Below are 72,089 nucleotides of genomic sequence, written 5' to 3'. Positions count from 1 at the left end.
AAAAGCTTTCAGCCGTTGACAAGTTTACTTACCTTGGTAGTACACTGTCTCGCGCTGTGCACATAGATGATGAAATTAACATCAGGATTGTTAAGGCCAGTGCAGCCTTTGGACGTCTACGTGACTCGGTATGGGAAAGGACTGGCATCAAGCAGGAGACAAAACTGAACGTCTACCGGGCTGTTGTCTTACCAACTCTTCTGTATGGGTGCGAAGCCTGGACAGTTTACCAGCGCCATGCCAAGAAATTGAATCATTTCCACTTGAGCTGTCTGAGGAAACTGCTGAGGATCAAGTGGCAAGACAGAATCCCTGACACGGAAGTCCTCAGCAAGGCAAATATCCCCAGCATCTACACCTTGCTTGCGAAGGAACAGCTTAGATGGACTGGCCATGTGACCAGAATGCCCTACGCGAGACTTCCAAAACAAGTCTTCTTTGGCGAGCTGAGGAATGGCAAGCGAGCACAAGGTGGCCCCAAAAAGCGCTACAAGGACACCCTGAAAGCTTCCTTGAAGAGCTTTGGATTCGAACTTAAAAGCTGGGAATCCCTAGCACAGGACCGACCTGCCTGGAGAAGAAAAGTACAGGACGGTGCAGTCCTCTGTGAGAGTAGGAGACGCTCCTGTGCCATCCTGAAGAGGCAGCAGCGCAAATCTACCAAGGAAGGACGTGTGGCTGCACCTCAGAGCTCTACATCCTCCCTGACCTGTCCAGTGTGCCACAGGGAATTCCGGGCTCGGATTGGCCTCTTCAGCCATCTGCGGACTCATCAAAACCCAACATAATGACAAACGTGCCTTGGTCATCATCAACTTTGATGGACGAACAAGAAGAAAGAAAAAGAGAACGATCAGGGTTGTGTGGAAAGGCTGTCGGGTCGCAAATAGTTTTTTTTGGTGTCTCTAATAATGAGTACGGTTGCATATGTCACAGTCCAAGCCCTTGCTAGGGACTCAATGGAGATTCCACCGGGCTCGCAGATGCTTGTACCGTTACGCTATCGCAAGTGGTTGGGAAAGGTTGATATGAAGGCGGGCATCCTTCTGACTCCGTCGAATACGGCGACCCGTGGATTGGCGCTAGTAGGCACACAGACGGTCCTTCACCTCGACCAAGAGCCGTTCTTACAAGTGCTTAATGTGGGTCCGGGAACGGTTTCGGTCGAGGCAGGTACGGTATTGGCTCACGCAACGACCGCATTTTGTGAGAATAATGCCGATGCGACTGGTGGTGTGATTGGTGCAGTGGAACAAACTGGATTTGTGAACAGGATGGGGGCAGAAGCGCTTTGTCAGGAGAATCTGCAGTTGTCTTCGGTGCAGCGAGGGGAATTGCGATCGCTGCTGTGTGAATTCTCTGATGCGCTCACAGTCAAGTATGCTGATTTGCCCCGCCTTTTATTCTTGACACAGACGCTAGCGATACGGGCATAGGCGTCGTCCTGTCCCAGGTTAAGAATGGGATGGAAAAAGTAGTCGCGTATGGTAGCTGCGTCCTGTCCCCCGCACAATGGCGTTATTGTGTTACTCGCAGAGAGCTGTTGGCCATGGTTTATTTCGTACAACAGTACAGGCCTTACCTCTATGGCAGAGACTTGATTGTTCGCACGGATCACGTGGCCCTTCAGTACTCCTTGAAGGTTGATCATTATTCGACTGACTTTCGCGTTGGCTTGACATTTTACAGGAATACTCGTTCCGTGTGATATATCGGAAAGGGTTTTGGCATTGCAGCGCTGACGCGTTGTCCCGTTGCCTCAATCGTCGAGCTGTGCATGTTCGACCAGTGCGGGCCATTGTAAACCTCCGATGGCGAGCTCAGCTACTGTCATGGCAGCGTTCGAGGACGCTGAGCCCACCCAGGTGGTTGCACCTGCGGATAGCATTTTGCACCTTACGCGCTCTGAATGGGTTCGAGAGCAATTGGATGATAATTCCCTGACGGCCTTGCGGCGTCGCGCGGAGTTGTAACAAAAGGTTCCCGTGCCTGCTGACGGGGCGTGAATTGTCCTACCGTTGTCGTGTTGTCGTCCCCACTGCCCTTTGAGGTAAATTAATTCAAGTGATGCACGAGGATAAATTGTTGCATCTCGGGGTCCGAAAGACTTTGCTAACTCTGCAGCGTGATTATTATTGGCTGGGTATGTCAAGTGATGTCTACCACTTGGTCCAAGGGTGTACGGAGTGTGCGCGTAGGAAACCGCCACTGAGGAAGTCCCAGCCTCCACTGCAATCAATTTCGGTTTCATGGATTAACAAGTTGGTAGCACTTGATATCCTTCGGCCCTTCCCGGCCACTGAAAGAGGGAATAGATTTCTCTTAGTGGGGGTTGAGTATTTCTCACGACAGCCTATGGCTTGGCCGCTGCCTGACCAGACTGCGGCTTCGATTGCAGAGGCATTTTTGTATGGATACGTAATGAACAAGGGGTCCCTGAGCAATTGCTCACTGATTAGGGGCGGAATTTCTCGTCGAAACTGCTGCGCGAGGTCTGCGACGTTTTGGGCACTAAGAAAATGAGAATGTCGCCATACCATCCCTAGACAGATGGGATGGTGGAGCGACTGAATAGGATGCTTACTTCCATACTTTGTCAGGCAATTGACGCAATGCAAACGGATTGGGATTTGCATGTTCCGAGTGTATTAGCTGCATATAGGATGCCCCCCCCCCATGCTTCCACGGGATTTTCGCCATCTTTTCTCATGTATGGGAGGGAAAATGTACCTCATATGGACGCTCAATTGGGTTCATCACAGGAAGATGGGAAATCCAAATTGCCTGTGCACGTGCAAATTATGTTGGAACGTATTTCGGCGGCTTGTGTGTGCGTGTACGGGTGGGCCGTCGCCGTTGGTTTGTCCATCCGTCTTGGTTGAAACTGTGTGTTCCTTCTCGGGCTGACTCTTCATCTCCAAGAATTAAACGACCGGTGTCTGTTGTGTCCGACGAGCCGGGGGTAGTGCGGGCTGAGGGCATACGCCAGAAGGATTGTGTCATGCCGCCCACAGCGTCTGAGCCCATGACAGTGAACGGATTTCAAAGCCTCATCAAACGTGAGGAGTTGCCTGCTGCCGCTGAGCCTGCAGCACCTGTGAAGCTGATGTTGTGATTTTTCTCTCCCCTCCATCTTGTTCCTTCTCACCATTTTCTCGTTATCTCTTGCCTTGTTAAGTGCCTCTTGATTGTTCCTGTGGATTGTTCCGCCTAGCTTAAGGAAAAACGGAGTCATTGCTTCATTAACTCTTTTATTGCTGTACTTTAGTGTTGTACAGGGTTGTTCTTACCTGTAATTTCGTTCGTATTAGCCGGGACGGCTCTCTTCTTTTTAATGAGGGGGGTGGGGTGATGTAATGACAGGGTGACACCTGCTGGCATGACAGGGTGACACCTGCTGGCCTGGGAAGGGATTCACGGTATTGATACAGAAGTGAAAATCAATCAGGGAAGGAGGTGTATCTGGGGCAAAGGTAACAGATGGGATTAGCCGAGATACTCTGAGAACCTGCTCGAAGGTTCCACGAGAGGGCGTGGCCGGAGGCGGGGCCTAGCCATGCCTGGGGGAATATAAGGGGGAGCGGGCTCGTGTGTGTGGTCCTGTGTGTGTCGCTGTTCACCGACATCTCTCTCTGTCGTCCGGCCATGTGGAAGATCTCCTGCGTGGTTTCAATCGCCGTTATCGTCACACCGCCAGCCAGTGGCGTGGCCGAGTGAGGGCGAGGGGACCACACCGAGTGATCGGCTGTGTGTAGCCAGTAGAGATGTTAATATCGAATGTTGTACTCAGTGTGAGGAAGAATAAATGTTGGCCTGTGTTGTGCCCAGTGTGAGTAATAAAAGAAGAAGTACCCTCGACATGATGTGTCACGAAAGTCGCTCATTACAACTACACTAGGAGTCTAAACATGACATGCGCACACTCGTTGCCAATCCACTCGGCGTCGATAGTAGTTGTTATGCGGTCGTAAATACCAGTTTTGGTCGTTACTGTGGAGGTCTTAATTTTTGAAGGAACGCATCCCTTTCGCATATCGAGGGATGTCTGAAGCTGCATGCATTTGTCCTTATAAGGCAACGTGCAGTGTTCGTGATGCCACCTTGGCTTGTGTTGATGATCAGTTTCACACGTAGTAGTAGTAGGCTTTCGCGACCAATGCTATCCATGCATGTGTCGGTTGGTGGCGGGTTTAACGGCATCTCTTCCTCAACGCTCTACACTTCTTTGTACCTTTTCAAATTCTTTGGGTCTTTCGGTAAAGTCACATAGATAGGTTGAAAGAAAATAACACAAAACTACGACGTTTCGATCACAACATAAGCGATCGTGACTTTACCAAAAGACCCAAAGTATATGAATTCCTGCATTCAGAAAAGCTTTAAGTCACGTTTTCAAATGTTGAAAACGTTTCACCTTTCGCTACTACGTCTGAGAAGAGAAAATGTGATGCACGCGCAGAAAAGTACTTAAGGATTTTAAAATGTATTTTTTGGGGTTTTTGCTTAATAAATGTTTCGGTAAAGTCACGTAAATAAAAATAAATAAAGGTGAAAATAATCTTTCTTTTTAAATCCTTTATATTAAGTTCGCTTGCTTGTGTGCTTGCTTGCTTGTGTGCTTGCTTGCTTGCTTACGACCGTGCAAATCTTTCGGTCGTTTTTTAACCCACTTCCCGTGATCCAATCGAGCTGACATTTTCCACACAGACTCGTTGTGCGAGCCATTTAATGTTCATGAAATTTTTTTTCCAAAATTTTACACTGTTTAGGGAAAACAAATTAAATATTTAATTACCAATTGCTTAATACTGACAGACAATCATCTGACCCATAGGTGGCAGCCATCTCAAGCTAGAGGACGAGAGGACTCTAGCCGCCACACATATAAAGGATTTAGAGTGAAAAGCTTTGTTTTTACGGGTTATACTTATTTATATTTACGTGACTTACCTGAAAAAACCAAGAATATGAATTCCTGCAGTCACGAAAGTTTTAAGTAAACATTTAAGAAGTGTTGATAATCGGTTTTCCCCTTTTTTTCTGGCAACAAAACAGGTGTTAAGATGTTAAAACACCAAACTGAAACTTTTTACAAGGAATCATGTCTGTATTACCCACAATGCTTGTGGTCAGAATGCAAACAAAAAACATACTCTGATATCAGAATCAGAAACGGTTTTAATCGCCATGTAAGTTTGCACAAACAAGGAATTCACTATGGCGGAACGGTGCATACATTGAACAAGTAGGAATCTTAACTTATATAAAAGGTATACACTCTAACTATACTAACGTTACAAAGTATAAGTAATACCAAAGGGCTAAAATCTTTAAAATTATGAATAAGTAGACCTTATAAAATGCGAATGTAAAATGTTAATTAGCCGTATTAAACAATATTAAAATACAAAAATACAAATAAGATTACACGTTGTAAGTATGGAAAGGTGTAATTGTGTAAATAAAATGTTATAGTAAGTGTAACAGTCATTTTAAGTGTAAAAGTCATTTTAAGCCCTTGGCCTTGTTGAGGAGGCCAACAGCAGATGGGAAAAAACTGTTTTTATGACGTGAGGTTTTGGTCTTGATGGACCGCAGCCTTCTGCCGGAGGGGAGTAGCTGGAACAGAGAGTATCCAGGGTGCGAGGAATCGTCCGCAATCTTCCTCACTCGCTTCAGGGTCCTCAAAGTGTGCAGGTCCTCAAGGGTTGGTAGATTACAGCCAATCACCTTCTCAGCAGTGCGGATGATACGCTGCAGTCTGCTCTTGTCCTTGGCAGTTGCAGCAGCGTACCAGACGGTGATGGAGGAGGTGAGGATGGACTGAATGATAGCTGTGTTGTATCGTAGACGGAGGTACTCGGAGACGGAGGTTGAGTTAGGGGCTTCCGCCAGGGTTTATTAACACTTATCACTATCCCTGGTTCCCTCTTTACCCCTTCCACTATCCCCGTTCCTCCAGTGACCCCGCTTACGTTACGGGGTCTCCCTTATATACCCTCGGAGGGGTGATGTCACGTGCACTGCCCAGCGCGTGCGACCCCACGTCCCGTGAGGTCACCGCACCTGACAGCGCACACGACGCCACCACTCTCCACTACTCCTCTACATCACCCCCCCCCCGTAAAAAAAAACAGCCGACCCGGCTGCAATCAACCTTAGGGCAGCACGGCCCTTCAAGCAGAACAGTAACAACAAAAAAAACAAAACAAATAGAGCCCGAAGGCCTCATCCGCCGGATAGCGCCGAACGGGCGCCAGGGGCTAGGCCCGCTGAACGGCCATCAGGGCCGTCACCGGAGCCGCACCCCCCTCGAGCGGGTATGCGCTGCTGGCCCGCTCCCTCGTGCGGTGTCCGCCACCCGTGCAGGTGGGCCGTCAGCGTGCAACAGGCCCACCGCCGTGGCCTCCGGTGCCTGGGGGGTCTCTGTCGGCCTCACTCGGGAGGGGCCTGGGGGCACACACACAGGTCGGACGTCACCTCCGTCAACGAGACCCGGCCGGTCAGGCACGCCGGATACATCATCAGCCGGCCGCTCCGGAATTGGGGGTGGATCCCCCAGGGTAGATGGAACATAACGTTTGAGCCGGGACGGGTGCACTATCCACTGCCTGCGACCGAATCGAATCCGGACGCATTGCGGCCGGCGGACCTCCACAACCTCCACGGGTCCCTGCCAAGGGCGATGCAATTTGGCCGATGTGCCAACGGGGACCTGGGGACAATGCAGCCACGCTTTTTGACCCGCTACCCACGGGAGGCCAGCTGCCTGGTGTTTTGGCAGCCGCTCATTAGCCGCCTGCCGGCTTGCGGAATTCTCGGCAGCGGCCTGTCGCGCCTCGCGCAGCCGGTCAAGTGCGACCTTCAAAGGGGTCGGCACCGACGACCCCTTCTTGGAGGAGCCAACGTCCATCTGGACGTGCACCGGGGGCTCCGGTTCCCTACCGTACATTAAATAAAAAGGCGAAAATCCCGTGGAGGCATGAGGGGCCAACCGATACGCCGCCAAGACCCCCGGGACGAACAGGTCCCAGTCTGACTGGGACGTGTTCACCTGGTGGCACAGCATGGACGTAAGGGTGCGGTTCAAGCGCTCTACCATCCCATCTGACTGGGGGTGGTAGGGCGAGGTGCGGATTTTCTTGGTGCCAAGGAGGTCACACACCTCCTTGAGCAACCTAGACGAGAAATTCCGCCCCTGGTCAGTCAACAATTGTTTCCGCGCGCCCTTGTCAAACACGTATCCCTGGACGAAGGCCTCGGTGATAGAAGAGGCCAACTGATCGACCAAAGGCCATGCCATGGGCCAACGTGTGAGGTACTCAACGCCCACCAAGAGGTATTTGTGGCCCCGTTGGGATGCAGGGAATGGCCCCAAAATGTCGAGCGCCACGAGCTCATTAACGCGAGAAACCCGGATGGACTGCAGCGGGGCCCGGTCCTGGACAACTGGGGCCTTCCTCCGCGCGCAGTCGTGGCAACCCTTCAAAATCAGTGCTACGTCACCCTCAACACCCGGCCAGTAATAGTCCCGCTTAAGGGTCAATAAGGTCTTGTGGTAGCCAAGGTGCATAAGCTTCTCGTGAATGGCTCGGGTTAATTTACCACGCAGGCTAGTGGGCACAACCACACAATAGCGTTCCAATTGGGCATCCCAACGCATGAGTAGTCCGTCATGCACGGCGATCGCCGGGGCAGCCGACGAAGCTAAGCTCCGGGCGTTATGTCCGACACGGCGCCGTAGCTTCAGCAGAGAGGAATCCTCCATCTGCAAGCCGGACCATACCTCCCGGGGAAGTCCAAGGCCGAAATCTGCGGTCGACGCCGCACCTGGAGGGGTGTCCGCCTCGGCCGACGCGACCAACTGGGCCGCGGCGTCCCCTGGGGCCTTGCAACGGCTAGAGCCCAGGGCGCAAGCACACCCGCCGCCTGCCGGCAATCGGGATAAACCGTCCGCATTTCCATGCTGTGTCCCCTTCCTATGGATTACATCAAAAGGGTAATCCTGGAGCACTTCGAGCCAGCGAGACAGCTGACCCGAGGGCTGACTAATCTTCAGCGAATATTGCAGGGCCGCGTGGTCGGTTCGGACCGTAAACAGCCTACCGTACAAATATGGTCTATACAACTGAACAAAATAAACTATGGCCAAAAGCTCCCTCCGGGTCACACAATATCGCTGTTCCGTCGAGGACAGAACGCGACTGCCATAGGCTACCACCCTCTCAACCCCGTCGACCACCTGGGCCAGGACAGCCCCAATTCCCGTGTCGCTGGCATCGGTATCGAGCAGGAAGGGTTTCGTAAAATCCGGGTACCCCAAGGGCGGCGCATCCGCCAAGGCCGTGCGAAGCGCCGCAAAAGCCGCCTCCTCCTCCGCGCCCCAGTGAAACCTTTGTCCTTTGGCGGAAAGGGCGTGCAGTGGCTTCGCAATTGTCGCAAAATCGCGGACAAACCGGCGATAGTACGATGCGAATCCAACGAAGCTACGCACCTCCGCGACAGATGTGGGAGTCGGCCACGTCCGGACACAAGCCGTTTTATCCGGGTCCGTGGCGACACCTGACGTGCTAACAATGTGTCCCAAATACCTCACCGATGGTTGTAGCAAGTGGCATTTCTGGGGTTTGAATTTCAAGCCAGCAGCACGCACTTTGACGAACACCGCCTCAAGGCGTTGCAAGTGCTCGCCAAACGTACGGCCAAAAACAATAACGTCATCCAAGTAGATTAGACAAGACTCCCACTGCAGCCCCGCCAAGACCATCTCCATGAGACGCTGGAAGGTGGCCGGGGCCGAATGGAGACCCATAGGAAGCCGATTGAACTCGAACAACCCCTGGGGCGTGCGGAACGCTGTTTTGGGTCTAGAGGCCTCATCCAGTGGCAATTGCCAGAAGCCGGAGAGCAAATCTAAAGTCGAAAAGAACCGCGCGCCCGAGAGGGCGTCCAAGGAATCATCCATGCGAGGCAATGGATATGCATCAGCCACCGAGATCTTGTTCAATCTACGAAAATCGACGCAGAACCGGAGACTCCCGTCCCGTTTCTTGACTAGCACAATGGGGGCACCCCAAGGGCTAGTAGATGGGGAGATGATGTCCGCCGCCAACATTTCCTCGACAGCCGAGCGGACATGATCTTTTTCCGCTGGGCTAAAGCGGTGGGAATTAAGTCGAATGGGGGCCGCGTCGCCCGTGTCTATGTGGTGGTCCAAAAGAGTAGTGCGACCCAGATCAAACTTACTTTGGCTGAACACATCGGTGAACCGTTCGATGAGGTCGCGGAGTTGCCGACGTTCCCCGAAGGACAACGAGGCATTCTCGTCGCACAACGTGGCGATCCATGATGCGTCGGGGTCCCCCGTGCGCATCACGCCCGCCACGACCCCTCCATCCGGGGCAGCGCTCTCGGGTGGAGGAGCCGGGGTTGCGTGTGCCAGGACGGCGCCGGCCGGGACTATGACCGGCAAGGGTCCCGAATTGAGGACCTGCAAAAAAAGGTCCTGGCCCCCCGACACGGCTGTCAAGGCGCCCACCAACCCCTTCGTCCTTGAAAAGTAGCTTGACGGGGACAGGAGGATACCCGTCTCCGTGGAGCCCATTTCGAGCGGTTTGCGCAACCTAAGGGGTATCAGGATTTGTGACGCCGGTGGTACGGTCACCGGCACTTTATTCAAGGCCCGTACACCGGCGACCAAGGGAGACAGGACGGTAGGTGATTGTAGGAATTGCAGCCGCCTCCCTGACGGCATTTCCACACAGCCCTGGTCAACGAGAATTCGGATGGGCATCCTAGACAAAAAGTCGGTCCCCAAGAGGCATGGCACTGCCAAGGTCCTGGAGACCAAAATCGGCCCGGCCAACTCAATCTCGTCAACCCGAACCGACGCTACAACGTGGCCCAGGATGCCCAAACTGCCGCCGTTCGCGGCGACACAAGCCCCGCGAACCGGCCTTAATGGACCCACGCTGCGGGGTAGCAGCCCAAAAATGGCCTCAGAAATAATGGTGGCCGACGCCCCCGTATCCACCAGGAGGCGAACGTGCACCCCTTGCACATATCCTGCCACCGCTGAGGAGCCGGCAGCTGCCGCCACCATCCTATGCGCAAGCGCATCCCAGTGGCGGGTCTGTCTGGGCCATTGAGGGGGTGATGACGATGGTGCACCCGACCCTTCGAGGACAACCCCATGACGATGGGCCCTAGCCCCGCTAGATGCATGAGGTGAAGGGAGCGGCCGCGCAGATGATGCGTCGCGACTCGCCTGGGGCCCCGAACCCGATGCCAAGGAGGGTCTGGGAGAAGGTGGAGTCCCTTTTCCAAAGGCCCCCGGGGCATTCCGGCAGCCCCGCTCAATGTGGCCCCGCTGACCACAGCGGAAGCAGGCCACCGTGTCCGCCTCCTGTGGACGGGAAGGTCCCGGCCGCCCCCGCTGCTCCGGACGGCGACCACCCGTCCCCCTTCCTCGACGATCGGGCATCGCCAGGGCCGCGAGGGTGTCCCCCCCGTCCGGCGCCAGGATCCCCGCACACGCCGCCATCTGAGGCCGTTGGCGGAGGGAGAGGTGCGCCTGAATGTTTTCTGCGACCGCCAAGGATGTGATCTGCCGATCATTGTTGATCGACAGAGCAATTCCTAGCTCCCTTGCCAGGTCAAGCAGCTTCCCCAAGGCCATAGAATCAAGTGCCCTGCCGTACAGGTCAGGGTATGCAGCCTGCGCCAGGGCCAGGAGCGAGCAGCGGAAGGCCAGCGGCAGTTCCCCCTCCTCCCGCCGCCGCAATGAAAACTTTAGCTGCGCGGTGGACGGCGGCTCAAAAACGTTGGCCATTTGGATATAGGCCGCCGGGAGTGTAGCCCGATTGGCCGGATGGATGGACTTGAAGGCCTGCAGAGCCCTTTCGTCCAAGCAGGTCGGAAGCGCCGGCAAGGCCTCCTCCATGGACCAGCCGACCGACATGTATGCCGCGTCGAACCGGTCCTGGAAGGCCGACCAGTCGCCCCCTTGCGCGACAAACGGCGCAACGTCGGGTAACCTGCGCTGCCATTGGCCGCGCGGCGCCGCGAGGTGTGGAAGCCAAGCGGCACCTGCGGGCCACCCAGCGGATGCGACGTGTTGCGGCGGTGGCTGCATTGCGGCTCCCGCGGGCCACGCCGAAGACGCGGAAAGGTGCGGTGGTGCTGCGGCCCCCATGGGCCACGCCGTAGGCGCAGCGAATTGTGGCTGAGTTGCGGCCCCCATGGGCCACGCCGTAGGCGCAGCGAATTGTGGCTGAGTTGCGGCCCCCATGGGCCACGTCGTAGGCGCAGCGAATTGTGGCTGAGTTGCGGCCCCCATGGGCCACGCCGTAGGCGCAGCGAATTGTGGCTGAGTTGCGGCCCCCATGGGCCACGCCGTAGGCGCAGCGAATTGTGGCTGAGTTGCGGCCCCCATGGGCCACTCCGTAGGCGCAGCGAATTGTGGCTGAGTTGCGGCCCCCTTGGGCCACGCCGTAGGCGCAGCGAATTGTGGCTGAGTTGCGGCCCCCATGGGCCACGCCGTAGGCGCAGCGAATTGTGGCTGAGTTGCGGCCCCCATGGGCCACGCCGTAGACGCAGCAAAGTGTGAAGGCGCCTGCGCTTTCGCGACCCACCGGTCAGCGGCGGCGTACGAAGCCACGGCGTCGTCCCGCGACGCGGCGAGGGACCACGGCGTTGCAGCCTCAACGGGCCACGCCGAAGACGCGGCGGTGTAATTCGGGCCTGCAGCGGCCCCCGCGGCCCACCCCGCCGGCGCAGCGAGGTGCGGGACAGCGGCCGCAGCCGCGGCAACCTCTCGCGATGCGGCGAGGCACCACGGCGTTGCGGCCTCCCCGGGCCACGCCGAAGACGCGGCGGTAAAACACGGAGCCGCGGTGGCCCCCGCGGCCCTCCCCGCCGGCGCAGCGAGGTGCGGGACAGCGGCCGCAGCCGCGGCAACCTCTCGCGACGCGGCGAGGCGCCACGGCGTTGCAGCCTCCATGGGCCACGCCGAAGACGCGGCAGAATAACACGCAGCTGCGGCGTCATCCATGAGAAGGGACGCAGGCACGGCGAGGTGCAGAGCCGCGGCATCGCCGGTGTCCGGCCCCGTGAGCGCAGCGACAGGTTGAGCCGCGGCAGCACCCGCGGCCCATTCCGGCGGCACAGCGATGTACGGGGCAGCAGCAGCCGCCGCTGCCCACCCCGGCGGCCCGGCGAGGACGGCACGCGCGTACTTACCCTGGGCCCCCCCGGCGGGCGCCGCTTGATGTAGAGCCGCGTCGTCGCCGGCGGCTGGTCTCGCAGGAGCGGCGTGCCGAGAAATCCCGGCCGCGTCGGTGGAGAGACGCGGCGTCGCGGTCGCCATGGCAGCCGTAGCAGCGGCCGCATATGGCTCCCGAGCCAACATGGCCGCCGCGGATTGCGTCGCAGCCAACATGGCGGCCATTTCCGGTGGAGCGGTCGCTGGGGCCCCCCCGGCGGGTGCAGCTTGATGTAGAGCCGCGTCGTCGCCGGCGGCTGGTCTCGCAGGAGCGGCGTGCCGAGAAATCCCGGCCGCGTCGGTGGAGAGACGCGGCGTCGCGGTCGCCATGGCAGCCGTAGCAGCGGCCGCATATGGCTCCCGAGCCAACATGGCCGCCGCGGATTGCGTCGCAGCCAACATGGCGGCCATTTCCGGTGGAGCGGTCGCTGGGAAAACTGCGGCGCTTTCAACGTTGGCAGTTGACAGTTGCTCCCATCCCGAGTGCGGACCGGGAGGACCCCACTTCTGACACCAGATGTAGAGGAGTAGTGGAGAGTGGTGGCGTCGTGTGCGCTGTCAGGTGCGGTGACCTCACGGGACGTGGGGTCGCACGCGCTGGGCAGTGCACGTGACATCACCCCTCCGAGGGTATATAAGGGAGACCCCGTAACGTAAGCGGGGTCACTATAGGAACGGGGATAGTAAACAGGGTGAAGAGGGAACCAGGGATAGTGAGAGGGATCAAATAGGGAGTCTGGGGAGAAGCCGGTGGTAGCCGAAGAGGTGCTTCTCTCTCCGGTCGGTGGAGTCGGCAGACTCCACGATCCGACACGGGAGAGAGAGACCGGAGCTAGCCGGCAGGGACCCGGACTCAGAGTAGGACCCCTAGCCCCTGGGAGTTGTGCACCCTGTGTAGTTTTGACCAAGAGTAATAAACCCTGGCGGAAGCCCCTAACTTACCTCCGTCTCCGAGTACGTCCGTCGGAAGTTCTCTACAACAACTGGTGTCAGAGTGTCTGCACGGCTGCTACAATGTTTACATCGGGAGCGGAGCGCAAGAACCCAGCGACGGGACGATCGGAGGATGAAGACGGCGGGGAGGAGGCTTCGGCAGTGACCCCGGAGTCCGGGGCTCCGGTGACAGGCCCCGAGAAGACGACGGGCGGGGGTGCCAGCTCGCCGCCACCACCGCTGGAGACGGGGAGCACCCCTGCAGACCTGCTGAGGCAGCTCCTGCAGGCGATCGCGCAGCTCTGCGCCCGTCTCGACATCGCGGAGGCGAAGTTGGGTCCTCCCGGTCCGCACTCGGGATGGGAGCAACTGTCAACTGCCGGGACGCCGCGAGAGGCGGCCGCCATCTTCGCCGCGACGCCCCAGCTGGCTATTTTGCCTGCGACGTCGCCAGCGGCGGCCATGTTGGTTGGGGCGCCTCAGGCGGCCGCCATTTTAACTGCGACGCTGCAGGTGGCGGCCATTGTTCATGCGACGCCGCACGTCGGCGCCATGGCTGCCATGGCAACTGCGACGCCGTTGTCCACCGTGGGTGCCGCCGCGACTTCGTGCCACACCGCGCGCGCGGGGTCTGCCAGCGGCGATGCCACAGCTCCGCACCATGCTGCGCCCGCCGGGGGAGCCCCAGGTACGTCCGGGGCTCCACACCTCGCCGCACCACGGGAGTTGCCGAGGGTGCCGCCGTGGTTCCGGCCATCGCCGCGCTGGCGGGGTACGCTGCGGGTGTCGCCGTGGCCCCGTGCATCGCTGCCGCGGCTCCTCACGATGCCGCGCCGCGGAAGTTGCCGCGGTTCCGAGCATCGCCGTGCCTGCGGGGTTTGGCGCGCCCGCCACCGCGGCTGCTATAGTTGCCGCGGCCGCGGGGTGGGCCGAGGGTCACGCCGGGGCACCGCACCTCGCTGTGCATGCGGGTTTTGCCGCCGGCGACGCCGCACCAGGCTGCTATTTTGCCGCGATCGCGGTGGGGGCCGCCGGCGACGACGCGGCCCCGCACCTCGCGGTGCCTGGGCGTTGCCATGCCGACGCCGCGGCTCTGCATCTTGCCGCGGCATGGGCAGCAGGAGCCGCCGCTCGGGCCGGCGCGCGCCTGGCAGGAGCTGCGTTGGGCTGCTGGGCTGCTGCGGCTCTCCCGGGGCCTGTCACTAGCTGGCACGGTGCCTGCCCTGGCGATTCGTGCCACATGGGGAGGCGTGCGGGGCGGTTGGCTGCGTCCGCGCCTCCACCTCGGCCAACCTGGCGGTCAGCTGCCCCACCGCCTGCAGGAGCTGCTGCAGCAGAGCTGCGGGGACGCTCTCCGCCCCGGACTCCGGGGTCACTGCCGAAGCCTCCTCCCCGCCGTCTTCATCCTCCGATCGTCTCCACGGGAACCGTCACCGGGGTCCCGGGCTCCGGGGTCACTGCTGGAGCCTCCTCTCCGCCTTCGGCACCCTCCAAGTCATGTGACGATGGGCCCTAGCCCCGCTAGATGCATGAGGTGAAGGGAGCGGCCGCGCAGATGATGCGTCGCGACTCGCCTGGGGCCCCGAACCCGATGCCAAGGAGGGTCTGGGAGAAGGTGGAGTCCCTTTTCCAAAGGCCCCCGGGGCATTCCGGCAGCCCCGCTCAATGTGGCCCCGCTGACCACAGCGGAAGCAGGCCACCGTGTCCGCCTCCTGTGGACGGGAATTAAATTTCTTCAGCTGCCGTCGGAAGTACATTCTCTGTTGAGCTCTCTTGATAAGGGAGCTGATGTTCAGTTCCCACTTGAGGTCCTGGGAAAGAATAGTGCCCAGGAAGCGGAAGGACTCAACATTGGTGACTGGGGAGTCGCACAGGGTGATGGGGGTGAGTGGGGCTGTATTCTTCCTGAAGTCCACAACCATCTCCATTGTCTTTGAAACGGATTGGTCCACACCAAGAGACAGCTTTCTTCTGAGCCTCGTCTCAAACGGTGTTAAACCAGAGGACGCCAAAAGGCGTATAGCCCAAAGACAATGCACTATTAGAGTAATGAGAGCTCGGGATGAGCATCTACATCATGGGATCTCCTTTGCCAGTACCAAAATATGATAAAAGACATGATTCCTTGTAAAAGGTTTCAGTTTGGTGTTTTAACATCTTAACACCTTGACTTAAAGCTTTCGTGACTGCATGAATTATTTCGGTAAGGCCACGTACATAGAACAAATAATACAAATTCAAACAATATCACGACATTTCGATCACAACACAAGCAATCGTCATCAGGTGAAAAATATAGCGGGAAGACTGCTGAGAATATATGGTGGGAGCGCTAAGGCAGGGAGTTATAAAGGTTTGAGATGGGTGTAGCCCAAGGCTCAGTGGGCGGGGCTAGATATGAAATTTGCATGTAAATGTAACATCAGAGAAATATTGACAAACGAAGCTGTGGGGGTGGCCTTTTGGCGTCCTCTGGTCTAACACCGTTTTGAGACTAGGCTCAAAAGAAAGCTGTCGCTGGTGTGGACCAATCAGTTTCAAAGACAATGCATATATTACCATATTTCATCTACTTGATTACTGTGACATTGTGTATAAATCAGCCCCAAGTACTGTACTGAAGAAGCTTGACTCAATTTATCACTCGGCCTTAAGATTTACATTGAACTGCCCATATAGGACTCGCCACTGTGATCTGTACATTGGGTCAAACTTAACATATCTTAATGTTCGACGGCTTGTGCAGGAGATCCAACAGATTACCTGTTGGATCTCCTCTCTCTCTTTCAAAGAACAACTTTGACCTAAGGTCTTAGCTCATTTACCAGCTTCACATTCCCCATTGCCGTACAAATACTGGAGGAAGGGCCTTTGCTATTGATGCCCCCACGGTCTGGAATGCTATTGCCAATAAACTGCAACTTGAATCACTACCTATGAGATCTTCACTCAAAACTGCTCTAGAGGAGTTGTACACCCCTAGCTGCCACTGCTATTCAGTGGCCTAAAATAAAATAAAATGTTTCGCTCCGGATGACCGCTGCAAAGTATGATCTGTGTTTTGATTTAGTGTGCTGATCTTAAAGGTGCATTGAAAAATGTTGATACTCCGACTGATGCTCCTGCTGTTGTGGAGTGACTAATGCAGCCAGCTATGGTTGCAGGGTTTGGTGGTACATGTTGTTTACGTCGTTTATTGTGAAAATTCCGTCAGTTCCTATGATCACTGTTACATTGCTTTTATGGCTTTATTTTGGTGATTTCGAAAAGTTTTTTGGTCGGGCCATGTTTGTTGTAGTACGGAGTTAGACTGATAACCTAGGTTGTCTTGTGGTTGTTGTTGTTGTTTGACTTGCATCCCACTGGGATTTTTGCACGCAATATTTAGCTGTCTTTTCTTGGATTTTCTGTTGCACATAGTCACAGTCACTTGAAGATGTTTTCTTGTTCATGTTTTAGTTTTTTGTTTGTTGCGGTTGCACCCGATTCAAGAGCCGAATGGCTTACAGGGCTATACCAAATAAATGAAACAAAAAAAATCAGAGTACGTTTTTTGTTTGCATTCTGACCACAAGCATTGTGGTTAATGATTCCTTGTAAAAGGTTTCAGTTTGGTGTTTTAATATCTTAACACCTGTTTTGTTGCCAGGAAAAGGGGGAAAATCCTAATATATTTTGGTACTGGCAAAGGAGATCCCATGATGAAGTTAAGAAATGTTGTTAAAGGTAATGTTAAGTAACAACGGTAAGCCTCTACCAAATGATTACTCTCCAAAAACAATGGAGGTAATGCTGCCATGGTCATTTGTCGGTGAATCCACGATTGCCACTGTTCATATTAATGCGTCGTTTCACGATTGAGGCATCATTCCCTGCCTTGGGCGGATTGTAAATTTGATTGTGGGCTTACGCTCCAACACACATCCGGTGTGCTGTACTAGTAACTAATTGGCATGTTTTGCTTACAAGACAACCTTACTGATTGACCGTGGCGGGTTTAACAACACATCTTCACGCGATCTAACATTATGGTTAATATTGGTCGCGAAAGACCTACTACTTTTGCGTGTTACAATGGCATTGTGACAATTGAATATCGCGATGACATCAGTCCCACGCAAATATCCTCGCGAGATGACGTAACCGCGGCGACTCAGTGTCAACCAACCCCTCGCGGAAGACGTAATAACGCGCCTGTGCGTGGTGACGTCACCATCACGACTCAAAACAACTGGCGCGAATACGTCACTGCGGTCAAACCGATGCGGTGACGTAAAATTGTGTCCGCGCGTGGTTGCGTCACGGACGCTGGGGGGGGGACAATTGATGACGTCACCACAATCACAGCGTTCACCGCCGACGCGTTGACGTCGTGTGCCTTGGTCACATCGCAAAACAATGATCGTTGCCGTGCGCGGTGACGTCACCACCGCGAGAAAAAAAATATTGCGCGGTGACGTCACTACGGCTCAACACACTTTGCGCGGTGACGTCACGCACGTTGAACGCTCCCCGTCTGCGTCGTGACGCCACCCAAATTAAATCCACTGCGCGTTGACGTCATTGTTGACGCTTTCTCTGCCAGCCCGCGAGAGCGACATCACGGGACTTGGTGTCTCAGCGAGCCAGGGAAGCCGAGGGACGCCGGGGGACGCCGGGGATCTGCGAGTGCCACGGTGAGAGCCCCGGGGCTGTGGCGGGAGGCGGACCGACTCGAGGCGCGTCCAAGTGAATGTACCACACACTGTACGCGTACTGTACAATACAGTGTGCCACCACCACCGTCACTGCTCCCGCCACCACCGCCGTCATCGCTTCCGCCACCACCACCACCCTCACTATCACCACCACCCTCACCACCACCACCCTCACAATCACCACCCTCACCACCACCACCCTCACCACCACCACCCTCACCATCACCACCCTCACCACCACCACCACCCTCACCACCACCACCCTCACCACCACCACCCTCACCACCACCACCCTCACCACCACCACCCTCACAATCAACACCCTCGCCACCCTCACCACCACCACCACCCTCACCACCACCACCCTCACCACCACCCTCACCACCACCCTCACCACCACCACCCTCACAATCACCACCACCCTCACCACCACCACCCTCACAATCACCACCCTCACCACCACCACCCTCACCACCACCCTCACCACCACCACCCTCACCACCACCACCCTCACCACCACCACCCTCACCACCACCACCCTCACCACCCTTACCACCACCACCGCCACCCTCACAATCGCCACCTTCACAATCACCACCCTCACCATCACCATCACCACCCTCACCACCACCACCGCCACCCTCACCACCACCACCCTCACCACCACCACCCTCACCACCACCACCACCACCCTCACAATCACCACCACCCTCACCACCACCACCCTCACAATCACCACCCTCACCACCACCACCCTCACCACCACCCTCACCACCACCACCCTCACCACCACCACCCTCACCACCACCACCCTCACCACCACCACCCTCACCACCACCACCCTCACCACCACCACCCTCACCACCCTTACCACCACCACCGCCACCCTCACAATCGCCTACCCTCACAATCACCACCCTCACCACCCTCACCACCACCACCGCCACCCTCACCACCACCACCCTCACCACCACCACCCTCACCACCACCACCCTCACCACCCTTACCACCACCACCGCCACCCTCACAATCGCCACCCTCACCACCACCACCGCCACCCTCACCACTCGGGTTTCTCACTGGCGCCGTGGCCGCTCGCACAGGTCTCGTTGCCATTCGCCTGCACCCATTCCCTGTTGCTGGGTTGTCGTTCACCCGCGCAGCCTTCGTTCCCGTACATTGAATTCATTCGTCATCGACATTTCGAGGACGTTCATTCTCTTACATTGTCATCATTCACGTATATTGAAATATTTATTTACACTGCAGGAGGAATCCGATGAGCTATAAAGCTCTTTTTCACAGATGTCCAGTCGGGGCACGGGGTAAGAACGTTACAACAACGGTGCACAAACACGATAGGAGTGCAAAGTACAGATCTGACAAACAAAACCACCCAAACACACAAGTAGAACTAAACCATCGCGAGCCTGCCAGGTAACCCCCACTGAGGTGTGAACTTCTTGACGAGACGCAGTTTGCCGTGGACACTGAGAGATTGAAAGAGAAGCAGCTACGCGGATTCGTGGACACGCACAGGTTCGAGACATCGTCGCAATCGATCTCCAATCCAGCAGTGGACCGCGACTGTGATGATTAACACCAAGCGACAGGGAGAGGAACACGCGGATAAGGGGACGCGGAGCAGTGTGGATGCAGCATCGCATTCCTCCGTTAAGAAAGGCGAGCGCGCTTGGGTTGGGTACGTAGCGGCTGGGGGAGATGGAGAGATTAAATCATTTCGCGTGCTGCTCGGTTGATTTGTTGCACCCCAGGGTCATTGAGAGTTGGCGGTAGTTCCGGGGAGGCCCTCATCTAGCAGTGGATTAACCATGGCTGATGTACTGTAGAAGAGAGATGCTTGGGGAGGCCCTCATCCAGCAGTGGATTAACCATGGCTGATGTACTGTAGAAGAGAGAGGCTTGGGGAGGAACTCATCCAGCAGTGGCTGATGCTTGATGAAATCGGCTCGTGTAAAGGTCGGTGTTGGGTGGATTCTATTATATCGCAGGATCGAGATCGGTGGTGGCGGTTTGCAAAAATCCTTCATCCGGCGGTGGATTTAACACGGCTGATGATGACGACCCTCCGCAGATGCAGCTACCGGAGAGGCGCACGTTCCCACGCCACCCCCAGTGCTAGTGGGCCGCTACCACCACCGCCACCACCGCCGTGTCGGTGATGAACGGACCGCAGGGGAATGCGTCGGTGGGGAGCGGGACGGGCGCCATGGGGCCCGTACTCTCCCCAATCACGGGCCCCGCCAGCAACCCTGCAGGCCGTCCCCACGGCTGCGAGAACGGCGCCCTCATGGACCAGTTTGGCGTGTTCATACAGGCCCTGCTGGCCCTGGTGGCCTTCAGCACGCTCATGCGTAAGTGGGCGCCGGTGGCGCGCCAGCCGCTCTTCGTGTTGCGTGCGGGGTGAGACCATCAACCTGGCTTAATCACAGCCCCATGCGCGAGTCTGTGGGTCTCGATATGAATCAGAATAAGAATCAGAGTCTCTATACTGCAGGAGGAGGAATCCCATGAGCGATGAAGCTCTTTTTCACAGATGTCCAACAGCGGCACAGGGTCAGATCGCTCCAACAACAAACGATACAAAAACAGGATAGGAGTGCACAGCATAGGAGAGGTAAGCAAATCACTTAAAAATATATAGAAATAGAAACGAAACTATGTTTAACTTACCAGGTAAAGCCCACTGAGCTATTAGCTTCTTTTCAGAAGCGACCTGTTGACAACATGATAGCTCAACGAAGTGGCATATCACATGTACATTTACAGCAGCCAACCAATCTAAATATCTCCAGTAATAACCCCAATTTACAAACTGCCACTCTAATAACTTTCGCCACAACGTGCTCAACTCATTGTTTGCCTCGCCATAGTGCACTTGAGTGTTTACAAAATTAACCATTAAGCCACTACTTGTTTTACATTCCACGGCGAACATTCAGTTGCCAATAGTCTCATGTGTACGCAATTCATATTTTTTATTCCGCCGCATACAGTGAGGGAAAAAACGTATTTGATCCCTTGCTGATTTTGTTCGTTTGCCCACTGACAAAGAAATTATCAGTCTATAATCTTAATGGTAGGTTTATTTGAACAGTGAGAGACAATAACAACAACAAAATCCAGAAAAACGCATGTCAAAAATGTTATAAATTAATTTGCATTTTAATGAGGGAAATAAGTATTTGACCCCTCTGCAAAACATGACTTAGTACTTGGTGGCAAAACCCTTGTTGGCAATCACAGAGGTCAGACGTTTCTTGTAGTTGGCCACCAGGTTTGCACCCATCTCAGGAGGGATTTTTCTTCTTGGTTCTTTCGGTAAAGTCACGTAGAAGGGAAGTAATAAAATAATAAAAATAAAACATAATAAAATAATTCTCACGACGTTTCGGCCACAACGCAAGCAGCCGTCCTCAGGTGAAAACCAGGTCTGTCGGGGAGACAGCGTCTGAATGAAACAGCACACGAGCTTGGAGCATATATATAAGCTGGGATGGGAGGGGGGGAAAGGGCGCTTCGACAAAAGAATTTGCATATCAAAATTAATTTAGCATATTTATGGGAAATGCAGGAATGTGATTAGTACTACATATGCCCGTGCATTATGCAGGATTAGCAGCATCAAAGGGAGGGGTAGCATTAATAAAGGGAAGGAGTGTTAATAGTATGTAGCTGCAGTAACTAAAACCAACACAAAACAACTAAAGTATAAACTACATAGTATCATCAGTATGCTAACTATACTCTACAATAAGCTGAGTTACTAACAGTAAGTAATGCATTACAATTCTACGTCGTAAAAATTATATAATATGCTTCCATCTAAACTTTATTCTCTTACATTACACGAGTCTACACCGTACTATATACTGCCATAAACAAACCCAACATTAAATTACATACTGTATTGTAATATAACACTATGTATTATTCTACCCACCCTAATGTATATCACACTGCTATATATTCACTATACAATTACGGTACTATATATTACTTTGAACATTGTATTAAGCATATAAATGTTATACTATTTGTTATTATACACTGTACCATTGACCGTCGTGTCAATGGGTGAGTAGTGGGATGAAACTTGCAGCGGAGCAAAGAATCCATTCCCTGCGGAGAATACAATGCCAGTGAGTGGAACGCAGTCTGAAAGTCACCGTAAACGTGAACACAATCAGTTAAGATCCGAAATGGTTTATTACGTCCTTCCAATGATTGCTAAGCCAGAATCCATCTTCTCGGTTGAAATTGTCTCCGTGTTTGTATATGTGGATCACCTCATGAACGAATCTCTCATGGTAGCCAGATGGCTTGCAGAGAACCTCTGTCTTGGAGAAGTCAATGTCATGTGAGCCCACTGAATTGTAACAGTGATCTGCCACGGCTGAGGTGTTTGTCCTACCGTGTTTCAAGTCTGCTTTATGTTCACGGATGCGGTCCGAGACATGTCGTTTGGTTTCTCCAATGTAACTGCTACCACAGAGGCAACTTAGTTTGTAGACGCCAGGGTACTGTATGTCTGGAACCATATATTTTACAGACGGGACCAGATCACGGATTTTGTCCCACTCTTTGCAGATCTTCTCCAAGTCATTAAGGTTTCGAGGCTGACGTTTGGCAACTCGAACCTTCAGCTCCCTCCACAGATTTTTTTATGGGATTAAGGTCTGGAGACTGGCTAGGCCACTCCAGGACCTTAATGTGCTTCTTCTTGAGCCACTCCTTTATTGCCTTGGCCATGTATGTTGGGTTATTGTCATGCTGGAATACCCATCCACGACCCATTTTCAATGCCCTGGCTGAGGGAAGGAGGTTCTCACCCAAGATTTGACGGTACATGGCCCCGTCCATCGTCCCTTTGATGCGGTGAAGTTGTCCTGTCCCCTTAGCAGAAAAACACCCCCAAAGCATAATGTTTCCACCTCCATGTTTGACGGTGGGGATGGTGTTCTTGGGGTCATAGGCAGCATTCCTCCTCCTCCAAACACGGCGAGTTGAGTTGATGCCAAAGAGCTCCATTTTGGTCTCATCTGACCACAGCACTCACCCAGTTGTCCTCTGAATCATTCAGATGTTAATTGGCAAACTTCAGACGGGCATGTATATGTGCTTTCTTGAGCAGGGGGACCTTGCTGGCGCTGCAGGATTTCAGTCCTTCACGGCATAGTGTGTTACCAACTGTCTCTCACTGTTCAAATAAACCTACCATTAAAATGATAGACTGACCATTTCTTTGTCAGTGCGCAAACGTACAAAATCAGCAGGGGATCAAATACTTGTTTCCCTCACTGTACATGATAAACAATTAATAGTAATACAAATAATAATATAATAGACACGGTAATAAATCTTAATATATCAATAATATACACTTACTTTTCAAAGTATAGATGCGCAATGAGCTGAGCATCCTCTGTTTTCGGTAAAAGGGAAATTTGTGAATTTGTGAAGATGTGTCTGTTCAAATTGTTTAGCATACTTCCCGACATGCAAAAAACTTCAAATTTGGCATGTGTGTAGCTTCCAGACTGTACACAATGCAAAAAGTATAAAAATAGACTTTTCTATTTTGGGGGGGGGGGGGGGGAGGTGCAATAATGGATATATTTTGCACGGCAAGTGAGCGGTGACGTCACATCTGTGATGTCACCCACATGCGGCAGCGTTACGCAGTGTCTCTGCTGACGTCACGCAACCCCCCCCTACCCTCCGCGTAGGCCGTGTATTAATCCAAGACAAGAATCCAAGTCTCGGGCAAAGCCGGGTAGTAAAGCTAGTTCATAATAAAGGTTTTTGGGTAAGATCGCGTTATTATAAATGTGTCGCAACCCTCCACCACCCGACACTGCAAATCAGTTAAAAATGTGTCACGTTAACAAAACGCCAATTAGTTACTTGTTCAGCCCACCGGTGTGTTTGATAAATGAATCCACAAAATTTAGAATTTGTGCATCTCTGTCTGAGCTACCGGTGACAGGCATGAGACCATCCACTCCGCTACACTTTAGAACCTGGTTTGATCACAAATTTGGTCTACGTGTGAAGCTGTGGGTCTACTTGTTAGTCTGTGGGTCTACGTGTGAGTCTGTGGTTCTCTGTGTGAGTCTTAGTGAGTCTTTGAGAACCCGGTGTAATCACCGCTGTTGGGCAAATCATGCAAACCCGGATTGGAACCCAGGATCTCAGCGGTGCCGGGTCAGTGTCTCTGAACTTTGCTCTACAACAACAAACTTTCTGAGAACCCGATTTACCGGTCTCTACAGAATCTGGCACGGAGCATCATGAGTGTTGTTAGTGCTCTATATTTGAAAACAAAGGTTATTTTGTGTTTTTAGTAATTGGTGTTTAACGATGCAGTTCTAAGCTAATAAGGGTGAATATCAGGATGGGTGAGCACTAGGTCTTGCCTGCTGTTGTTAGGCGTAGGGCTGTAAGGTGTGGCCACGAAAGGCCATACCTCCCAATAGCTTCCTCGTATTGAAAAGAAGAGCGTTCCAGACGGCCGCAGAAGCACATATAAAAGGACGCGATGCAGTGCCCATCTTTGTTCGATGGCCAGCCAGAAGCCGGCGGCGATGTCTATGTTTATACTGTGTGATGGAGCCATAGTGCACCCCCAATGACAGCTGTCTCTGTGCATTATTCTGATAGTAAGGGGGCAATGTTGCTCTGGGTGATCCCAGTTGAGAAATGTTGCGGTGTCATCCTTCACATTATGCCACCGTAGACGCTGGTGCACAGCGGCCACTGCGAGTGAAGCAGGACGGCGTGCGTGCCCGTGTCTGTGTGTGGTTAATGTGCTGATAACCAGGGCGGCACGCTGGGACACATCACCATCCCTGTGTGGAGCTCCTGTGCACGTGTGTGTTTGTGTGTGGTTTGAGTACCTCTGTAAACATCGCCACTAGGGAGACAAAGGGAGTGGTGCTTGCCACCCACCCCCTTGTGTTCCGTGTCAGCATTCATAGGTTCCTACTAGGTGTTCGCTAACAGCACTTGCCCCAACAGTCTGTTAAGGCAACACGGGGGATCTTGGTCTTTGTGTGTATGTACAGTGGGGAGCGGTGGTTTGCGCTGCGCTGCGCTACGAACCTGGCGACCTGAGTTTGGTTTCCGCTCGCGGCCAACACCAGTGACGAATATCTGAACCGGTCCTGGGCCTCCCCCAGGTCGACTTGGCGTCAAATGAGTACCTGGCACGCTGTATTAGCATCTCCACCGAGGAGACAAAGGCAGTCGGGCGTGATGCTGGCCACATGATCTCATAGGTGCGCTGTGCCAGCCTTCACAGGTCCTCGCGAACAGCACTTGCCCAAGCAGCCTGCGTAGGCTACACGAGGGATCTTTGTCTTTGTGTACGGTCCGTGGGCCGAATGGATGAATGCAGTGTAACACCCCTGTTGAGAATATCCAAGCCAATCTACTCAGCCCATCTCGTCTGATGTGTCATTCCTGTTATTCATAATGAGGAAATGTCAGAATCAGAATATTTATTCATGCTGGAGGAATTCGATGAGCTATAAAGCTCTTGTTTCACAGATGTCCAGTATAAATGTTGTTTATTAATCTCGGGTGGAGCGGTGGCGCAGTGGTTAGTGCAGTGTGCCATGAACCCGTGTGAGCCAATTTTGATTCTTGGGCATGGCTGATAGTCATCGGTGGTGAGCGATATCTGAACCAGTCCCGGGCCTCGTCCATGCGAGTAGCTGGTATGGTGCGCAAACACTAGCAATGGAGAGACAAAGGTCGCCGGGTAGGCGTGGTGCCGGGCATGCAACCCGCCGGCCTGGATAGGTGTTTCTCGCTAACAGCACTTGCCCCAATAGTCTTATTTAGTCTGTGTGGGGGATCTTTGTCTTTACCTCTGTCTTGTGTCACAGTGAAGCGATTTCGAGAGCCATGTGGGGAGAGGAGGCCCTGGAGGATCTGGTGAGTTCACAACATTTACATCACAGCATCTACGTTACAGCGTCTACATCATCCCTGCTGGATCACAGTGTGATCATGAGCCATCGGTTCTTCATAATATTCACTTGCAATGGCGTTTTTTACTTAATATGTCTTTGTCTGTTTACATATGAGTATCATAGTGACTGTAGACCTACACTGCCATTAGACTTACATTGCCCATAGACATATATTGATCATAGACTTATATCGCACGTAGACTTGCATCGGCCGTAGCCTAACATCACCCATAAACTAACACATGCTTGTCAACCCATACGGTTTATCTGTATTCTTGTACAGGCAAATTGAGTTTTCAGGTCCATACGGCGTACGGCCGTTTCAATACGTGTGAAGTATGGGAATTGACGGCAGGAACTTCTTGACGGGAACACACTTTTATTAAATCTTTACGTATCAAAATACAACGTGTAGTCTCCTTTCTTCCGACTTCACACTCCACTACTCTCGTGTAAACTCTAGGCCTCTGGCTACACACGATACCCTTCACTCGTGTAGACCCTACGCCTCTGGCTACACAATACACTCGACTCGTGTAGACCCTATGTCCCTGGCTACACAATACACTCGACTCGTGTAGACCCTATGTCCCTGGCTACACAATACACTGCATTCGGCTCGTGTAGACCTTACGCCTATGGCTACACACACTACACTCGCCTCTGGGTTACACAGAGTCCCGGTCCCGTTAGGACAGCGGGACTAGGTACCGCAGGGCCCTAGGTCTTCATCCCCGTCTTCATTCTTCGCTGGTTACACACTGCCCTCACGCCTGTGTGCATCCCCTTTTATAGCCCCTGCTCACGAGAGGCGGAGCTGATGCGTACTTCAACGTGAGCATCGCTCCTTAATGAACCAATCACGACGCACTCTCTCTACGATCCGTTTTCCCCAGCGCGTGTTAACACTCCTCCACCAATCACACCGCGCTGCCACCCGATCACTCCCTCTCAGCACGTCACCCGTCCACAGCCAATCAGTACCCCGTAACCCACGACCCCGCGCTGACCCCTGATCCTCCACCGTCAGCGCACGTCACCACCTACACAGCCAATCATTACGCGCTGGCATACGATCTCTAATCCCAGCGCGTATCACCTCTACACGTGCAACAACAAAAACGTTGTTTTGTCTATTTCTTTGTGTTTCTCTCCTTGTGATGTTATTTTGTAGGATGAACGTTGAAATTTATAAGGGCACGGGGTGACTAATAAGGTCTGAATTGGTCTGTAATAAGGTAGGCACTGATAAGGGGTTGACGGGTACGCTCACATCACCCATAAACTAGCATTGCCCACTTAACTTGACTAGTATGTGATAATTGGTTCTTTACCCTTCTATCTGGCAACAAAACTGACACCTTTTTGCAAGGAGTCATGTTTGCATAGACCGCAATACCTGCAGTCATAAATACAAACAAAAGACATAACTCTGATAATGTGCACTGTCCTTGAAGTTGATTGGTCCACACCCGAGACAGCTTTCCTTCGAGCCTAGTCTCATATGGGTTGGACCAGATGACGCCAAAAGGCGCACAACTCAAGGACAATGCACCATCAGAGTATGAGAGCTCGGGGCAAGCATCTACACTATGGGGACCTCATTTGCCAGTAAAAATATGATAATTGGTTCTTTACCCTTCTATCTGGCAACAAAACTGACACCTTTTTGCAAGGAGTCATGTTTGCATAGACCGCAATACCTGCAGTCATAAATACAAACAAAAGACATAACTCTGATAATGTGCACTGTCCTTGAAGTTGATTGGTCCACACCCGGGTGTGGACCAATCAACTTCAAGGACAGTGCACATTATCAGAGTTATGTCTTTTGTTTGTATTTATGACTGCAGGTATTGCGGTCTATGCAAACATGACTCCTTGCAAAAAGGTGTCAGTTTTGTTGCCAGATAGAAGGGTAAAGAACCAATTATCATATTTTTACTGGCAAATGAGGTCCCCATAGTGTAGATGCTTGCCCCGAGCTCTCATACTCTGATGGTGCATTGTCCTTGAGTTGTGCGCCTTTTGGCGTCATCTGGTCCAACCCATATGAGACTAGGCTCGAAGGAAAGCTGTCTCGGGTGTGGACCAATCAACTTCAAGGACAGTGCACATTATCAGAGTTATGTCTTTTGTTTGTATTTATGACTGCAGGTATTGCGGTCTATGCAAACATGACTCCTTGCAAAAAGGTGTCAGTTTTGTTGCCAGATAGAAGGGTAAAGAACCAATTATCATATTTTTACTGGCAAATGAGGTCCCCACATTGACTAGTATGTCCTTGTCAGTTTACATATTAGCGCAATAGTCACCGTATACCTGTTGACTGTTTCTCAAACTTAAGTTGTGTAATTGTACGACGATGAGTCGGGAATAATCTGCCCGAGGCAGTTGATTATCTAACTTTGATTTGCGTTTGTGTAATACCCTTGCTGTCTCGCGTGATTACGCGACTGTTCGCGTCGCTTTCTTTTTTGCTTTTCGGCATTTCCGTGACCCAGGTCACCCTCGCGAATAAGACTTCTGTGCTGGTCTCTTGACTTCTCACCCCCGGTTCAACAAAATTAACTTGAGACTTGAGTGATACCTCATAGCCGACGGATTTTTACTGAAACTGATATTGTACACACAATAAAGACCAGACGAAGATTGTACACAAGATAAAGACCAGAAGAAAGCACGAAGAATAACCCAAAACCCCAGCCTATTGATGGTTTCATAAAACTTGACCAGGTCAATAAAGCAGAGATGTAGGTCCTGTTGAAATTCCCTACACCTCTGCTATATGCACACTCACACACCCGCCGCACTCTGTCGAAAAGGCGGATAACATACAAACTCCACAAACATTGGCCTGCCCTGCCGGTCCCTTGGGCTATTTTTCTTTCTGTCCATCTGCTCGTCTTAACGGTCTATTCGTCTCCTCATGTGTCCTTCGCTGTTTCCAGGCTTTACGACACTTCCAAGCAAATCTTCGGGCAGCTCTTCATCCACTTTGCCAACGTGTACCTATCGGAGCTCACCGAGGAGGACCCCTGCTCCCTGTACGTCAATCTCTGTCCGTCCATCTGTCCGTCCGTAGCACGGAAGGCATGATAGCTCTCGTGGAGTTGATCGAATGTGAAGGAAATGTTTGTGTAAAGTCGTGTTGCTGCTGCTGTTAGGGACTCGCCTCAGAGAAAACTGGAACACAGGGAGCACAGGGATCAGTGCCAAAAACTCATCGATAAAACCCGGATCATATACGAACCAGTTCTGTGCCTCTCGTAGGTGGACACAGACTTAAATGAGTGCCTGGCGGTGTGGTGTGTAAACATCACCGCTGGGGAGACAGAGGCGGCCGGGTGTGGTGCTAGCGGGGTACCCCTTCTGTTCGGGCGAATGTAGGATCTTTGTCTTGCTGTGTATGAATGCCGAGTGCCGGGAAGCTAAAATGCGGCAGCTTTGCATGGTGGGAAGTTCGCGTGGTGCATCTCTTACGTCATTTTCCTCAAAGTGCGCTTAGCCTGGCACAAGTGCCGTGGTGACGGCACCGTCACATGGTGATGAATGACAGCTTTTCCAACATCGCATCACCCCCGTTTGCATCTGGCCCGCGGTTGGCACTCAATAATAATGATTGAGTCCATGGGCGCCTGGTATACAGCATATCGTGGGTTCAACCCCGACCCTGACGCCTGCTGTATATTTGGAGTCTGCATGTCTCTCTGCACATGATTGTGTGAATTTTTCTCCGGGTCCTCCCGTTTTTCCCTCCACATTTAAATACATGTGTTTAGAGTATTTGCCCTCTATATACTTCTACACGATAAGCCACTTCGTTGAGCTATGATTTGTGGCCGGGTCGCTTCTGAAAAATAGATATACAGCTCAATGGGCCTTACCCAGAAAATTTTTAATAGTTTATAGTTTGTATTATTATACTAAGCTAGTTTATTAATACACTGTTAATAATTTAATGTGGCGTGGGCAATATTCTCATAGTGCAGGGCGACCATCACGAATGAAGGCATTGCTGCTATGCGGACGTTTCACAGCAGGGGACGATGTTTTTGCGTAGTCTAGCCTTGGGGCACCCCCACTAGCAGCTGTCCCTTTGAATTAATCTGCCAGTAGGGGGCAGTGCTGCTCTGTGGTCTAGCCTAGGGGCACCCCAGTGGCAGCTGTCTGTGCATTCGTCAGTAGGGAAATGTGCAGTGCACATTTCAAATTTGGCAAGTTTAAACTGTGAAGTTTGTATCTATGTTGAACTTCATTCGCACCATACATAGCCTATCGTGCCAGTCGTGCCAATCCGAATTTTTAATAGTTTATTAAACTAGTTTATGAATATAAGTTTTTAATACTTGAATAAACTCGTTTAATAAACTAAAAACTTTTTTATTTTACTAGGCAAGGCCCACTAAGCTACATAGCACTTTTTAAAAAGCTATCATAAGTGATAGATCTAAAACGAAGTGGCAGCTTATCACCATCACGTGGGGGTGGTGCTGGACACGATGGTATACCGTGACACGTGATGCCGCAGGTACCTCATTAACTTCCTGCTGGACGCCACGCTGGGCATGGTGCTCATCTGGCTGGGCATCAAGGCGGCGTCGCGTCTTGTGGAGTGGCGGCAGTGGGAGTCGCTGCGCTTCGGGGAGTACGGTGAGTGCCTCGGGGGTGCGGTAACAAACCCCCCGCCGGGTTGAGAGATGGAATAATGAGACAGAGACTCCTCTACTTACAAACAGGTTAGGTTCCAAAGGTCTGTTTGTAATTCGATTTGTCCGCAAGTCCAACTTTACTACTGTCAATTCCAAACACGTATGGCGTCTACACTAAGTACGGGGAATGGCTTTAAAAGGTGTATAATCTCTTGTAGACGTGGATGCTACTGGTTCTTCACGTTCTGTAGATGCCACTGGTTCTTCACGTTCTGCAGATGTCGATGCCACTGGTTCTTCACGTTCTGTAGATGCCACTGGTTCTTCACGTTCTGTAGATGTAGATGCTGCTGGTTCTTCACGTTCTGTAGATTTAAATGCCACTGGTTCTTCACGTTCTGCAGATGTAAATGCCACCGCAGCCATCTATTGCGTGGTGGTTGAACTTAGGACTTCCGGTTCGAACAAGCAACTGGACGTACGGACAGGTTTGTTCGTATCTCTGAAAGTTCGTAAATCGAATGTTCATAAGTAGAAGAGTCCCTGTAATGAGAATAATTTACATTTATGAGGCACAATTTATCTGGGGATTTCAATGTGCGTTTAGAAAAATGTAAGATGTCCCTAGGGTAATGTGCGGCCGTATAATGATGTTGTTAGTCTTTGCTGTAGACCTGTGCTGCAAAATGTCACACGGTGCGGCTGTCAGGCTGCTCCGGTTAATGCTGCAATGTATGTTCGCCATACTACTACGACTACTACCACGTGCTGTCTGCCTCACAGGGGACTGAAAATAAAATAAAAACCACGACGTTTCAATCCCAACACAAACGATCGCTTGTGTTGTCTACATTATAGACTGCCAGTCCGCTCATTCAGTTTAATAACCATTGCTACAGTCTACATTATAGACTGCCAGTACACTCACAGGTTAAGAACCAGGCTACAGTCTACATTATAGTTTGCCAGTATGCTCACTCAGTTGAATAACCATTGCTACAGTCGACATAGACTGCCAATACGCTCACCACGCTTAAAAACCAGGCAACAGTCTATATTACAGACTTCCAGGACGCTCACCGAGGTTAAGAACCAGGCTACAGTCTAGATTATAGACTGCCAGTACACTCACTCCAATTAAGAACCAGGCTGCAGTCTACATTAGTGTGTTTTTTATATTATACTAGCGGAAGTACCCGGCTTTGCCCGGGTGAAAAATATCTTTCTTAAAAACCTTACATATATATACACAGATACTAAGGTATTGTCAAAGCCCGGTGGGCTGTTTGTACATTTTTCCACCAACAAATATATAAGAGGCTTTCACAAGTCCAAAAAGTTGTAGAAAGTGTGGGGTAAATAGTTGATGTCAAAATGTTTCCGAAAATTGTGGTCTCCCCCCCCCCTCAAAAATATATATTTACCCCTCGTAGGTATATATACTAACAACACCTTACATACAACAGAGGAAGTGGTATCTATTGACTCTGTAGTAGTATCTACTGACTGTACCGTAGTATCTACTGAGCCAGTAGTAGCTACTGACTGTGTAGTAGTATTTAGTGACTGTAATAACTACTGACCATAGTAGTATTTACTGGGCCTACAGTAGTATCTACCGACTATATACTCGTAACGACTAACTGTATAGTATCTGCTGACTCTATAGTTGTATCCACTGACTATAGTAGTAACTACAAAATCTATAGCAGTATCTACTCACTCTATAATAGTATCTACTGACTCTAGTAGCTACTCACCGTAGCAATATGTACTGACTGTATCTATATATATATAAAATCGCGAATCTGTCTGTCTGTCTGTGTGTGTGTGTGTGTGTCGCCGGACCATACGCACTTTCATTGGACGCCGGTTGCCCCTGGCAACGGCTAGCGACGCCTTCGCCGCTTTCATTGGACGGCGGTTGCCCCTGGCAACGGCTAGCGACGCCTTCGCCGCGGCCTGCAGTTTCATTGGACGGCGGTTGCCCCTGCCAACGGGTAGCCACGCCTTCGCCGCTTTCATTGGACGGCGGTTGCCCCTGCCAACGGGTAGCCACGCCTTCGCCGCTTTCATTGGACGGCGGTTGCCCCTGCCAACGCTTTATTATTTCAGTCGTTTACTGCCGTACGCACCCTGAAAGTCGTGTGTGTCTGCAGCAAGCGCGTGTATGTGTACCTATGGACGCGCGCGCGTGTGTTGTGTAGGGGGAATGGTAGTGTAGTGCTTAGCGTGCTGTCTGTGTCTGTGTGTGTGTGTCTTTGTGTGTGTGTGTCTGTGTGTGTGTCTCTGTGTGTGTGCGTGTGTGGTGTGTGGGGAGCGGTAGTGTAGTGCTTAGCGTGCTTTCTGTGTGTCTGTGTGTGTGTGTGTCTGTCTGTGTCTGTCTGTGTGTGTCTGCGTGTGTCTATGTGTGTGTGTCTGTGTGTGTGTCTGTGCGTGTGTGGTGTGTGAGGAGCGGTGGGTGTAGTGGTTAACGCTACGCTGCGCTACAAATCCGGCGAACCGAGTTCGATTCCCGCTCATGGCCACCACACGTGACGATTATTTGAACCTCCCCTAGGTCGACTCAGCCTCAAACGAGTAACTGGTGTGGCGTATTAACATCGCCACTGGGGAGACAAAGGCGGCCGGGCGTGAGTGGTGAGGGAGGGAGAGCGGTGAGGGAGGGAGAGCGGTGAGGGAGGGAGAGCGGTGAGGGAGGGAGAGCGGTGAGGGAGGGAGAGCGGTGAGGGAGGGAGAGCGGTGAGGGAGGGAGAGCGGTGAGGGAGGGAGAGCGGTGAGGGAGGGAGAGCGGTGAGGGAGGGAGAGCGGTGAGGGAGGGAGAGCGGTGAGGGAGGGAGAGCGGTGAGGGAGGGAGAGCGGTGAGGGAGGGAGAGCGGTGAGGGAGGGAGAGCGGTCAGGGAGGGACTCAGCCTCAAAACGAGTCACTGCTGTGGCGTATGAACATCGCCACTGGGGAGACAAAGGCGGCCTAGCGTCGTGGATCCAAGACCCGGGCGAAGCCGGGTAGTAAAGCTAGTAGTAGTATATACTGACTGTAGCAGTATTGACTGACTGTAGTGGTATATACTGACTGTTTTAGTATTTACTATAGCGGTATCTACCAACTCGATAGCAGTATCTACTATCGCTACAGCAGTGTATACCGACTGAGGTCGTACCTGCTATCAATACAGCAGTGCATACTGCTGTGTTGGTACCTGTTATGATGACAGCAGTGCATATTGTGGTGGAACCTGCTATGATTACAGCAGTGCATACTGCTGTGGTGATATCTGCTATGATGAGAGGAGTACATATTGTGGTGGTGGTACCTGGTATGATAACAGCAGTGCATATTGACTGTACTCATCATTCACCCTCACCATTCACCACTCACAACTCACCCTTACCACTCATCCTCACCACTCACCACTCCCACTCACTATTCACCATTCACCCTCACAACTCACCACTCACCAACCTCCCTCACCAATCTCCCTCACCCTCACCACTCACCCTCACCACTCACCAATCACCACTCACCACTCACTCTCACCACGAACCCTCACCACTCTCACTCACCACTCTCCCTCACCACTCACTCTCACCATTCACCCTCACCATTCAGCCTCACCACTCACCCTCACCACTCACCCTCACCACTCACCCTCACCACTCACCGTCACAACCACCACTCACCCTCACCACTCAACTTCACCCTCACTACTCACCATTCATCCTCACCAATCACCACTGACCAATCACCACTCACCACTCTCCACTAACCCTCACCGCTCAACCTCACCACTCACCCTCAAAACTAACCACTCTCACCACTCACCCTCACCACTCAGCACTCACCCTCACCACTCACCCTCACCGCTCACCTCTCACCGCTCACCACTCACCCATCACCACTCACAACCGCCACTCACCCTCACCACTCATCCTCACCACTCACCCTCACAACAACCACTCACCCTCACCACTCACCCTGACCACTCATCCTCACCAATCACACCCTCACCAATCACCACTCACCCGCACTGCTCACCCTCACCACTCACGCTCACCCTCACCACTCACCCCTCACTAATCACCACTCATAACCGCCACTCACCCTCAACACTCACCCTCACCACTCACCGTCACCACTCACCCTCACTACTCACCACTCATCCTCACCAATCACACCCTCAACAATCACCACTCACCCTCACCACTCACTCTCACCACTCACCACTCACCCCTCACAACAACCACTCACCCTCACCGCTCAGCACTCACCCTCACCAATCACCACTCACCCTGACCACTCACCACTCATCCTCACCAATCACATCCTCACCAATCACCACTCACCCTCACTGCTCACCCTCACCGCTCACCCTCACCACTCACCCTCACCACTCACGCTCACCCTCACCACTCACCCCTCACTAATCACCACTCACAACCGCCACTCACCCTCACCACTAACCCTCACCACTCACCCTCACCACTCGCTAATCACCTCTCACAACCGTCACTCACCCTCACCACTCACTCTTACCACTCACCCTCACCACGCACCCTCACAACAACCACTCACCCTCACAACAACCACTCACCCTCACTACTCACCCTCACCACTCATCCTCACCAATCACACCCTCACCAATCACCACTCACCCTCACTGCTCACCACTCAACCTCACCACTCACGCACACCCTCACCATTCATCCCTCACTAATCACCACTAACAACCGCCACTCACCCTCCCCACTCACCCTCACCACTCACCCTCACCACTCACCACTCACCCTCACCACTCACTACTCACCCTCACCACTCTCCCTCACCACTCTCCCTCACCACTCTCCCTCACCACTCTCCCTCACCACTCTCCCTCACCACTCTCCCTCACCACTCACGCTCACCACTCACGCTCACCACTCACCTTAACCACTCACCACTCACCCTCAACACTCACCCTCACCGCTCACCACTCACCCTCACCACTCACCCTGACCACTCACCACTCATCCTCACCAATCACACCCTCACCAATCACCACTCACCCTCACTGCTCACCCTCACTGCTCACCCTCACCACTCACCCTAACCACTCACGCTCACCCTCACCACTCACCCCTCACTAATCACCACTCACAACCGCCACTCACCCTCACCACTCACCACTCACCCTCACCACTCACCCTCACTACTCACCACTCATCCTCACCAATCACACCCTCAACAATCACCACTCACCCTCACCACTCACGCTCAACACTCACCCTCACCACTCACCCTCACCACTCACCCTCACCAATCACCACTCACCCTCACCACTCACTACTCACCCTCACCACTCTCCCTCACCACTCTCCCTCACCACTCTCCCTCACCACTCTCCCTCACCACTCTCCCTCACCACTCTCCCTCACCACTCACGCTCACCACTCACGCTCACCACTCACCTTAACCACTCACCACTCACCCTCAACACTCACCCTCACCGCTCACCACTCACCCTCACCACTCACCCTGACCACTCACCACTCATCCTCACCAATCACACCCTCACCAATCACCACTCACCCTCACTGCTCACCCTCACTGCTCACCCTCACCACTCACCCTAACCACTCACGCTCACCCTCACCACTCACCCCTCACTAATCACCACTCACAACCGCCACTCACCCTCACCACTCACCACTCACCCTCACCACTCACCCTCACTACTCACCACTCATCCTCACCAATCACACCCTCAACAATCACCACTCACCCTCACCACTCACGCTCAACACTCACCCTCACCACTCATGCTCACCACTAACCCTCACCACTCACCCCTCACTAATCACCACTAACAACCGCCACTCACCCTCCCCACTCACCCTCACCAATCACCACTCACCCTCACCACTCAACCTCACCCTCACCACTCACCCACACCACCACCACTCTCCCCCTCACCACTCTCCCCCTCACCACTCTCCCCCTCACCACTCTCCCCCTCACCACTCTCCCCCTCACCACTCTCCCCCTCACCACTCTCCCCCTCACCACTCTCCCCCTCACCACTCTCCCCCTCACCACTCTCCCCCTCACCACTCTCCCCCTCACCACTCTCCCCCTCACCACTCTCTCCCTCACCACTCTCCCCCTCACCACTCTCCCCCTCACCACTCTCTCCCTCACCACTCTCCCCCTCACCACTCTCTCCCTCACCACTCTCTCCCTCACCACATGTTAAGGGCGATCCTAAAGGAATCTACAACCTTCGATGATTCCTTTGCGCGATTCAAAGAATCGATTCCTGGCGCATAGGAGGTTTCCATTTTTAATTACAGAGTTTTATTTTCATTGTTATGTTATGTTTTAAAGTTTTCAGGAGTTTTTAATTATATTTTAGCCCCGGTCAACGCCGGATATTTCCCATTCGTAGCAGTTTATATCAACTCTATAACCAACTAATATTAAACGGAAATAAGGCGATTCTAAATGAATCTACAACCTTCGATTCCTTTTCGCGATTCAGAGAATCGATTCTTGGCGCGGTCGGGTTTAGAGTTTTAAAGTAATTACACAGTTGTATTTTCATTGGGATGTTATGTTTTAAAGTTTTCAGAAGATTTTAAATGTTTTTTTCCCCCGGGCAACGCTGGGTATATCGAGTTTATACCACAAAGTCGACGCCTGACAGACTTGCGTGTCGAGGCCTAATACCGTGCAGAGCCTCCGGCCTCGCCTAGATTGCCCACCCGGCTGAGGGTGGGTACTGGGGCCGTTACGCCCCCCCCCCCCCCCCGCGCTACAATAATACTGTCTAATCGCTATAATTTTATTATCTACCGACCCTATAATAGTAATTGCACACATTGGGTTGGAAGGGGAGTGAAGAGGACGTGAAACTTTGATGAATTTACCTCAGAGTCGCGTGTTAATGCGTGCGCATATTTGTAACGGGAATTAAAAATGGCGTCCACCCCGCAGCGAAGTTGTTACTATCCGTTGCCAGGGGCAACCGCCGTGGTCCGCGCCAGCCGGCAATAATAAATAAATAAATAATTATATAACTAAATAAAGAGATAATCGGTCCGATTTAAAGTTTAGAGACGAAAAATCGGAAATGCCTAAGTTTACCGCGGGCCGGGGGCGTGCCCACCTGCAAAATTTAATCTCGGCGAACCCCACGGTCCGAGAGCTAAATCCCCCGGAAGGGAGCGTACGCAGACGGACAAACAGACAGACAGACATACAGACAAAAAATGAATTATATAGGTTAGATTTGTATTCACTTTATTTTTATTATTTTATATATATGTGACTTTACTTAAAGAACCAAAGAATATGAATTCCTGCAGTCATGAAAGTTGGCACATTGCTCAATTTGGATTACACACAGCCGGCAGACTAATGCCCAATATCACTTGCGAATGAGACCCATCCCGGGGGTCACTTGGATTCTCACCACCTGGTTCAAGCAAAATTTAAGGCGGAAAGTTGGTTCAGCGTGGTTGCCACAGGTTGATGCGGTTCCAGTGTTTGCACAGAAGGTGGTGGCGTACGACCATAGATAGTAAACAGAGACTCAATGGAGCAAAATCATTGACAAACTAAGCTCCTGTAAAGACATCCTATTTGACAGGGATGGTCAGACGTAAAAGTTTCGTTACGGTTCGGGTTTAACCAGGTGAGAAGTGAAGAGACCAGGATGAGATTAATCAGTGAGCATCACCTGGGTGACCAAAATGACAAATGCAAAACAAAGTTCAGAATTCCATAATAGAGGTTTATTTGGGTTAGATTACGTAAATATTAATTTACTTAAACCTGACACCACGCTACATAGCCAATTAGTAAGGTTTGTTATGTAAACAAAACATGAAATTCGTTCAATCTAGATTTGAAGTTTTCGTGACTGCAGGGATCCATACTCTTTGGTTCTTTCAGTAAAATCACATGGGTATAAAATATATTAAATCACGACGTTTCGGGCGCAACACAAGCGTCCGTCATCAGGTGGGACAACCGCAGCAAGAAACAATTGCTGAAGTGGGCAAAAGGGCTGCTGCAACAAGAGCCTATAAGGTGTTGCCTTCATTTCGGCATCTCTTGTTGCTTCAGCTTCCCCCCCCCCCCCCGCATTTTGTTCTGTTGCTTCAGCTCCCTACTCCCAGCCCCGCCCACTTTCCTTCCCCCCAGAATTCTGTCTGCTCGTCCTCTAAACGTTTTCGCAGCACCCCACCCCCTCTCTATCTCTCCCCCCCTTGCTCCTCCCCACTCTCTTACCTATATAGCCTCTTGTTGCAGCAGCCCTTTTGCCCACTTCAGCAATTGTTTCTTGCTGTGGTTGTCCCACCTGATGACTGACGCTTGTGTTGCGCCCGAAACGTCGTGATTTCATTTATTTTATTTTATACCTACGTGACTTTACCGAAAGAACCAAAAAGTATGCAATTCGTTGTTTTGTACAATTTATTACTAGTACTAGTAACGAATTTGCATGTTTTATTTACGTGACAAACCTTACTAATTGGTTGTATTGGGTGGTGGCGGGTTTAAGAACATATTTACGCGATCTAACACCAAATAACTTTTCATGGATAATAATCGTTGCGAAAGCCGAATGTTACTACTATGTGTTAAACAAAGTGCAGCAATGAAGTGAAATAGAAATTGGAGCTAAAGCAACCATGCTGCAGAAGACATTGCAATGCTGTGGCCCGAAACCGAAAATCAATATTAAAACGAAACAAATGTCCTGGAATGAAAGTCGGCTTGGGCCGAGTAAAGAATTGCATTTTGGTTCGAGAAATGGTGAGAGGGGCATTTCGGCAATTCGTTTTCCCGGCAGTAATGCTTACGGCAATTTGAGGCGGTCACCATGACGGACAATGCCACCGTAGTTTCCTAAACGACACAGTCCACGGTAGTTTCAAACAGTCCACGGTAGTTTAACATTCAGGGGTTACATGGCGGTGTGGTGTTTTGTGCAAGTGAATAATTTTGCAAACGATTTAGACTTTTTTTGTGAAAAATTTGGGACCGCGATTCGGAGCGATTGCACGAACAACCAAACTCTCCTCATGGCTTTGGCGATTCGCGACTCAGCCAATGCCGCCCCACCGCCAGCGGGGGTAAGTGCGCAGGGTGGTAGAGAGCAGGCGGGTGCCCGTGTAACCCCTTCCCCCACCCTCGCCCCCAGGGGAGCCGCCCAGGTGTTGCGCGTGGGTGGGGCAGTGCGGCGTGTACCTGCTCGTGGTGGCTTGCGAGAAGACCATCACCTTCCTTGTCATCCTCATCCCCTTCTGGAAGAAGGTCAGAGAGCGTCAGTCTCGTTTGAGATCGCTTGCACACACACTGTAAACACAGTGGTAGATACGTACGGCGTACAGATGTCTTGGCGGTACACCATTGTAGCATAACACACCGGTCCTCATAAAACAATCCGTGATCAAAATTTGAACTTCCGACTGGTTTGACATCATGAAAACTGATTTTTACACACCCTGCAAGATTTTCTGACCTTGATTGCGAATCGCCAATGCGTTCATATAAACACACACAGTCGATACACACACAAACACATGGTAGATACGTACACACAGATACACATACACACACAGTCGCGGTGACATCACCACAGCGCTTGTGCCAGGCGATGTGCACATTAAGCTCACATGAAGTGTCGAACGCCCGCTGGCAGGAGGTCACGGGACAGACTCGGGTGCCATGGGTCAACTTATTGAGATAACTGGCCGATGCACCACCTGTGCCAACTTGCTGTATTTTCACCACCCGGCGCTCCGCTCGTTGTCGTGCGCATCGCTCCTCTGCCCTCCGTTGTTACTGGAGGGTGACTGACTCCAACTGCCCAGTAGTGTCCTTCCCGAGCCTCCTCCACAGAGGCCGATCTTGACACCGCTGGTACCAGTCATCGGCAAGTCCACTCAGCTCCACATCCTCTTGTACCACATCACTCCATCTCTTCTCTAGCCCGTGCCGCGCCCGTTTCGCCCCCTATATTCGGCCGAACAAAACCTGTTTAGGCATGCGGTGGCTGGGCATCTAGGCGACATGAACCTCATGGCGGTACTCCGGGGTACCATAGTACCCCGGATCTCGCATAATGTCCGTGATGCAGTCATTTTTAGTCTGTTGATGGTCGGCTATGCGGAAATCAGCTCATCTCGATGAGCTGTATATGATGTACCACGATGGTGCGTACGAGCGGTCAAGGTTTCATCGCAATCGTCCTCGTTGCATTTCGACATCGCGGAGTAGCACTGATTTCGGATTTATTGGTACCCCAAACGCGGAGTTAAGTACACCCCTGGAAAATATAGTGTCCCAGAAATAAAATATTTAATTGCCTCGGCCATTTTGTATTATTTGGTACCCCGGGGTACCGCCAGTAGGATCACATGACCCAGCCAACAGCCTTGCTTGCTAGAGAAGCTCACCGATGGGACTTTGTCCAGATCTTTCAAGGATTTATGAGCTCTTTATACAATCCAGCCTGGTTAAACCCCCGATAGAGCATAGGCAGGCCAGCCTAAATGTTTCTATCTGGTGAAGATGTTCCATTTGGGGGGTCCAGTTTCACAAGCATAGAGAAGGGAGGGCATGACTATGGCCGAGAAGACCCGAAGCTTCGTGTGGAGTGACAGACAAAGTAGCTTCCACACAGCGTTACACAGCTGATGAGAAAACAATGCCGCGCGACTGATTCGTAGTAAGACCTCGACTGCCCAATTGGAGCTGGTCATAAGCACCCTGCCCAGGTACGGAAACTTCTCCACTCTCTCCGCAACTTCCCCATCACTCATGGGGAGTTGAGGGAGTTGAGGGAGTTGAGGGAATTGAGTGTTTGATGACACAAATACACAGGTAGGTGCTTTGCTTTTGGTGTGGCTGCTGGTAAGGCCCCACTCCATAGTGGCACACTACAGGTTTAGCAGCAGCACCTCCAACTCCTTCTATGAGTGAGCAGCAATCACCAGATTATCAGCGTATATAACATGGTTGACCGATAGAGAGCCATCCCGTGACTACACCCGGGCATTGATCAGATTGGCTACGAAAGAAGTTCAACATACACACGTACATACATTTTTAGATGCAAAGTTCGATTCACCGGAAAGTATTCCGGTGTATCCAACTCCTTTTCATAGTGAGCAACGGTTACATATCAGCATAGATTACATGGTTGAGCAATAGGGAGCCATCCCTTCACCATACACACACTCACAGAGTAGATGTAGACACACAGTAGACAGCTAACTACTGATATTCACACACACAGTAGATGGACGCAATGACGGAGCCAGGATTTTCAGGTAGGGAGGGCAACTCCTCCAGCAATGAAAAATGATAGGAGTTAGTAAGTAAGGACTTGTCCCTTGCTTTTTATTCGACGTGTGTGCGGCGATGGCGCAGCCATCGAGCAAGGGTCGAATTAGAATCGTGTGTGATCGGCATCGCGCTCGCTGAAGGTGAATGCCTTCAGGGAAGTCGTGTACTGCATAGGCAACTGCGCACAATTCTATGAGTTACTTATAACTGCTTTTCCATTACTTATTGCCAATTATGGACTCAGACTATTGTCCTATCATCTCATCGAGTCCCTGGCACGTAATAATATGCTACACTGTGGCAGTGGGGATCGCAAAATGCCGATTTATTACTAATAAACCCCAATGATCCGATCGAAATTAGCAATTTCGATCGGACTATTGGGGGGGCACGTGCCACCCCCACCCCCCATACTGGCTCCGCCAGTGCACAGACAGAAACGCAAGTACACATTCATACTGACTTAGTTTAACACATAGGCTTTTGCGACCATTATCCATATTTTAGTACACACAATGGACAGGAAGGACAAGATCACTGGGCTCGCATAATGCGCATGAATGTACGTTGACTCATTAATCCCACCCCCACTTCGCACAAGAAGAGTGCACAAGTATGATCACCACATCTCCGCCTCTATTTAAGGCACGAAGCAGGTGGAGTTCTCCACAAATCTGGCTGTCACCTGATGAAGCTAGTTGTATTACTGGCGAAACGTCGTACTCGGATTGTAAATGTTGTGGCGAATTGACATGTTCTGTTTACGTCAAAACCCTTAATTGTTGGCTGTGTCGGGTGGTGGCGGGTTTAACACATATATTTACGCGATTTGACCCAAATACCCTCTATTATGGATACTGATTGAGGTGGCTATGTTTAGTGTTTCCGTGTCTTAAGCGTCTACACGTCTAACCTCACTTCGTGTTTTGTCCATGTGTCCATGCCTCTGCGTGCGTGCACGTGTACATGTTTCTGTATTCGTGTGTGTACATAGCCTGGCACAAGCACCGTGGTAATGTCACCGCCACGAATGGCGGTTGGTGTTGTTTTGTCCGTGTGTCTGTCCGTGTCTCGTTTTCATCTCACTTGTCTTCTTGTCTCGCCCATGGGTCTGTGTGTCCACACGGACAAGGTTGGCTTCGTACGGTGCGAAAGAAATTCAACATACATACATACGTGTCCATGCGACCATGCCGTATCCGTTTGTCTGAGTGTGTGTCCGCGTCTTCAGCTCGTCACACTTGTCTCCTCTCTGTGTCCATTTGTGTCTGCACGTGTCTGTGTCTGCTCAAGTCCGTGTGCGTGCGCTGCGCTTTGACATGCATGTGCTTCACGTTGCCTGCGTGTGCTTTGCTTCACAGGTGCAGGAGCTGATCCTGAGCCTCATTCCGAACCCCCAGGTGGAGCTGGCCCTCGTGATGCTCATCGTCCCGTTCGTGGTCAACGTGAGTGCCGCTCACCACCTGCCACTCGCCAGGGATGTCGCCTGCTCCTGTGAACTTCACCACCCGTTCATTCATTCATTTCTCCGCCTATGTTGAGGACTTGGCCAACCAGACACTGACTGCTTTGTCTCATCCACACTGTTCAACTGCTACAAACGAATTTTTTTTTTTTTACCAGGTAAGGCACAATGAGCCGTATAGCTCTTTTTCAGAAGTGTCCCTGGCTATCACAAATTATAGCCCAATGAAGCGACTTATCACGTGGAAATCTATAGCAGCAGCCAAATATTCTAAATGCGGAGGAAAAAAATGGAGGACCCGGAGAAAAATCCGTGTGACCATGGGGAGAGAGACACGCAAACTCCAAATATACAGCAGGCATCAGGGTCAGGATCGAACCCACGACCTCCTGTATGCTAGGCGAGGGAGTTAACATCTCGCCACTGTAGCGCCCCTTAAATACGGCAGGTCACAATAACTTTGCTCGCCCAATCACTCACATCCTCCCATTCCCCAAAACAAAGTCAAAGATCCCCCGTATATCCTGAACAGACTGTTGGGGCAAGTGCTGTTAGCGAGCACCTATGAAGGCTGACACAGCACACAAGGAGGTGGGTGGCCAGCACCACGCCCGACCGCCTTTGTCTCCCCAGTGGCGATATTTTTACACACCGCACCAGGCACTCATTTGAGGCTGAGTCAACCTATGGGAGACCCAGGACCGTTTAAGATAACCGCCACTGGTGTTGACCATGAGCAGTAATCGAACTCGGGTCGTTGGGTTGGTAGCGGTGCACGCTAACCACAACACTACCACTCGCCGCACTCACAAACATACTCAATCACCCACTCAATTGCCCCCTCACTTAACTACTCACATACACACTCACCAACTCACCCACTCACCACACTGCAAGTCAAAGCACTTCTCTTGCTGCTGCATCTCACTTACCAAAATGTAGCTGTCCTGAAGATGCTTGACTCAGTCTCAAGAGAAAAAGCTTGCGAATCTCTGATCTAACTGATGCTGATTCTGGCTGTGAAAGTTTCCCTCTTACTCACCCTCGGTGAGTGGGTGAGTGAGTTAGCTGAATGAGTGATGCTGAATCTGGCCTTGAGAATCGCCCTCTTACTCACCCTCGGGGAGTTGAGCTGAAACAACGTTAACTCTTTGCGTGTCGTGAAACGGTTATGCACTGCGTGTGGCCATCCCGTTGGTAGGTGGGCGTCACGGTGACTTTGCGTGGCGTGCCTGTTGGTGTGTGGGTTGCACGGTCACCCTGTGTGGTAATCTTGGTGGCTGGTGTGTGGGTTAATTTAACACGTAGGCTTTCGCGACCAATATTATTCATAATATAGGTTTTTGGGTCAGATCGCGTTATTTATAAATGTGTCGTAACCCTCCACCACCCGACACGGCCAAACAGTAAAAAATGTGTCACGTTTTCAAAGGACAAATTAATTGACTTCTTTAGCCCACCGGTGTGCTGAAGAGAGAATAAACAGCATTTTAAAATTTGAGTACGACGTTTCACTGATAATTACAATCAGCTTCATCGGGCAAGAATGGTGAAGCTCTCCTGTTGATTTTGATAACGTTGAAGTGTTGTGTAAAACTAATTATTACTGGCCAAGACTAATTAGAGAATCCATTGAAATTGAGAGAAACAGAAATAATTTAAATCGCTCTGACAGCTACAGGCTTAGTGCGGCCTGGAAGCGTATTATCAAATAAATACAATTACAATTCCTTATAAGGGAAACAAATACCAATGAATAACAATTCAATTATTACCAATCTATATAATTACAATACCCTCCCCCTCCTTGCCTCGAATCACTGCGCCAGATTGAATTGAATTAAATGATGACGTAACCCTGATGCTGCTCTATTTAAGACCGGAAGCAACAGGAGAGCTTCACCATTCTTGCCCGATGAAGCTGATTGTAATTATCAGTGAAACGTCGTACTAAAATTTTAAAATGCTGTTGATTCTCTCTTCAGCACACCGGTGGGCTAAAGAAGTCAATTTATCCTTTGAAAAACGTGACACATTTTTTACTGATTGACCGTGTCGGGTGGTGGAGGGTTATGATACATTTATAAATAACGCGATCTAACCCAAAAACCTATATTATGAATGGTTTGTGGGTGCCTGCGGGGTTCAGGCCGTCATGTTCTGGCTGACGGACAACTTCCTGATGAAGAAGGGGAAGGTGAAAGCCAAATCGGACGGAGACGACGCCAGCTCGGTGCGCTACTACCGGCGCGCTGCCTCGCGGGACGACTCCGAGTCCGAGGTGCGTTCTCGTGCGTTGTGCTGGCCACCCCCACTCCCTTGCGTGCCGTTCCGGCCTTCATAGGTGCTCGCTAACAACACTTGCTCCGAACAGTTTGTTAAGGCTATATGGGGGATCTTTGTGTGAGTGGGTGTGCAAGTGTGTGGGTGTGCATTTGTGTGTGCGTTAGTGTGTGTGTGTGCGCGTTTGTCTGAGTGGGTGTACAAGCGAGTGCATGTGTGGGTGGGGAGCGGTAGTGTAGCAGTTAGCATTTTTTTCTACGAACCCGACGGCCCGAGTTCGATTTCCGCTCACGGCCAACACCAGTGACAATTATCTGAACCGGTCCTGGGCCTCCCTTAGGTCAACTCAGCCTCAAATTAGTGCCTGCTGCGGTGTGTAAACATCACCACTGGGGAGACAAAGGTGGCCGGGCGTGGTGCTGGTCACCCACCCTTGTGCTGTGCCATACTGGCCTTAATATAATAGCTGCTCGCTAACGGCACTTGCCCCAACAGTCCATAGCCTACACAGAGGACCTTTTTCTATTTGTGTGCATGTGTGTGATAATGTCCACGTGTGTGTTCATGTGTGATGACAATTATGGCAGTAAATCATTAATGAGTACGATGACGACGATGATGGTGATGTTGACGTTCATGGTGTTCATCATGGTGGTCATGTCGATGAGTGAGGGATGTTCACAACCCCTAACCCTATCACAACGATGTCACGACGACGACAACAATGACAACAATGACAACAATGACGACGATGATGACAACAATGACGACAATGATGATGACGATTATGACGATGTTAACGAGCGTGCCTTTCCTCGCTCAGGTACTCCTGTCGCCGGACGAGTCGGACAAGGTGGACAGCGACCGGGACACGCGGCGCCTCATCGGCAATGGCACGGCCGCCAAGAAGAAGAAAGTTCGCTTCGAGATGCCCGTGTAGCGCCGCCCCCCCCCTGGTGAAGGGAGTCCTACGGTGGAGAGGGTCCGCTTGGCCAGCTGGCACCACCACCACCACCTTCACTGCGACCTCCACCACCGGCACCACGCAGATGAAGACGTCCGATCGCTGGTGCCACCACCACCGAGCGCACACACACGCGTCTTAAAGCGTGTGTGTACGCATTCTGCTTTGTCTTTGTCGATCTAGGTACAATCTGGCTAGCCAGACTCGAGACAACCGGCGATTTAAATTCTCACCAAATATATCTTCCGCTTATTGCCGCTTGACTCAAGTTTGATGGCACGAGACTTTTTAAGTGGCAGCCATAGGCACAGCGAGAGAGGCGGGGGGGGGGGTACCCGGACGTGATGTGCGGGTGCGTGGGGTGGGCCGATGTTGCTGGACTGCCCGGGACCGAACTTGAGGCTGAACCCAATTTCTCTGCGGACGAACACCGTGACCGCCCCCAAGCGAAACGAACCCAAGCCGCAAAGCCAACCAACCGACGGATGCGCCTTCGTTTGGCCTAGCGGCACTAATGCTCGCAAAACGGAACTGAACTGGACTTCTCATCATCATCACCACCACTGCGACAAACTTATCCTTCATGGCTGGACAGTGTTGACATTTCCAATTATTTTTTAAATCTCTGGACAGATTCGAACAAAGAGCTCGACGGGACAAGCTAGCGGCGTGCAATTTGGGGGTGGGGGGGTGGTTTGAGGGGGGGTCCATATGATAACGCCGCCAGCGCACGCTCCGTGCATTACAAACCAACGAGAACCAAACTCAGGGACAAGGCGAGGTCTGCTGCTCGACGCTCCGTTTCTGTGGCTTGCTGTCTACGTTGCAGAGCCACGGGGGAGGTGGCTCGCTGGCTGCACGGAGCCAGGGGGGGTGGGAAGCTCGCTGGCTGCACGGAGCAAGAGGGGAGGAGACTCACTGGCTGCACAGAACCAGGGGGGAGGTGGCTCGTTAGCTGCACGGAGCCAGGGGGGAGGTGGCTGGCTGGCTGGCTGCACGGAGCCAGGGGAGAGGTGGCTCACTGGCTGCACGGAGCCAGGGGGGGGGAGTTCGCTGGCTGCACGGAGCAACGGGGGAGGTGGCTCGCCGGCTGCACGGAGCCAGGGGGGGTGGGAAGCTCGCTTGGCTGCATGGAGCCACGGGGGAGGAGGCTCGCTGGCTGCATGGAGCCATGGGTACAAATTGGTCGTGGCCGTGGTTGCGGTGCATTTCTAGGACCTCGCTCCGTGCACTGTTCACCGCCGATTCGGGTGTCATGGTGGCTAGAAGATGTTATCTCCCTCGCCTGGTATACAGGACGTCATGGGTTCCATTCCCGATCATGACGATGCCTGTAATTATTGGAGTTTGCGTGTCTCTCTCCCCGTACTCACGTGGAGTTTTCTCTGGGTCCTCTGGTTTTTCCCTCCACATTAAGAAACATAAATTTTTATTATTTTGCTGATGTAAATTTCGACATGATAAGCCACTTTATTGAGCTATCATTTGTGGCCAGGTCGCTTCTGAAAAACAGCTCCATAGCTCAGTGGGCTTTACCTGGTAAATACACCTTTTTCTTACTTTTTTGCCTAGGAGAGAGACAGAGGTAAGTCGTTTGCTCAACGTGGCCAGTTTTCAATATGCTAAGTTCCCCAATCGCAACACAAGTAAACACAAAAGCTTTGTTACAGGAGAGTTGCCGTGAGTGACCCCCCCCCCCCCCCCCCATCCTTTACAGGCACCAGAGCTGACTCGATGGCCCTCTCAGGCTTTGAGTTTTGAGGAGTTGGGTCTACGTGGTGAGAATTTATTCTCTCAAGTTTGTGCCACACGTTACTGACTACGGGCATCTTCAAGGGTTGTAACTAAATTTTTTTGTTCAAAGTTGCTGAGCAAAGGCCCAAAATTATCAATCGGCCAGCAACCAACAGCACAATAAAAGCTGTTATAGACAAAGAGTGTAACACATTTCCCAGATTGAGCAAGGTTATTTTAAGAGCTTGCGGCAGCGGGGGGGTGGGGGGGCAACAGACAATGATGGGAGGAGGGAATCTTCAAGTGGAGCAGTGCGAGAAAAGCAGCAGAGAGAGAAGTGAGGTGTCCTGTGGTGTGGTGAGTGAGTGCGTTGGCTTGTGACCGTATGAGCAAGTGAGTTGCTGTGACCTGCAGTGTGGTGGGTTAATGGCTGACTGGGGTGTATTGGCGTGTGACCGTATGAGCAAGTGAGTGTTGCTGTGACCTGCAGTGTGATGGGTCAGTGACTGGGATGTCTTGGTGTGTTTGACAACTGCTTGACGCCGCTGTTCTGGACGCGTCAGCGCCACCAGAGCGCGAACTATCGTTTGTGTAAATTCTGGTTTAGCGTGGTTGTCTGTGGTTTCGCCCCCTGTTGGCACTCGCTACCGCACACCCCAACCATGCGTAAGTTTTGGTTCTGGAGAATTTAAATGGCAAAACTGGCAGCACGGCCGACGATCAGGAGCAAGGGAAGAGATGTGTGTGTGTGTGTGTCACTGATTGACGGTGTCATGATCGCCCTCTTTGGAGGAGGCTCGTGAAGGACGCTGCTGGGCAGTTGGAGGCAGTTTTAGGCAGTCATCCTCCAGCAACAAGAGGATGGAGGAGCGACGCTCACAACAACGAGCGGAGTGCGGAGCAGATAACACGTAGCAATTTGGTACAGTGGAAAGCACAGGTGGTGCATCTGCAGTCAGTCATCTCAGTCAACCCATGGCACCTGGGTCTGTCCCATGACCTGCCAGCGAGCCTTTGATACTCCACGTGGCCTCAAGGTGCATCTAGCATGGCACAAGCGCCGTGACGATGCTACCACCGCTTAGTGGGAAACGGCAGTTGTCTTTGTCACGTTCGGCCGCTTCCACTTTCATTTTTGGGCAGGGTTGCCTACAAGAGAGACGATGCTAGTCAAAACGATCGCTCCACCAATTTTTCCTTGATGCAAGGTTGCGATGGTTCGTATCGTCTATTTAAACAACGATGATGACGGGAGGACAGCAGCCACTCGTGGGGCACATCCTCGGAAGAGATCGTGATTGAATCGGCCAAGCGCAGCCTGCATGGTGGAGTCTTATACCGCAGGATCGCGCGAGAATGTGACGGCTTGGCAGGGTGGTTTAGTGCTCATCCTGCAGTGGGTTGCTCATGGGTGGTGATGATGATGTGGATGTATCAAAGACGGGAGAAGCGTTAGGAGGAGGTCTTCATGATTTTGTAATTATGTGGACTTCAGAGGAGACGGAGCGGATGCATTCCGACGATTTAAATTCCACAGAACCTGGGTGAATGTTCCGGCTGTGTAGCATTCACTTTGCCTACATATTTCGTCCTAATGTTTTTCTAGATATATATTTTTATATTATTATTCGTTCATCCGTCACAGGTACGGAAAGTACTGACCAGCGGCAGTCGGGGACCTAAAGGGGCACGAAGAGCAGATCCCATTGCAGATTCGCAACAAACGCTGCAGAGAAGTGATGGGGCGACGTGTGGAGCGCTTTATTTCTTAACGCTTTAATTTAACCGTGTATCACGAATAATTATCAATGCTGTTATGATATTTAACATCGTGCTGATCAGGTCAGCATGGATAAGTAGACCCAAAAACACACCGGAGTTCACTTGAGCGGAGGCCGCATCTGCCAGTGGTGGTGTGAGCGAGTGCCTGCAGGGCTGCCCCTTTACCTTTGTACTCCGAGTTATGGTGATGGGGGGGGCTTTCATAGGTAGTACTGCTCGTTACTAACGGCACTTGCCCCAGAAGTGTGTTACAGGCTATACGGGGTGGGCGGGGGGGGATCTTTGTCTTCGCCAAAGTCGTGGGTCAGCGCATTGGACTCGTGATGCAAGAGGCCACCAGTTCGATTCCATCTCCCGGCCTGGTCCGTTGAGACAATGGGGGCGAGTTGCTTACATCAGCACCACCCACCCCCCCTTAGCCCAGACACATCTCTCTCCACCCATAGCAGCATAAATGGGTGCACTAAAATTCATCAACCGGCAGGTCGAGTGTGGTGGGGTAAAGTGTGGTGGTGAAGGTAGTACAGGAAGTGGGATCATTCAAGAACCCATCCGTGTTGACCCTTTGAGTGTAATCCCCTCTAATGTCGACCCGTTCGGTTGTCTCCAGGTTCTCTGGCTTCCACCCAAAGCAAAACTCATTAATTATGGAATTCCTGGCCATGCGGGAGCCTCCTGCAAAAAAAAACGATTCTTAAGAGCAGAGCTTAATTTCTCACGAAATATTTTCGTGGTCTTTCATTCTGCACTGAAGGTGGCAAATGTTTTGAAACTCCCTTCGATGAGGTGTCATATACCCAAGTGTGCGGGATAGATTGTTGCCCCCTCTTACACGTGAGTTTTCTCCGGGTTCCCTCAGTTTCCTATGTACGGTGCGAAGAATTTCAGTGTTTGAACATCTGAACATCTGTTGTATTGTCAGAAAGGGTCAAACCTATTCTTATTTTTTTATACTTGGATGCTGGAAAAAAAGGTCCCATGATATCACATAGTGGCTCCATTTTTCTTGCTATAGCCTGTGGCTCCTGAACCGCATGTGGCTCCGTGGCTTCGTTATTCACATTGCCATTTGCGGCTCTTGAAATATTGGAGAGATTTTTTTGGGGTTTTACCTTTTACTGAATTCAAGAAAAAATTGCTGCTCTTGTTAATTTGCTTGCCCCCCTTCCCTTGCTATGAGGTAAGGGGTGAAGGGAGATGTGGCATGCCAGAGTGCCCCCCCGCTACTACACTGGTGGTGGCCGTGGTCATTGACTTTATTATGAAGGCAAAACAATCAATTGAGCTGTGTACCCCCGCCTGTGTTGCAGTTTGGGGGGGGGGGGGGGGGGAGTTGAACTTAAGTTTACATTGCTTGGGTGGGGGTGGGCATGGGTCAACCGAGACTGGAACCGGGGTAAAGATTCCCGAGTGGCGAGCACGTGGCATCTTATTCTGTAAAGACGCGCACTCTACATTTGTAACTATACAATACAATAAACAAAACAAGTGGGGGAAATGTTTTCTGGTGGCTCTGCCCTTGTGTGTTCATGCCGTACATGTACGTGTATGTGTAGGGCTGTTACAGAGGGGCTGTATGTGTAGGGCTGTATGCATAGGATCACACGGGTAACAAACACAGTGGGCGGGGCTCCGTGAGTACACGGGGAGGTGCCCGCAACGACGTCCGCACCGGGCGGCCTGGGGGGCTGCCCGGGGGGTTGTGATCCTCCGGGGGGTATAAATGGGGATGAGCCGGAGAGCTCGGGGTTCAGTTTAGAGTAAAAGGGGGAAGACAGAAGATCGACTAGCTAGAGCCCTGGACTCCCCTGGGACGCCGCCCTTGTCAGGGCCGCGCAGGACCGAGCCAGTGGCGTGGTCCCGTGAACCAGAGTTAGTACTCTGGGACTCCGGGTACCGTAGCCCGACTGACCAGTGTCGGGCCAGATAGCCTCCCCTAGCCCGTTAGTGGAGGACTAGGAGGTAGGTCAGGGGTAGCTAGTAGAGTATTTCCAGCTATCCGGGTGAGGGGGCCGATACACCCCTCTAGTATTGTATGTCCGCAGTGTGACTACTTGTACGACTAAATACGTGTGCCCAACAACGGTGTCCAAGTGTCATCAACGGTACTTCATCTGGTGTCAAAACAACTACGAACATGGACACGCGCCAAACAGCTCGAGCCAAAGTACCGCAAGTGGAGGACATCGCTGAAATTGTCGAGCCCGAGACGGCTCAACAAGACATCGTGCAACCGGGGCCGGACGCGTTCTTACCGGGGCATCGGCATGAAGAGGAGCCGCAGACAGAAGGGCTGAGGCTGGCTCACGCAAGGCTGGCAGAGCTACTTTACGCCGCTGCCGCCACGCTGGAGAACCTCACGCGGCTGGGGGCTGGTGGTCCACCACGGGGCGAGGAGAGCCGGCGTCCGGAGCGCCTTCCGCCATCTCCGAAGATTCAAACTTTGAATTTCCCGCCATCGCCGCAGCGGCTGCTCAGGGCGTGGCCAGCCTGAACCTCGGGTCCGACATCGGCCTCGCTGGGGCTGCCGCGTCATCGCCAGCGGAGGGAACGTCATCACGGCTGCGACAGGCGATACCATCTGCCGTTCGCACCGAAGCACAGCCGAGTCACGGAGACAGCAGCCTGCGGGGTTCCACGGCGACCGCTGCGCTGCACCAAAGACTGCCTCCGCTTAAAGAGTTTGTTGGCGCGGAGGGCGACTGGGGCGGCTTTCAGCGACGCTTCCTCGCCCACCAAGAAATGGCTAAATGGTCGGATGCTGAAGCTCTCTGCGCGCTGCCGGCGCTCCTCGACGGCGACGCACTCGCCGCCCTCACATCGGCGCCGAGGGAGAAGCGCTCTACACTACCGATGGCGCTGCAGTTGCTGGCCGGGGTCTACGGACCTTCAGCGGAATGCAGGCAGCAGTTTTACGACCGCCAGCGGGGCGCAAAGGAGTCGCCCCTGGCGTACAGAACGAGTCTCCTGGCGCTGGCGAAGACGGCCTTCCCTCGCATGGACGAGGACGGCGTCGACGCCATGGTGACAGAAAAAATCCTCCTGCTGGCAGACGACCTGGACATCGCCGTCGTTGCACAGGACAACACGGAGATGGATTCCCTCCAAGCTGCGCGGCTCCTCCACGCCAACCTGCTGTCACAGCGACGGAGGGCCAGCAGGGCAGGGGCCGGGCGTGCGGTGGCTGCAGTCACCCTCCGGACGGAGGAGGGTTACGCCATCGACCATCGACGGCAGCAGAGGACGGGAGCACGGTCGGGCCGGGATGGAGCGAGCCGCTTCCACCGTCCGTCATCGCCGCCGGCGCTCCCGCGTTGCTTCAACTGCGGCGTCCGGGGCCATGTCGCCTCGGGGTGCCGCTCTCCTCGGCAGCGCGGGACGACGCCTCCACAGGACGCCGGCCCTCCTCCTCCCAAGCTCCATCAACATAATCCGGCGAGTCGCGGCACCACACATGTTTGGCCTAAGCACACACCTGTCGCACACTCTCGCACCACAACGAACGGGGGGCCGACATTGCGCTGCGACGGGCCAACACGCACCACTGTGGGGACTCAAATCGAACCCAGGCAGTGGTCCGTGTTAGCCCATCGCGTTGTGGCCGCGTCGTCGGGGTCGTCGGCCGTCGTGGGACACATTGACGGGGTTGAGGTACGCATCCTGGTCGACACGGGGGCATCGGCGACCATCATTTCCGAACTAATTTACAACATTTTACCTGTCCAGAGCCGTCCTTTACTGCCGGTTAACGTCCCATTCTATGCTGCTAACGGGGGCTCCCTTGGCATCATTGGACAGATTCGAGCGCAAATTTGTATCGGGGATATCAAATTGTCGGGCCCGATTTTTGTTTCCTCCTCGCTGGCGGTTCCGTGCCTGCTGGGGACGGACTTCTTGGGCAAAATGCCGATTCGTATTTTAATAGACCAGGGATGCATTGAGCTCCCGTCGGGACGGCGCATGGCGTTCCTGCCTTCACCTACTGCGACTCGGACGGCGTTCGTAACTATACCAGCGTCCGTCGTTAAAACAGTTCGTGTGCCGCCGGGAGCTCAAATGTTAGTGCCTCTAAAACTTCGTCGGCCCTTCACTGAGGGCATTGGGGCCCAGGGAATTCTGCTAGGACCGTCTAGGGCCGGGGTTAGTGGACCGCATTTGATTCCGGCCCTGACCGTCGTGAGGGGGGACGGGGACCCTTTCATCGCGGTCCTCAATGTGGGGTCGCAAACAGTGGTAGTTCCTCAAGGGACGGTGCTTGCGCACGCGACGCCGGTGCCCTGCGAGGAACCGGTTGCGAATCATGTCGGCACTGCTCCCCGGCCGCACCCACATTCGGACAGCGATGAAGGGTGGCTCGATGTGCTTTGTGCAGGATCGACGGACCAGTCAAATTCAGAGCGCCAACAGCTTAGAACGCTACTGCGGGAATTTTCCGACGTTTTCAGTCGGAACAAATACGATTTGGGTTGCACTCATCTGCTGCGTCACCATATTGACAGGGGTGACAGCGCGCCAGTACGCCAGAATCCGTTTCGGTTAAGTCCCGCTGAAAAGGACCATGTCAAATCGGCTATTGATGACATGTTAGCCGCCGACATCATTTCTCCCTCTACCAGCCCTTGGGGAGCGCCGATCGTCCTGGTTAAAAAGCAGGACGGCTCGTTGCGGTTTTGCGTTGATTTTCGGCGCCTTAGCAAAATTTCGGTTGCCGACGCATACCCGCTCCCACGGATGGACGAATCGCTGGACGCCTTGGCGGGAGCGCGATTCTTCTCCACACTGGATTTACTTTCGGGATTCTGGCAGCTTCCTCTGGACGATGAATCAAAACCTAAAACTGCTTTTCGTACACCGCACGGCCTGTTCCAATTCAACCGGTTGCCGATGGGCTTACACTCAGCGCCGGCAACTTTCCAGCGTTTGATGGAATTGGTTTTGGCTGGATTGCAATGGGAGTCGTGCCTGATTTATTTGGATGACGTTATCGTCTTCAGTAAAACTTTTGACGAACATCTCCAGAGGTTGCGGGCGGTTTTCCTAAAGATGCGGGCTGCTAATTTGAAGTTCAAGCCCCAAAAATGTCATTTGTTACGCGATTCGGTGCGTTATTTGGGGCACATCGTAGGGCGCTCGGGTATTGCTACCGATCCCGCCAAAACGCAGTGTGTCAGCTCCTGGCCGACTCCCACCTCGGTGGGAGAGGTCAGGAGTTTCATCAGCTTCGCGTCGTATTACCAACGGTTCGTCGCTGATTTTGCGACGATTGCCAAACCCCTACACGCCTTAACATCTAAAGGGGTTCGGTTCCACTGGGGTCAGGAGGAGGAGGCTGCTTTTTGCTCCCTTCGGGACGCCCTGGTAAAAGCTCCTCCCTTGATTTACCCCGATTTTTCGAAACCGTTTCTGCTCGACACCGATGCGAGCAACACGGGTATTGGGGGCGTGCTTTCCCAGGTGGTTGACGGCGTGGAACGGGTGGTTGCGTACGGCAGTCGGGTGTTGTCTCCAGCGGAGCAAAGATATTGTGTCACCCGCAGGGAACTGTTGGCAATTGTCTATTTCATCCAACAGTATCGCCCATATCTGTACGGTCGGCATTTCACCGTCCGCACAGATCATGCGGCACTGCAGTACGCCCTGCGAGTTCAACAGCCATCGAGACAATTGTCCCGATAGTTGGAGATCCTCCAGGATTTTGATTTCGAAACCACCTACCGTAAGGGCGTTCGCCACACCAACGCGGACGCTCTGTCGCGCATGCCAACCACCTCCGAATGTGCATGCCTCCTGGGGTCGGGACATTGCAAGCCAGCAGGGGACATGTCGGTTCCGGTCCTGGCGGCCGCCGCCGACGACGAGACAGTTGTTCCTAATTCTATCGAACAACAGGGAAAAGATTCCCTGCTGGGTTTGCCCGTTCATGAATGGGGGCGCCTCCAGATGGAGGATACCTCCCTCCTCGCGTTGCGTCGTCGCGCCGGAGAGGCGGGGCGGGGGTCGGGTGATGCCGACGCATGGGAAATGCACGCGGGGTTGCTGATGCATTGGGACGGAAAATCCCATCGACACCGGCTGGTGGTCCCTTCTGGGTTACGGGGTAGGGTGGTGTGGGCTGCTTATGAGCGCCTCCTCCACCTGGGTACCCAAAAGACCCTCGCCTTGCTCCAGCGTGATTTTTTTTGGCAAGGCATGACAAGGGATGTCACAGATCTGTTGGCATCATGCCCTCGGTGTGCGCAGCGAAAACCACCAGCACGGGAGTCGAACCCGCCTTTGCAGTCTATCAGGGTCTCCAGAGTGAACGAACTTGTCGCGCTGGATATTCTGGGCCCATTCCCCGCCACCCCTAGGGGAAATAGATATTTGTTGACCGGGGTCGAATACTTTACGCGCTGGCCTATGGCCTGGCCCCTGGCCAACCAGTCGGCAGCAGCCATCGTGGAGGCCTTTGTCCAAGGTTATGTCATGGACAAAGGTGCTCCGGAGCGGCTGCTGACCGACCAGGGTAAAAATTTTTCCGGCAAACTCCTCCAACAGGTCTGTGAGCTCCTGGGAACGAAAAAAAATCGTACCTCTCCCTATCACCCGCAAACTGACGGGATGGTCGAGCGTCTGCATCGCACCATCACGTCTATGTTGTCACAGCAGGTTTCGGACTCACAGACCGATTGGGACTTGCAAATTCAAGGGGTCCTGGCAGCATACAGATTGGCCCCCCATGCTGCGACGGGATTTTCACCCTTCTTCCTCATGTATTGCCGCGAACCTGACCCACCTGTTCGGGCGCAGCTGCAGATCCCCGCGCCGCTGGGTAAAACTAAATTGGTCGACCATGTTAAATTCAACCTTGCAAAATTGACTGAGGCACGGGATGCTGCCATGCTAAATTCCGACCGGCGTCAGAAAGCGAATGAGCGCCTCAGACTGGGTCGCGCGCGCGTGCTACAGTGGAAGCCGGGGGACAGGGCATGGCTGCACTGCCCCCAGGTACCACTCGCGACATCCTCTAAACTGGTGCGGCCGTGGCGCGGCCCTGTCGAGGTGGTCGAGGTTTTGCGGCCTCAGTGCGTTCGCATCAAATGGGGGAAGCGCCGGTGGTTTGTGCACCCCTCGAGACTGAAACCATTCGTTGCGGTGCGAGGCCCCACTCCACACACGCGTGGCCAAACATGTGGGGGGTCGGCCGACTCTGCTGCTCTCGCCTGACGTGTTGCCGGCTGTCCCGCCCACAGGTGCACCGGGAATGACGGGCTCACGCCCAACCACCCCTACGGGGGATGCCGAGGGTCTCGCGACGTCAAGCACAGACTCACTTCAAAATGGACAGCTGCCACCGGATGGTCCGCCATCCGGGGTTGCCCCGTGTGACGGGCCTGCGGCAAGGACGCGCGCAAAAATGCGCAGACTCTTGTGATGCATTAAAAAGGGATTTTTTTTTTTCACTTCACGTGTATGGTTGCTGTGCGCTGCGTCGGTGGGGTGCTCCTGCCACGTTGTGTTGTGTGTGTGCTGGGGGTTCCTTGCTAATTGTATATACGTTGCTCTTACGGAATTCGTATTTATTCAGGGGGGGTGCGTCGGGTTTTTTTCCATTCGGGGTTTGTTGGTTCTTGTTGTTGTTCTCTTCACGTTATGCTTAAAAATTGTTTTTTTTTAGGCACACGCGGAGGTCAAGGGGTTAATAAACCTTTATTGAAATTGTTGCAGCCGGGACGGCTGCGAGCTGTACAGGGGGGGGGTGATGTTAGGGCTGTTACAGAGGGGCTGTATGTGTAGGGCTGTATGCATAGGATCACACGGGTAACAAACACAGTGGGCGGGGCTCCGTGAGTACACGGGGAGGTGCCCGCAACGACGTCCGCACCGGGCGGCCTGGGGGGCTGCCCGGGGGGTTGTGATCCTCCGGGGGGTATAAATGGGGATGAGCCGGAGAGCTCGGGGTTCAGTTTAGAGTAAAAGGGGGAAGACAGAAGATCGACTAGCTAGAGCCCTGGACTCCCCTGGGACGCCGCCCTTGTCAGGGCCGCGCAGGACCGAGCCAGTGGCGTGGTCCCGTGAACCAGAGTTAGTACTCTGGGACTCCGGGTACCGTAGCCCGACTGACCAGTGTCGGGCCAGATAGCCTCCCCTAGCCCGTTAGTGGAGGACTAGGAGGTAGGTCAGGGGTAGCTAGTAGAGTATTCCCAGCTATCCGGGTGAGGGGGCCGATACACCCCTCTAGTATTGTATGTCCGCAGTGTGACTACTTGTACGAATAAATACGTGTGCCCAACAACGGTGTCCAAGCGTCATCAACGGTACTTCATATGTATGGAGTGTAGGTATGTATGTGTATGTGCAGGTAGTTATGTATGTGGAGTGAGACGACTTCAGAGACACGACTTGTAGAGGGTTTCTTATTTATTTCTGAACTAGCTTGTTTGCCCGTCCAAGGACGGGTGTATATTGCAGTAAATCAGAAATATTAAATAGAAGAAAATGTTCAGCTCATGATTATTGAAGGGAGGGGGGGGGGGGTTGCCCCATGTGGAGTGACGTCATGTGCGGGACACATTCTTGGCTTATATTAGTAATACGTTAATGATAGGGTCACAGTACCATGAGCACTGACTGGTTTATAGCTTAGCCATCCATACAGCGACATCGGCGATGTACAACTATAAAGCTGGCTGACTCGTGACGACGGCGATGAAGACTGTATAGCTGGCTGGCTATGCGGCGACGATGAAGAGATGACAGCGACGACAGCCAGGACCCGAACCCCCACGTCAGCCCCGAACCCCCGTTTGGCTCTCCCTTATATTCACCCAGCGTGGCCAAGGGCGGGGCAGCTCTTCTGGAACTCTCTCGCGGGTTCCCAGAGCTTCCAGTTCGATCCCCTCTTTGACCCTTGGCCCAGTCATGCCCCCCTTGTGGTCGCTTGCATATGTGCCATACTATACTGCACCCATACTCGTAGTTAGCCCCCATTGCCACCAGATGGCATACGTTCATTACATATGTATGTGTGGGGAGCGGTAGTGTAATTTCGTTGCTTCCTCTTAGTATCTTTCACACGACGGTCAATGGTACAGTGTATAATAACAAATAGTATAACATTTATATGCTTAATACAATGTACAAAGTAATATATAGTATCGTAATTGTATAGTGAATATATAGCAGTGTGATATACATTAGGGTGGGTAGAATCATACATAGTGTCATATTACAATGTATAAGGTAGTTTATAGCAATACAGTATATAATTTAATGTTGGGTTTGTCTATGGCAATATATAGTACGGTGTAGACTCGTGTGATGTAAGAGAATAACGTTTAGATGGAAGCATATATAATTTTTCCGACGTAGAATTGTAATGTATTACTTACTGTTAATAACTCAGCTTATTGGAGAGTATAGTTAGTATACTGATGATACTATGTAGTTTATACTTTAGTTGTTTACGTGTTGATTTTAGTTACTGCAGCTACATACTATTAACACTTCTTCCCTTTATTAATGCTACCCCTCCCTTTGATGCTGCTAATCCTGCATAATGCACGGGCATAATTAGTACTATTCACATACCTTTATTTCCCATATCCCCTCCCTTTGATGCTGCTAATCCTGCATAATGCACGGTCATATGTAATACTAATCACATTCCTGCATTTCTCATAAATATGCTAAATTCCTCTTCATATGCAAATTATTTTGTCAAGGCGCCCTTCCCCCCCCCCTTTCCAACCCAGCTTATATATATGCTCCAAGTTCGTGTGCTGCTTCATTCAGACGCTGTCGCCTCGACCAGACCTGGTTTTCCCCTGAGGACGGCTGCTTGCGTTGTGGCCGAAACGTCGTGAGAATTATTTTTATTATGTTTTATTTTTATTATTTTATTGCTTCCCTGCTGCGTGACTTTACCGAAAGAACCAAGAAGATGAATCCCTGCAGTCACGAAAGCTTTAAATTGAAAGGTAGTGTAGTTGTTTAGCGCGCTGCATTACAAACCTGGCGAACTGGGTTCGATTCCCGCTCACGGCCAACACCAGCAACGATTATCTGAACCGTTCCTGGGCCTCCCTACAGTCGACTCAGCCTCAAATGAGTACCTGGTGAGATGTGTAAACATCGCCATTAGGGAGACAAAGGTGGCCGGGCGTGGTGATTGCTAACAGCCCTTGCCCCTTCACTATGTTAATGTAATGCGAGCAAGGATTGAGGGGGGGCGGAGTCTGGGTCACGTGGGGAGTGGGTGGAGTTAGGGTCACGTGGGGGAGAGGATTTAGGTAGAGAACCGGAAGGGGAAGGGGGAGTTGAGACGGAGTGAAACAGGAGGAGGCCACGCTGGGCAGGACGGAGAGTGTGGCGCGGTCGCCACGCGGTGGAAGAGAGAGTGGCGCGGTCGCCACGCGGTGGAAGACGTCGACACCGTCAGCCATCGGTGTCAGCCGCAGAGAGCTAGCGGCTGGGGAAGGCTAGCTGTATACGGGGCAGCAGTGAAGCTAGAGCTAGCGGAGCAGCGGTGTGGCTGCAAGGTGGAGCAGCAGGGAGTCTGCCTAACGGAGCAGTAGGGAGACTGAATATCGGAGTAGCAGGGAAACTGCATAACGGAACAGCCGAGGGGCTGTGGAGAGGTCGTCGGGCGGGACGCGGGCTTGAGCGAGGACGCCGTGGTACGAGATTCTACGAACCCAATAAAGGACAACGGAGATCGACATCTGAGAGAGAGTCCTTTATTACATTAAGGCTATATGGAGGATCTGCGTCTTTGTATGTGTAGTGACATCACTGGATGTCACCATGCTGTGGGTGGAGTACCGGCCCTAGAGGGGCACGGTGTGCGATGTTGCGACATTGCCGGATATCACAATGCTGTGGGTTTAGTACCGGCCCGAGAGGGGCACTGTGCTGAATAATAGCGCTGGATGGCACCATACTGTAAGTGCAGTTCCAGCCCTACAGGACACGGTGTGTGGGTGCCGACTGAAGGATAAGGTTGTGTGAGGCCATGGCACTCTGGTTGACCCGGGAGGACGCGTGACCGGTTAAGTTGACAGAGTGGCTCCAAGAGGGGGCTAGAAGGGGTCGCATGATTGGGACCCAGATCCTTCCCGAGGATTTTGGAAAGTGAACGTGGCCAAGGGCGGAGCCGGCCATGCCACCGAATATAAGCCGGTTCCTGAGAGGGACCAGGGTGGTTTTTCATCCTGGGAAGAAACACTTCGTCTACGATCTCCATTCAACGAGTCTCCAACACGTGGACCCGGGCAGAAGTTGTTGGTCCCGGGTCCGTAGTAACAGTTACATAGTAACTAGTGTAGTTAGCCGGGTGGTCACCACCTTAGGATGTTATTCTGTTAATGGGAAGTTACCCCATGTGTTGGAACAAATAAGATGCGTTGCCTCCAAGTCTACGTCTGCAACTCAGTTGAACCCTTTGCAACTGGTGTCAGACGTGGCCAAACGTTCTTTTCTCAGTAAGATAGGCCGAGTTAGGTTATGCTTACACGACAAAGACTACATACCAGGACGTTGTCAGACAATGAGGACGACGAAGGCGTTATTCCCCAGACAGCCCCGGAGATGGTGACTCCGAAAAGAGGGAGTGAGGCGCCGCCGGCGCGACGACTGGCAGGGAGAGGGCACCATACATTCTGCGCCCACCTCGCTGAACTTCTTGAAGTCGTGGCCGCAATGGTCGCTGAGCTCGACCGTGGAAAGCCAGTGGTGGAGGAGAGAGCACCGGAGCTACGCGAGGTCGAGCCTTCCATCGCTGTTTCCCACCAGTGGGAAAGCTCCGTGGCGCAGCTTGCGCAGAGCGGGACAGAGAGCCCACCAAATCTGAAAGTCCGCCGAGTTCGCTTGTCGAGATTCCATCCCTCAGGCGACGTCTACCTTTGTTCAAGAATTTTCAGCCGCGGGAGGTGTCTGGGTGGCTTTTAAACGCTGTTTACAGACAAACTGCTACTTGGCGGGATGGACGTAGGCGGAGGCGGGTTGCTTATGTGTTGGGACGGAGGGTTGCGCCATGCGGGGTAAAATCATTTTGGCGGTGCACGAGCGACTGCTGTATCTGGGTGTGCATAAGACATTGTCCACACTTAAGCTCGACTTCTTCGGGCCCAGTATGGCAGAAGATATTGCTAATTTATTGAAGGGGTGTCCACCGATGCAATCCATTCGAGTCTCCCGCATAAATGAACTGTTCACTCTTGATGTCCTTGGTTCATTTCCTACCACCCCTCGTGGGAATAAGTATTTATTGGTGGGCGTTGAATATTTTTCACGATGGCCGATGGCCTGGCCACTTCCCAACAAGTCGGCGGTGGCCATCACTGAGGCATTGCTTGACGGCTATGTGATTGATAAAGGGGCCCCTGAGCGTCTTCTGACCGATCAGGGTAAAAAAAATATTCTAAATTGTTGTGGGAGGTGTGTGATTTGTTGGGAACAAAGAAAGTATGTACGTCGCCCTACCACCCCCAGACGGATGGGATGGTGGAGAGGTTATACAAGACTTTGACTTCCATGTTGAGCCATCAGGTTAGCGAGTCCCAAGTTGACTAGGACTAAGCATGTTCTCGGGGTCCTGGCTGCTTACAGAATGGTCCTTCACATGACCACCAGCTAAACGCCATTTTTTTGATGTACGGGAGAGAACACGACCCCCCAGTTGATGTAAAATTACGAACCGAGCCAAACAGGACTAAATCTTACATTTCGGAGCTCATGCGCCTTACCCTTCAGAGGCTTTGGGAAGCGCGCGAGGCTTCCAGAGAAAATTCTAATTCACGCCAATTGGCAAATGAGCGGCTGAGGGGTCTCTGTTTTTCAGGACATAAGTGGACTCCAGGTGACAGACACTGGCTGCACTGTACTAAAGTACCAGTGGGTACATCACCCAAATTGTTTAAACCTTGGAGGGGGGCGGTTGATGTGCTTCGGGCTGTTCGGCCTCAGTGTGTTCAAATTCGCTGGAGTCGACGGAGTTTTGTTCATTCCTCTTGCCTAAAACCTTTCATCGCGCCACGTGAATTCATCTCATCTCCACTATACAGGGGCCGAGTGTTGGGTGTGTCGGGCGAGCTGAGGTGTGTACCCGCTGAGGTTGGTCCTCAGGGGAGTTATGTGATCCGGTCCTCAGGTTCCACGCGTTTAACTTCCCCCATAGCGCCGCTTGTGCCATCTCCGAAAGCTTCTGGAGCGGAGGGCTCGTCTGCCCGGCCGACTGCTCTTCATGAGGAGCTGGGCTCGTCGGGACATTTTCAAATTCCCCCCGGGACCCCCAGGGAGCTTACGCCCACCTCGCCTGGGGGCCTGGCTACAACGACTCGTTCCAAGACTGTTCTGTTTTCATGACCCCCATACACACACATTCCCACACCGTCAGTTGGTTGTCGCACTCGTCACGTCGTATTGGTCATTGGCTAAACCTGGCCTTTATTGTGCTTGTGGGTGTTGTTACACGTTGAGGGTGGGTGATGCTGGTGCTGGAGGGGGTCACGAGGTTTTGTGTTACCGTGTGTTTTTTTCTCTCTCTCTCCCCTTCTCTCTTACATTGTGGTTTTGCCTATTGTTTGGTTCTGTACCTCTGTTCCCTTCCCCCATTCATCACTCTATATATTGTAGATATTGTACATATGGGATGGGGTATTTATTTGTTGAGGCACGCTAGGGGGCTTTGTTTTGTTGAGGAGGAGTTGACAGCCGGAACGGCTGAGTTCACGAAAGGGGGGTGATGTAGTGACATCGCTGGATATCACCATGCTGTGGGTTTAGTACTGGCCCTTGAGGGGCTAGGTGTGCGCTGAATAATAGCGTTGGATGGCACCATGCTGTAAGTGCAGTGCCGGCCCTACAGGACACGGTGTGTGGGTGCCAACTGAAGGATTAGGTTGCGTGAGGCCATGGCACTCTGGTTGACCCGGGAGGACGCGTGACCGGTTAAGTTGACAGAGGGGCTCCAAGAGGGGGCTAGAAGGGGTCACATGATTGGGACCCAGATCCTTCCCGAGGATTCTGGAAGGTGGACGTGGCCAAGGGCGGAGCCGGCCATGCCACAGAGAATATAAGCCGGGTCCCGAGAGGGACCAGAGTGGTTGTTCATCTTGGGAAGAAACCCTTCGTCTACAATCTCCATTCAACGAATCTCCAACACGTGGACTCGGGCAGAAGTTGTTGGTCCCGGGTCCATAGTAACAGTTACGTAGTAATTGGTGTAGTTAGCCGGGTGGTCACCACCTTCGGTTGTTATTCTGTTTAGGGGAAGTTACCCCGTGTGTTGGAACTAATAAAATGCATTGCCTCCAAGTCTACGTCTGTGACTCAGTTGAACCCATTATATATGTATGTGCACATATGTACGACCTTTCCAAGGATCATCACCTTGATGTGGTGGAAAGGCTTGAGTGTTCCAATGATGAGCCATCGGGAGTTATGCTCCTGGTAGGGTCACCTATGGCGGTAAGTGCGAGGAGGAGGTCCCAGACTAAGTACAATTGAATAATTCCCAGTACCCCCCCCCCCCCACCTCCCCACTGGGCAGGTGGGGCTATATAGCTTTGTGTGGCAACTCATCTAGGAGAAGGCCACTCCAAATTAAAACCTACAGCTATGTTGTTCCCATAGCCATCTTAGCTCGCTGAGCCACTGTGCAGTAACCCTGAGTCTAAAGAGTGGGATTAGTGTGCACGAGCTGATCTGCACTTTAAATAAACTCTAGCGCATGCGGGAGGAAAAGGAAAGTCCTCCAGTGATGTTGGAAAAGCGAAAAAGGTCGGTGCAAGATGGCACTGGTAGCTGCAGCTTTAAACCTGCATAGAGGTGGCTCAGCCGTATTAGTCGTTTGACTGTTGACTCGAGGAGACAACATCACCCGGCAGCACCCTGAGCGACCATGCAGCCTTTTCTAGGGACAACATTGGTTGCTCCTGGTGGAGAGAGGCCTATAAAAGGTGGCCTAGGCAAAGCTTGCCTCAACTCACCCGGTTGGCTTACCGCAGCCAACGGGCATCTCTTTACGAGGTCAGAAAAAAAGAAACCAAACTTCTCAACATTTGTGTGCTTGAACGTTCGCACAATGATGAACTCAGTTGAAAACCGACCACAAAGACACTCAGCTCTCTTGGCAAGGCTGCTTGCCAAACTTGACATTGACATTGCAGCACTCAGCGAATTTTTTTTTTTGTCGAGCAGGGATCCCTTATTGAATATGAGGTGGGCTACACCCTGTTCTGGTCACGCAAAGCCAAAGAGGAGAAACGGCTATTAGGTGCTGGCCTCATGATGAAGAACACCATCGCTGGCAAACTCCTGAGCCTTATGATTGGCCATTCAGATTACCTAATGTCTCTACGGCTACCCATCCAGTGTAACAAATTTGCCACCACAATCAGTGTTTATGCACCAACCTTACAGGCTGATCAAGACGTCAAGGAATCATTTTATCACGGCCTCGGAACACTTCTCCGGGATGTTGACCGCAAAAACAAGCTTCTTATGATGGGAGACTTCAACGCAAGAGTTGGTCAGAACCATGACCTCTGGAATGGAGCCCTTGAAAAGCATGGACAATGGTCGTATGCTACTGGAGCTCTGCGCAGAACACAACCTCTGCATAACACATTGTTCCAATAAAAAGCCAAATATAATACCACGTGGAGACACCCGCGTTCCAAGCATTGGCATCTACTGGATTACATACTTGTACGCCTACAGGATGCAAGGAACATACCACACACCAGAGTTATGCCCACCACTGACTGATATGCAGACCACAGATTGGTCAGAGCAAAAGTCACCCTCAGGATCAAACCACTACCCAAGAAGAAAGGTCTTCACCCCAAGAAGCTCCAAGTAGAGATGCTCCCCTTGTTAAGGGATGATTTCCATAAAAAACTCAAGACCAGGCTCAGTGAACATCAAGACCCAGGCACGAATGCAGACCGTGAAGAGCAGTGGAATAATCTAAAAACGGCTGTTCAGGACACAGTTGCGGAGGTGGTTGGCTTCTCAACAGGGAAACACGAAGATTGGTTTGATGAGAATGATCTGGAAATCGAACCACTCCTCCAGACTAAACGATCCTAGATTTGAAGCGTTCGTGACTGCAAGGATTCATACTCTTAGGTTTCTTCGGTAAAGTCACGTAGGTAAAAATAAATAATAATAGTAATAAATATATAAATAATATGATTTTAATTATTAATCACGACGTTTCGGAGGCAACACAAGTCTCCGTCATCAGGTGAGACCGTCACAGCTAAATCTACTGTATCAAGTGAGGCAAAATTCGAAGAGACAAGCTCTTAAATACAAGTTAAGGGGGAGGGGGGGAGGGGCTTATTTGAATGTGGTAGCCAGGGAATGGAACGTGTTGGGGGGGGGGGGGCTAAAAGAGAACAATCGGTGCACCTCGACTCGGGGTTGTAACCGGTGTTGGCTGACAATCCAAATAAAAAAGGCAGTACTGTTAAACGTTGGGGATGTCAACACTCGGTAAAGTAGAATAATACCTGTCAAATAAGATGGAACCAATGTGCGTAGTTAAATCTTTTTTACATGGTTAATAATATCTTTCCAGTGATTACTCAGTTTGTATCCATCATCACGGTTGAAGTTATGTCTGTGTTTGTATATCTGGATGGCTTCGTGTACAAACATTTGATGCTAGCCAGAAAGTTTACAGAGCACCTTGGTCTCGGAAAAGACAATATCATGAGAGCCCACAGCGTTGTTGCAATGATCAGCAACGGCGGAAGACTCAATTTTGCCATGTTTCAGATCTGACTTGTGCTCGCGGACACGATCGGAGACATGACGTTTCGTTTCCCCAATGTAACAATCACCACAGCTGCAACTCAGTTTATAGACTCCAGGGTATTGCAAGTCAGGAATGACATATTTTACAGATGGGATTAGATCACGGCTTTTATGTACTGTACTGAATCGGACTTGGATCTTATGTTTGTTTAGAATTTTGGAGATCTTGCTTCCCTTCACTGGCAAGACCTCAACCCAATTGGTCTCTATGGTCAAGGACATGGTACTATCTCCTGACGATATCCTCGTCAGTTTTGATGTGGTATCTCTGTTTACCAAAGTCCCAGTGCCTGACACCCTAACAACAATTGAAGACTTGGTTCAACATGGATTGAATTCGGATGTACCTGCGCTGGTTAGGCATTGCCTCACCAACACTTATTTTACCTGGAATGGCACCTTATACAAACAGAATGAGGGTACCCCTATGGGCTCCCCCTTGTCACCAGTGATAACCAATGTGTTCATAGAAAAGTTTGAATCAGACGCCATCCAGACGTCCACCCTGCGTCCTTCCCTGTGGAAGAGGTATGTGGATGAAACTTTCGTCATTTGGCCACATGGCCTCCCAGCATTGAACCATTTCCTGGACCACATCAATTCCAGACACCCATCCATCAGATTCACCATGGAAGTGGAGAAAGATGGCAAACTACCATTCTTAGATGTTCTGTTTGAGAGGAGACCTGATGGATCCTTGGGACATTCTGTCTACAGGAAAGCCACCCAGGAGGCCCTGCGAGCCCTACCAATGGGCCTCGACGACGATGCGTTGGCGGCATTCTGGGTCATCCTGAAAGGTGATCGGGCAACTTTCCAGCGGGCATGCGCCCAAGTGGCAGAGGTTTTCAACCCACCGTACAACGTCCGCAGGAGATTTTTGCAGCGTAAGCGGGGGGAGGCCGAGACGCCTTTCGTTTTTCGTTGCACTCTGCTGGCGTTGGCGCAAGAGGCGTATCCCCACATGTGTAGAGGTGATACGCGCTGGGATTAAGGATCGTATGCACAGTGCGTGATGATTGGCTGTGTAGGTGGTGACGCGCGCTGACGGTGGAGGATCAGGGGTCAGCGCGGGGTCGTGGGTTACGGGGTACCGATTGGCTGTGGGCGGTGACGCGCTGAGAGGGAGTGATCAGGTGGCAGCGCAGTGTGATTGGTGGAGTAATGTTAACACGCGCTGGGGAAAGCGGATCGTAGAGAGAGTGCGTCGTGATTGGGTCATTAAGGAACGACGCTCACGTCGACGCCGCATCAGCTCCGTCCCTCGTGAGCAGGGGCTATAAAAGGGGATGCACACAGGCGTAAGGGGAGGGTGTAACCAGCGAAGAAGGAAGACGAGGATGAAGACCTAGAGCCCTGCGGTACCTAGCCCCGCTGTCCTAAGGGGACCGGGACTCTGTGTAACCCAGAGGCGAGTGTAGTGGGTGTAGCCATAGGTCTACACGAGCCGAATGTACTATGTGTAGCCAGGGCATAGGGCTTACACGAGTCGAGTGTATTGTGTAGCCAGAGGCATAGGGCTTACACGAGTCGAGTATATTGTGTGTAGCCAGAGGCATAGGGTCTACACGAGTCAAGTGTATCGGGTGTAGCCAGAGGCCTAGAGCTTACACGAGATTAGTGGAGTGTGTCGGAGGAAGAAGAGAGACCACACGTTGTATTGTGATACCTAAAGGATTTAATAAAAGTGTGTTACCCGTCAAGAAGTTCCTGCCGTCAATTCCCATACTTCAACTGGCGTCAGAAGTGAAACGGTCCTCCAAGCATGGATACAAGGAGGAACCGTCGGACCCACGGGATTGACCACGAGGACAACCTCGACGACGCGGGCCAGCGGGCATCAGGGGGTGAGGAAGAGGAGCTGCCCACGGGGCAGGATCCACCGACGGCGCCGGTCGAGCGACGGGGGACTGACACCGTGCTTCGCGAGGCACACTCCCGTCTGGCGGAGCTGCTGCTCGCCGCCGCGTCCATCTTGGCGGAGATCAGCTCGTCGGGAGGAGCGGGGACGGCGGCCGACGTGCTACAGGGTCGCCCTGCAGATTCCCGCCAAAACGATTTGGCGATTCCCGCCATTTCATCCGCTCCAACTTTTGGCGGGAACGGCCATCACCACGTGGCAGCGGTTCTCCATGCGCGGCCGCTGACGTCACCAACGCGCGCGGCGGACCGCCATCACACACCCGCCACTGGGGCCGCCATCTTACACACCGACGGGGGGGCAGAGAGGAAGCACGAGGAGGAGGACGACTTTATCTTTCAGCAGCGCCTTCCCACGTTGTCAGCATTCAAGGCGGAAGGCGGGGATTGGAGCCAATTTCAGCGCAGATTTTTGGCGCATCAAGAGATGTCCGCCTGGTCCGACGCTACGGCACTGCGGGCACTGCCTGCCATGCTGGACGACAACGCGCTCGCGGCCTTCACGTCCGCACGCAGGTCGGACCGCTCCACGCTCAAGGATGCGCTGGCTCTCATGGCCAAAGTCTACGGTCCTCCCTCGGCGTGCCGCCATCATTTCTACGCAAGACGGAAGGCGGACACGGAGACCGTGCTCGCCTACCGCACGGCGTTGCTCGCTCTCGCTGACGCCGCGTTCCCTCGTATGGACGAGGAGGGCCAAGATGCGATGGTTTTGGAGCAGCTGCTCAAGTTGGCGCAGGACCTGGGGGTCCCCATCAACACGGCCGACGACACCGATATTTCTTCATTACGGGTCGCCACGAGCATGCAAGCGCACGAGGTCCTTCAACGAAAGCAGGGGGTCGTCTGCAACGCTGCCGTGGCCTCAACTCCGGGTCCGGTTGACACCGTGCCCCAAGTCGTCAGCCCACGAGAGGACGCGTTCATCGCGGGACGAGCGGGGGACTGGAGGTCGGGGGGTCGTTCGCCTCTGCGAGCGGCCCGCAAGCTGGAGCAACCGAGATCTCCGACTACTGTCATCACCTGCTATAACTGCGGCCTTCGTGGCCACGTGGCCTCCGGTTGCCGCGCCCCACGTCAGCGCGCCATGGGACCTCGGCTGGACGACGACCAAGGCCCCAAGTCATCACTGCAAACCCCGGCAAGTCGCGGCACCTCACATGCTTGGCCCGCATACTCGACACGTATGGGTCGTCGCGTTGCGACGAGGGAGAGCCGAGTAGAGTTCGGGGATTAGGTTCGGAGAGGGGGATTCGGCCGGGACCGGGGAGACATTAAATGGTCGGAATTGGGGCACAGAATAGTGGCTGCCTCAGCGGGTTCATCCGTCGTTACCGGATCGATTGATGGGGTCGAGGTCAGGGTGTTAGTGGACACGGGGGCATCGGCGACTATTGTTTCGGATCTCATTTATAATATTCTCCCGGTACAATGTCGTCCGCTTCTTCCGGTGGATGTGCCATTTTACGCCGCTAACGGGGGATCGTTGGGCATTATCGGTCAGATTAGGGCGTCCATTTGCATTGGTGATATCAAATTGTCGGGACCCGTTTTCGTTTCATCTTCCCTGGCGGTTCCTTGCCTATTGGGCACTGATTTTTTGGCGAAAATGCCCATCAAAATTCTCATTGATCAGCGTTGCATTGAACTACCATCGGGTCGCCGTATTTCATTTTTGACGAGCCCTAATGTAATTCGGACGGCGTGCGCTACCATTCAGGCGTTAGCAACACAGACCGTGCACGTGCCCCCGGGTTCACAAATGTTGATTCCCCTCCGGTTACGGAAGCCATGGGGGAAGGAGGCCTCGGAACAGGCCATGCTTTTGGGTCCTTCTAATAGGGCTGTTGGAGGTCTCGATTTATCGGTGGCTCACACTTTGGTTGGGGCAGACAGGGATCCGTTTGTCATGGTTTTAAACGCTGGGGCGCGGCCGGCCGTCATTCAGCAGGGCACCGTGCTGGCTCACGCGGCACGGGTCCCTGCGGAGGAGAGGCTGGTTGCGCAGGCTGGTCCGAGCCCCACGAATAGCGTACCATCAAAGGAGGACCTAGATTGGATTGATATGCTGTGCGCGGACTCTGACGATTTGTCAGCGCTACAGTTGGGTGCGTTGCGCGGGTTGCTGATTGAATTTTCGGATGTCTTCAGTAAACATAAGTATGATATCGGATGCACGGACCTGCTACGCCACCACATTGAAACGGGCGATGCGGCACCGGTCAGGCAAAATCCCTTCCGACTGAGTCCTGCTGAGAAGGAACATGTTCAGTCGGCAGTTAACGATATGCTGGAAGCCGACATTATTTCGCCTTCTTCCAGTCCTTGGGGAGCACCTATTGTGCTCGTTAAAAAGCAGGACGGGTCCCTGCGATTTTGCGTCGATTTCCGCCGCCTGAATAAGATCTCGGTGGCCGACGCGTATCCGCTCCCCAGGATGGACGAGTCTCTCGACGCATTGTCCGGTGCGCGATACTTTTCGACTCTTGATTTATTGTCCGGATTTTGGCAGTTGCCACTCGACGAGGAGTCTAAGCCTAAGACTGCATTCCGGACTCCAGGGGGCCTGTTTCAGTTTAACCGGTTACCCATGGGACTTCACTCCTCTCCTGCGACGTTTCAGCGTCTTATGGAATTGGTTTTGTCGGGCTTGCAGTGGGAGACGTGCCTCATTTACCTTGACGATGTCATTGTTTTCGGTAAAACGTTCGAAGAACACCTCCAGCGATTGAGAGGGGTGTTCTTGCGAATGCGATCGGCTAAATTAAAGTTTAAACCGGCCAAATGCCATCTTTTTCGTAAATCCGTGAGGTACTTAGGTCACATTGTCGACTCTTCGGGGATTTCTACCGATCCTGCGAAGACGGACTGTGTCAGTTCGTGGCCGACGCCCACGTCAGTGTCAGACGTGCGCAGTTTCATCGGTTTTGCTTCGTATTATCGCCGATTCGTTGAGCACTTCGCCACCATTGCAAAGCCCTTGCACGCTTTAACGGCAAAAGGAGTGAAGTTCCGGTGGGGACCGGAGGAGGAGGCTGCATTCTGCTCCCTCCGGGACGCCTTGGTAAGGGCCCCACCCTTGTGCTATCCGGACTTTGAGAGTCCCTTCTTGCTAGACACGGATGCTAGCAACACGGGCATTGGGGGAGTGCTGTCCCAAGTCGTTGGAGGGGTCGAACGGGTGGTCGCCTATGGTAGCAGGGTGTTGTCGCCGGCAGAGCAGCGCTACTGCGTCACCCGTCGTGAACTACTTGCC

At 52.5% G+C, this 72,089-nt stretch overlaps 1 protein-coding gene across 3 annotated transcripts; it reads left to right on the top strand.

Annotated features, from left to right (window-relative positions):
- The first annotated feature begins 17,732 nt into the window (after window positions 1-17,732).
- Window positions 17,733-47,526, top strand: STIMATE (STIM activating enhancer). 3 transcript variants are annotated; one of them, XM_061574384.1, is made up of 9 exons: window positions 17,733-17,871; window positions 19,988-20,267; window positions 25,806-25,854; window positions 28,844-28,939; window positions 30,424-30,545; window positions 39,730-39,842; window positions 43,241-43,324; window positions 45,494-45,625; window positions 46,451-47,526. In XM_061574384.1, the coding sequence occupies exons 2-9, from the start codon at window positions 20,075-20,077 to the stop codon at window positions 46,565-46,567; spliced, it is 906 nt and encodes a 301-aa protein (XP_061430368.1). In that variant the 5' UTR covers window positions 17,733-17,871; window positions 19,988-20,074; the 3' UTR covers window positions 46,568-47,526. The 3 variants fall into 3 exon arrangements, with proteins under 3 accessions (XP_061430368.1, XP_061430370.1, XP_061430367.1); XM_061574386.1 differs by lacking the exon at window positions 17,733-17,871 and adding an exon at window positions 19,203-19,217; XM_061574383.1 differs by lacking the exon at window positions 17,733-17,871 and adding an exon at window positions 19,295-19,431.
- The last annotated feature ends 24,563 nt before the right edge of the window (window positions 47,527-72,089 follow it).

Source organism: Lethenteron reissneri, chromosome 55, assembly GCF_015708825.2.
Source record: "Lethenteron reissneri isolate LAM-NWPU_2019-01 chromosome 55, ASM1570882v1, whole genome shotgun sequence".
NCBI lineage: Eukaryota > Metazoa > Chordata > Hyperoartia > Petromyzontiformes > Petromyzontidae > Lethenteron > Lethenteron reissneri.
Note: the sequence above shows the minus strand (reverse complement) of the source record. Positions and strands in the feature narration are given on the sequence as shown.

What these genes read in the sequence shown, in the direction of transcription:
- STIMATE (XM_061574384.1), top strand. Translation starts at nt 20,075, where the DNA reads ATGAACGGACCGCAGGGGAATGCGTCGGTGGGGAGCGGGACGGGCGCC. An exon ending in GGCCTTCAGCACGCTCATGC is followed by an intron (nt 20,268 to 25,805) that starts GTAAGTGGGCGC and finishes CTTGTGTCACAG; the next exon opens with TGAAGCGATTTCGAGAGCCA. An exon ending in TCGTCCCGTTCGTGGTCAAC is followed by an intron (nt 43,325 to 45,493) that starts GTGAGTGCCGCT and finishes TGCGGGGTTCAG; the next exon opens with GCCGTCATGTTCTGGCTGAC.